General features: G+C 36.0%; 1 protein-coding gene across 1 annotated transcript; it reads left to right on the top strand.

Moving 5' to 3' along the window:
- Positions 1-12,087: 12,087 nt before the first annotated feature.
- Positions 12,088-51,878, top strand: INO80D (INO80 complex subunit D). The gene is made up of 11 exons (XM_063105866.1): positions 12,088-12,162; positions 13,137-13,227; positions 13,333-13,579; positions 17,957-18,702; positions 25,495-25,603; positions 34,711-34,935; positions 40,058-40,167; positions 41,541-41,674; positions 47,410-47,627; positions 48,371-48,528; positions 49,937-51,878. Exons 3-11 carry the CDS (start codon positions 13,362-13,364, stop codon positions 51,097-51,099), a joined length of 3,081 nt encoding a protein of 1,026 aa, XP_062961936.1. The 5' UTR covers positions 12,088-12,162; positions 13,137-13,227; positions 13,333-13,361; the 3' UTR covers positions 51,100-51,878.
- Positions 51,879-72,089: the final 20,211 nt, after the last annotated feature.

Genomic DNA, 72,089 nt, shown 5'->3' with positions numbered 1-72,089 from the left:
CATTCCACTTAGGGGATAACCATTTTTAGCATTTTATTGTGTTTTCCTTTTTGTGTGGGTGTGTGTGCATACAGCATAAACATAAGCTTAGGCTGTTATATGTAACAATAGTTGTATACTTGGTTAAAAGCTTTGGCTCTGGAGTTCAACTGGCCTTGAATCCTAGCTATGTGACCTTGGATAATTAAAATTACTTAATCTTATTAAGTCTGTTTCTTCATCTGTGAAAGGAGTAATAATAGTACCTACTGCACAGAGTTGCTGTGCGGATTAAATGAGGAATTGTACATAAAGCCTTTAAAATGCTTCCTAGTGCATAACCTTTATACATTTCCTCTAAAGATTTTTAATTTTTTTTTTTTTTGTCTTTTTTGTGACTGGTCGCACGGCGCTCAGCCAGTGAGCACACCGGCCATCCCTATATAGGATCTGAACCTGCAGCGGGAGCACTGCTGTGCTCCCAGCGCCGCACTCTCCCGAGTGCGCCACGGGGTGGGCCCAAGATTTTTAATATTTTTGATTGAATTTTTAATGAGTTCTTGACTCGGTGTATATTAATAATACTATTAAGTATTTGGTACAGATAGAATATTGTTACTTTCATGTGGCAAATAAATATTTTTGTGAGGTACATTCATAGAAAGTTTCAGTAGCTTGAAATTGTCTCTGCCATTGAATTCTGAGAGCTGGCAAGTGTATAGGAGTGGTAAGTACACCCATGGGCCAAGAAGGAGGTGGGTTTGTTTTACTCCTGGTCCCTCCCTTTTAAGCTTTTGAAGTTATCCGTGTGTGCCCACGCATGGGGTGTTGCATGGCTTTGAAGGTGCTGAGAGGTTTGTGGCCTTGGTAGGCTCACTTTGGAGTGGTGGTGTTTACCTGAGATGATGGCAGGAGTTGCTGAAGCCGGTGCTGGTTCATTCACTTAATTGATTAACCTCTTTGTGGTAGTTCTGTGTCTTGCAATGTATAGATACATCCTCTGCCCTTGAGGAGTTTTTAGTCTATTGGAAAAGAAAAATAAGCTGACATTTACAACACTGAATGAGAAGGGATAGGTTAGCCTGGAGGAAGGAAACCTATTTTTCTATTCTGGCCTAGGAGCAGGCTTCAAAGTGAGGGCTTTGCAGGAGGTTTACACCTTAAGCGAATGGGAGGAATAAGGCATTCCAGGAGGTGGGACCTGCAAATATGAATAAATGCCTTGGGACAAAAGAGTATTCTGTGTTGCAAATTGTGGTTCTGTATGGCCCGGGAGTTGGGGGAGTAGGGGAATAGTGAGAGAAGGAAGGGCCAGCCTGGCCAAGTTGTAAGGAGCTTCTGTGTTATGGTGAAGAGTTTGCATTTCTTAAAAGCATACCCTGGAGGCCTTTGCCCAATCAATTATTTGCATTTTAGAGGATTTGAGTTGTAGAAAGAGTAGAATAAAGGAAGGCAAGACTAGAGCTAGACCAGTGAGACAGCTACTGAGATTGAAGACGGTTTGAACTAAGGTTGCGGTAGTGGAGATGGAGCGAAGGCATTGACAGAGGCAGGTTAAGAGGTAAATGGTCTATATAGGTTGACCGCACATGGATGTGGGAATCATCCTCATGTAGATGGCAGCTGTAATGGCAGAAGTAGAAAAACTTGGTTTAGTCGGTGATTCTTAGTCTTGGACCCTTTTCCAGAAAAATGCACTTATGCACATTGACAATTTTGTACATTTGGTTTGAAACCTGGGGTAATAACCTCCAATCTTGGAGTAGATATAGTAGAGTAAAAATTATAATAAAAGACTATAGAAATGTTTTGACTCCTACTTTTTGAGTATTTGTGTGACTTTATCACTGCTATTTCCTTATACATCATGTATGTTTAAGTTTAAATGAGCTGCTCACATGAAAAAAATTAGATTTCATGGGAAAATTTGGATTTTTATCATCTTTTGAAAACTTGGAAGATTGGAAACCCTGGGTCTGCATTTTCTTTCTTCCTTTTTTTAAATTGCAATAACTTGCTGGAACTGGTTGAGTCAGTTGCCTTTAGATGAGCAAAGTTTGCCAAAGAATGCCTCTGGCCCAGTCCTGGGACCCCTGTTGTAGGCATTTTATCTTACACTCCTGTAAAATAAGATTAAAAGAACTTTGGGAACATTGACATGGAAGTGTTGGGGCAAGAGAAAGGACGCCGCTGACTGAATAGCCAAAGGAGAGATTTTCAGGAAAGAGAAAGTGATCAACAATGTCAAATGCTGTAAAGAAGTCAAGTAAGCTAAAGATGGAAAAGATGTGGAATTTAGTAACAAAGAGGCCATTAGTTTCAGATTTGTAGAACAGAAGAACTTTGAGGAGTATAGCTACAACTTACTTTTTCTTTCTGTCCTGCAGCGTAGGGTTACTGTAACAATAGAGAATAGCAGTGACATTGATGGGATCTCAGAAAGCATTTGTTGTAAAGGATTATTAACTGGAGCTAATAAATGCTGTAACCAAATCAATCACAGCTCATTCTGCTAGTATTTTCCATCACAAGAACATCAGTATATAAATACTGTATGGATTTGGATAACGAAAAAAATGCTCTATATAGAAAATATTTTTAATATTAGATTTTAAGTATAGATTATAGGAAACAATTCCCAATGGATTCTGTAACCATAGCTCCAAGGAAAAGAGAGAGCCTGAATTAATAAGAGAATTACACCATACCACTCAGAAAACCACTAGCAGCTGGAGAGTGCATTTTAGCCCTGCAAATTCTAGATTAAAATGATAATACTAATAAGCTACTACTTACTGCTTCTAATAGTGGTTAACATTAAGTGATTACTATATGCTGGGTACCATGCTAAGCGTGGTTCATGAAGTACCTAATTTAATTTTCCTAAGCAACTCAGTGAGGTACATACAATTATAATATTCCCTTTACAGATGAGAGAACTGAAGCTTAAATAACTTGCCCAAGGTCATAATGAGGGTACTTCAAAAAGTTCATGGGAAGATTCATATTATCTTTTAATTCTATTTTTCCATGAACTTTCTGAAGTACCCTCTTATATTTAGTAATTAGCAAAATCAGATTTGAGCCCCATCCCTGATACCTACCATAGCTGAGTGATCCCTACTGCTGTGTTACCTATCCTTACCTTTTTAATAAATCAGGTAAGGAACTAATGTAAAAAGCCATTTAAATAAATTTAAATTCATAATGCAATTTATGTACATTATTTGTACAGTGCTGTTTGAGCACAGTATTTGGCATTTAATAGACATTCAATAATTGTTTATTTTCAATTATTGTTTCTTTTATTTTAAAATATTCTAGCTTGAACTTTAATTATAATAAATATCATTTACATTTTTGCGTAATAAGCAGTTTTCTCACTGTTTCTCTTTCAGTCATGTCAGTTGATAGATTTTCATCATTCCTCAGTTTAATTTTGCTACTTTTCACATTCATATGTGGATGTTAGTTTTTTTAAAAATCAATATTGTCATCTGTTTAGTGTCTTATTACATTTTTGTGCTCCATCAAGTTGAATTAAGACTTATTTTAAAGACAACATGCAGAAAAAACATTTTTAAGACTTTAAAATATGAGACTTTAAATGTGATTTTAACAGTAACCACTCCTGGCATATGTAAATTTTTTTTCATTTGCATTAAATATATTGGAAAACTAACATTCTGAAAATTAGGTTCATGCTAGTTTTTAAAAAATTGTAAGCTGGTTGTAGGTCTAGGCTGTTTAAAGGTGGTAGAATATAAAATTACAGGTGGCAATTAGGGAAAATGCTGTGGCAGTGAAATGAACATGTTTCTGAAATAGGAGAATCAAAAGAACAGTAATAACATACAGATTCCAAATGGAGGTGGTAGTCCCAAAGAGAATAATGTTCATATTTTTGTCAAATTGTTTTGTGGTTGGCATTGAAAGACTGAATGGGCTGTTGGCTGTTTTTGTTAAAAGCTTATCTTCCTTACTTTTCTCCCGGCTTATGTCTTGTTCCTCTGTATTTGCAACAAGAAACTATGGAAATGAATTATTTTATTTTCCAATTAAACTCAACATATAATACCAAGGAGGATTTTTTTTAAAAAAAAAGATTTCACACCTAATCATATTTCCTACTATAGATATATTTGCTATGGAAATATTCTTTCTGTGAGACTTGAATATTGTCTGTTCTCAGTAATACTTCTGTTTTTTGGTAATAATTAAATAAGAGTGTATATTCTGCTGCTGCTCTAATGTGCTTAATTACCTGCATTTTCTCCTTTAAAGGGAGCGTAGATCCGTTTATATTCTAAGCAAGTTTCCTCCACAGCTGAAGATGATGCAGCTTGCTAGAGCATTAATAAATTTAGTCTGGCTACTTTTCTTTTCTTCTTTTTTTAAGTGATATTCTTCCTGTGTTAATAGGTAGAGCTTAGTTTTACCCTTTTGTCTTCATGGATTAGAAAATGTGATTACTATTTAAATAATAGGATCTATAAGACATTTGATTAAGATTACTGGACTTTATACAATACATACTTCCTTTCTTCTTTATATCCTACACTGAATGCCAAAGAGTGAAGGTGATGTGAACTTCCCCTTCGGTAAAGATCTCCAGTTGTGGAAGGCTAGAGGTAAAGAATGAAAAAAATGAAGGTTATATTTGGACAACTGCCTTAGTGCTTTTGCCATGATTTCTTCTTTATTTAAAAAGGAAAAGCCAGTTAATGTAGGGAAGACTAGATGAATAGTTGTTTCCAGTTTATAAAGTGATTTTGATGGTAATACTCATTGAGAAGGAAGTTAGATTTTGAAGCAGAGGGCCATTCTCCTCTTGTTCTTTCCTTTTATGGTATATAAAGTGAATCTTAATATGTTAGTGAATTAAAAATATAAGTTTAAAAATTAAGTTGAGCTTTTAAAAGAGGGATTTGAAAATAAAGAACAGTTCAAAAGGAAGATGGAAAGAATGATACAAATTTGGCTTTTAATAGAACTTTTACAGTATTAAAAGAAGAAATGGGAAGGAAAAATCAATCACAGGTAGATGTAAAAAAAAGAGTTAAGGTTGAAGAGATATTGTTTATAAGATGTTGAAATTAAACAACTTTTTGAAAAGATATACTTCTACTTTTTATAGATGATCGGTAAGGGGATCTTAACCCTTGACTTGGTGTTGTCAGCGCCAGCTCTCCCAAGTGAGCCATGGGCTGGTCCTGAAAGAATATACTTTTTATTTTGTTTTTGGTGGCTGGCTGGTTAAACACTTCTTTTGTAATGGCATAGAAGAAGTAGAGGTGATCAGCAAGAGCTTTGTCAAATTGCTGGTAAGTGCCAAAAAGAGGGCAGTTGAACATATTAGTGAATTCTTAGAGTTAAAAGGAAGTGGAGTAAGCAAACTATTTTAATGAGTTCTTATATTTTTGAACATCACTTACTGAATTAATATTGGGTAGCAAATTATATGACATTTCTTTGGTAACATTTGATGTTACTTCATCAGATGTACTGGAATATTAAAAAATTTTAAAGCTTCTGAATTATACTAACTTTTTCATGGCTATGGCTATTAGAAATAATTTTATAGACTACCTGAAGTACCAATTTAATGATTTTAAAAACATATTTAATGATCAGTGGGTGTATTAGTTCTTTTCTGTTACTTGTAACAAAATACCTGGAACTGGATGATTTACAAAGAAAATGAAATTTATTGCTTACAGATTCTGAGGCCGGGAGGTCCAAAGTCCAGGGAACACATCTGGTAAAGGCTTTCTTTGGTGGTGGTGACAGTGACGACAGGATATCACATGGCAAAAATGAGGGAGCAGAGAGAGACTAACCTCCTCATTCTCTCTCCTTTTGAAGCCATCCAAACCATGCCCACCATTTTTAATCCGTTCACTGCTGTGTGGCCCTATAATTACCTCTTCAAGGCCCCACCTTTCAATTACTTTAGTAGGATTTCCCCTCCCAACAGTTACATTGGGGATTAAATTTTTTGAGAGGACATTCAACCCAAGGGTGAATGTAGTAACCTTTGAGTAGGTAATCTGGAATTAAACGTTGCTAGCACAGAATCTATGTATTCAGCATGCACTTATTGAGCACCTATTATGGGCACTGATTTGTAGAAAACTGTCCCTCAGGGAGCTTATTTTCTTGTAGGGAAGACAACAGAAGAACAGGCAATTTTATTTTATTTTTTAAAATTTTTTTATTTTTTTGTCTTTTTCGTGACCGGCACTCAGCCAGGGAGTGCACCGGCCATTCCCATATAGGATCCGAACCTGCGGCGGGAGCGCCGCCGCGCTCTCCCGAGTGCGCCACGGGCTCGGCCCAGAACAGGCAATTTAAAAAAAAAATTTTTGGCGACTGGCTGGCATGAGGAACCATACCCTTGACATTGGTGTTATGACGTGGCAGTCTAACCAACTAAGCTAACCAGTCAGCCCAAGAATAGGCAATTAAAGAAGAATGTATGAGTGCCCAAACAGGGGGGTACAGTGAGTACTTCAAAGGAGCATGCAACTAACTCAGCTTTTGGGAGTCTGCATGTGGTGATGACTAAACTGTATTCTGAAGGATTAAGACTAGGTCTTGCTATAGGAGGGAGCACTAGGTAGAAAATAAAGAGGGAAGAGATCCATTACTTTGGGTAGAGGGAGCAGCCTGCTCTTAGTCTTGGTGAGACCTGAAGAACTTGGGGTGCTCAGAGTTGTGAGTAAGGTCCTCCAATTGCTCACTTCCTTTCTTTTGGATGTACTTCATCTCGTAGGTTATAATCTAAGGGGAAAAATTATGTGTCTTAGTATTATATCCTCCATAGCTGCTGGAAAAATGATAGACTTTTCATAAATATTTAAGTTAATAGTTGTCGCTAAAGCTAGAATCACGTGAATTTGACATGGTGGAAATGAATTGAATCAAGTTTAGCAGTTTCTTTAAATAGCAGTTGATTCTTTAAAATAAAAAAGTATGGCTGGTTAGCTCAATAGGTTAGAGCATGGTGTTAATAACACCAAGGTCAAGGGTTTAGATCACTGTACCAACGTGTTGCCAAAAAATAAATAAGATAAATAGAAAATTATTATAAAAGTAATATGTTTTGTAAAAAATTAGGTAGTAAATATGCTTTATGATTTTGTTTTTATTATGGTATATTTTGCTATATAGAATTTTAAAAGATATTTCTGTTTAACGACAGCAGAGTACTGATACCTCTGTTCTCTCCTCTCTGAAGCAACTAAAAAAATTAGGAAAATGAGAAACAGAAAAGAAACTCAATCTTTAATAACTGCCATACCCTTGTAATCAGAATATATGAATTAGTGCTATTAGGTGCGGTGGAAATTGAACCAAAGCAAGAGAGGATGCCAAGAAAGGATGATTCCCTCTATAGAATCAGGCAAAGTGAGGGGAGTAGCTTTCTCTCAAGTAGGTGACACACCCTGAGGATGAAACCAATAACTCCCATGCTTGGAATGGCACAGGTGGGTATGTATGTTGGGTTCCCTGAGTGGCAGCAGAGTTGGGGCTGAATTACAAACTGTGCAGTTTGTAAGAAGTTCCATTTTTACACAGAGTTCAGAGTGGAGGAGAAACTGGCAGCAAGCAGCCTTACAACTGCTCATCTTGGTCAACTGAAGAGAAATAAAGCTTCAGTTATCATCCCCCCAGAATCTGTGCCATGTGGATCCCTGTGAGTTAGAAAGACTAGTCCAGCATGGAGTCAAGCCTCTAGAGAAGAGTTTTTGTGATAAATATTTTCAGAAACTGCAGAGCAGATGAAAATTATGAACAAATAATAATAGTTCCCTACAGTGGGAGGTGGAGTGGGAATGAGACTTAGTTCCTCCAAAGCAGGAGTTTTAAGATGAGATACAAAAGCTCAAGAAATAAATAAGACAACAAAAGGAGATAAGAGTGAGCTGATGGAACCAGGCTACAAAATTAAAGAGAGAAGTATGGTCATTATAGAAATGAAGGTCACTTTCAAAGCAGCAGATACACACTATAGCTAAGGATAATGGAGACAAGCTTGAGATATTTCAGCAATCCAAAATGGAAAAAATATATATGTATTATAGGCTCCAGAGAGAGTGACAGGGAGTACAGTAAATCTAGTATACAAATAACAGATACGCCTGAAGATGTAAACAGAATAAATGAAGCAGAAAAAAATTTTCACAATGTTAAGGAAGAGTTTCCTACAATAAAAGTTTTAAACTTCTAGAACAGTCTTTAAATATGAAGTCATGTGCAGCATAATGACGTTTCAATCAAGGATGGACCACATATACGTGGTGGTCCCATTAGATTATAGGTGTGTAGTAGGTTATACCATCTAGGTTTGTGTAAGTATACTATGATGTTCCCAGCGATGAATGACACATTTATCAGCATGTATCCTGTTGTTAAGCCATGTATGACTGTAAAGACTTTTATGGTTAAGTCAAAATGCAAAAAAAAAAATCAAATCCCCTGTAAAATGAAGAGACTCGCCTCAGGCTTATCCAACATTAAGTTCTAGATGACATAGAACAGTATATACAAAATCAGTAGACAAAAAATGTCTGACCCAAGAATTTTATGTTTTGGAAAGCTATAATTTAAGTTTAAGTTCAATTGATACATTTTTATAAAGAAGAATTGTGGCTTATAGTTTTCATATATCAGCCCTAGTGGGGGATGGAAAAGAGAAGAGACTGTTGAATCCAGAGATGAATGGAAAACTAAGCTAAGGATTACTGATTAGCACTGAATAAATTTAAATATAGTACTAAGGCTGAAATGTAAAATACGGCAATATAAAAATAACGTAAGGAAAAAAACTTGAGAGTTGGGGATGGGTATGTAGTTACAAGTATGGAAATTTTGCTCATCATTCATAACATGGTATCGATTGTGATAATACTGTTAAGTTTACTAATTTTCTTTCTATGAAGTAAAGAGATGTTATTTATTTACCAGCTGGCTGTTAAGGGATCCGAACCCTTGTTATAACACTGTGCTCTAAACAACTGAGCTAATTGGTCAGCCCTAAGAAATGTTATCTAAAAGATGCAGAAAACAGATTAAATAATGAAATATGTAATAAAAAGATAGGCAATCTTCTAAGTAATATAATAGTGTAATGGAAATGCTTTGCATATTGTTCAAGAACATAGAAAAAGAGAAGCATTTTCTAAATTATTTTTTGAAACATTATATTGATACCAAATCTGACAGAGCACACAAAAAAGAGAAAACTCTAGACCATTTTCAGAATTTAAAAAATGCTAATATTTTCAAGTGTAATTTAGCAACACACTAAAAGGATAATACACAATATCTTTTTATTACATATTTCATTCCATAATGCAAACAATAAGATCATAGAATTAAGATGAAATGTCTGTCATAAATAAATACAAAGTTATAAATTGGATAAACTCAAAGCAAATGACTCTGAGACTGGAGCAAAAAGTCAAACCCACTAAGAGATGCATCTAAAAAGGGATCAGCAAATAATATTTTAGTGAATATTTTAGGCTTTGGGCTATGCAATCTCTGTTTCAACTACTCAGCCATACCATTATAGTTTGAAAGTAGCCATGGGCAGTATGTAAATGAATGAGCATGGCTGTGTTACAATAAAATTTTATTTACAAAAACAGGCAGTGGGCAAAATTTGTCCTGTAAGCCATAGCTTGCTGACCCATGATCTAAACCATAGTGCCTCAGAAAAGTTGAGAGCAAAAGGATAAATAAAGACTTAACTGGCAAATTCAAACTAAAAAAGCAATAGTCCAAATATTTGTCAGACGAGGTTGAATTCAGTACAAAAATCATCAGTTGAGTTGCATTTTTTAATGATAAAGAGTGACATTGTAGTGGTCATGAATCTCATATACCAAATAATACAGCATTAAAGGTTATAAAGCAAAAAAATACAAAGAGAAACAAACAGAAATCAGATTATAGAAGGGGATTTTGATTCAGCTCTTCTAGCCCTTGACAGAGCAAGCAGACAAAATAAGTAATGACATAGGGACTTTCATAACATCATATATGCTATGACAAACAACATACCTGGGAAACAATGAGTACTGTTTTTCAAGAATACCTATTAGGCCCCAAACAAAATCTCAGCCAAATGTGAAAAGCAGAGATATATGCAGATTATGCTTCTTGTTCTTAACTGGAACTAAAACAAAGAGAAGTATAAGGCCCTACCATTTGAAAAAATTAAATAACTCTTGGGCCAAAGGAGAAATTTAAAAATCAAATCCAAATGAATTAGAAAGTTACTGATAATCAGAATTCTGTGTATTAGTACCTATAAGATATGGCTAAAGCAGTACTCAGAGGAAAATTCATACATGTAAATAAACGACTAAACAAGAGAATGAAAATAGAAGAGTTCAGCCGTAGAAGTAGAAAAAAATAAATGAAAGCAGAAAGAAGGTATTTGCAAAGATAAAAGCAGACATTAATGAAATAGAACACATAAATGGAGGTTCTAATAAACATAAGAATTTGTTGTTAATGTTTTTTGTAGAGGTTGTTGGTAAAATATTAAACAGATAAACCAACTATACCTAATCATGTATAAAGGGAGAAAGCACAGATACCACATAGGTATATGAACACACACACAATATGAGAAAGAATCACAGATATTTAGAAAATTAAATGTAAGAGGTCACTCTACTGAATTGTATGCAGGTAAATTTGAAAACCTGAGCTACTGCACAGAAGAGCACTATGAGGCCCAGGCAGCCTTCTAAGTAACGTACTGTAACAGAAACACTTCTTACATTGTCCAAGAACATAGAAAAAGAGAAACATTTTCTAGATTATTTTTTGAAACATTATATTGATACCAAATCTGACAAAGCTCTTATAAAGAAAACTCTAGACAATTCTCAAAATTTAAAAAAATATTAAGTATTCATAAGTGTAGTTCAGCAACACATTAAACGGATAATACATGATGACCAAGTTGCTTTTCTTACATCCCAAGAATGTAAGAAGAGTTCAATATTAGGAAATACTAAACACCATATTTTAACAAGTGCAAAAGAGAAAAATGATCATATCCCTAGATGCTGAAAAAGACTTTGGTAAAATTAACCATCAATTCTGAGTGAAGAAACAAAAAACAGTCTTAATAAAATAGGAATTATGACTTACCTGATTTTTTTTTTTTTAACATAATAGGAAATATGGCTTATGGTAAAAGTCAGCATTATTCCTAACGTTGACTCAAGCATCTCTCATTTAAGTTTAGTAGTAAGTGTCACCTTTATTACTTAACATTGTTCCAGCAGCTCTAGCCAATTCAAATAAGGGGAAAATTTGCATAAAAACTGGAAAAAAAAGGGGAAATCATCAATCTTGACAGATGATATGATCGCATACCTAGAATATGTTAAAGAGTGAAGAGTGCCCTTCAGATCTCTCCATCCTTGCCCTCAGACTTCTGTGGTTTATGAAATACATGCAGACGTGTGCTTCTTTTTTTGGTAAAGGCAGTCAAACTGATTCTGTGACTTTTTTCACGTACTTATATCCAGAGTATTTTTTTCTCTTGAGAAGTTCATATAGATTTACTTGAACTAATTCCTGAAAGATGTATCAGTTTGCCAGGTGGATGAATAGAGCAAAGTGAGGGTAAAAATGAAAACAGCATGGGTTTGCTTTGGAATACTTCTGTCCCAAACAGCCCGACCTCTAGGGCAGCTAAATTTAAATTTTTAATCCAACATTTCTTTCTTGCATCCTTATAAGGTGAAAAGGGAAAGCTCTTATTTTTGTTTTTCATTGATGTGTGATTCAATTTACCTAATAATGAATGTGATTATTAATTAAGCTAATATTTCAAGTGTTTTTTTCCTACTAGTGTAAGTGAAATGTTTCTGAAGAGGAATACACGTTCTCTACTTTTATCACTGATAGATGGAATGTAGTAATAGAAGAATTAACATTTATGAATAACAACTTCCTTTTATCCAGTGCTTACCATGTACTAGGCATGATACTTAGTATGTTGCATGCTTTGTATCATTTGATCCATAGAACAACCTGATGATAACATAGCTACTATTATTATCCCTATTTTACAGATGAGAAAACTGAGATTCAAAAAACAAAACAAAACTGAGATTCAGAGAAGTTAGATGATTTGTTCAAGGTAACACAGTAAGTGGCAGATTTTGGACTTGAATAACCATGTCTTCTGACACCTCAAACATTTATATATCTTGTCATTCACTAGTAAAGGAGAGAGAATTTCTTGACATTTTTGGTAGCTGGTAACTATACTGTTCCATAAGCCATCTGGAGACTTTGGGAGTGTGGGGGAAGGTGGGTTAGACTACATCAGCTCACTAAGATTTTGACTTTCAAAATAGATTCAGTTTCATTGTAGACTACATGGTGTTATATAAATGCTGCCATTGGGTCTTTTGTGTGTAGAGAGGTGGTGAATATTGTGGTAATGTCTTCCTTCCATTTTCTTAGCAAATCTCAAAAGACTCATAAGGCGTGATTATTATCCTTTTTAGTGTGATTGGGAGCACCATGAGGTGCAGAGCACTGAACTGAATGATGTAAGAATGGTCGGGGGACTTTAGGTTCAAGACCTTTAGACTTTAGATGGGATAGGCATGGGGAAATATTAGAAGGAAAATAAAGCATTTTTTTAAAAGCAGAAATTTGCTCTATTTTGTATTTCATATAAACGTTTGTTACAAATTGCCAAATATTTTCCCAACTTATCAAAAAATGTAGAATTTCTGAGGGAAGTTTTAGGACTAAAGTTCATCACACTGGCATTGTGAAGGGATTTGGGTTTTGAAAATATACATAGCATGCAAACACCAGTAATGAAATAAAAAGACCTGCCACCTATCACATTTCATTTGGTGGAAGAGCTCTGCTGCTTTGTGGTATTTACAAAGTTTAACCAGAGTAAATGTTATTTAGTTCAATTTTGGGGGGTAAAGTAACTTAATATTTTATAATACCTCTTATTTTCTTATTTGACCTCATTTATTGGGATGCTGGATTACAGTGAAGAATTCATTAGGATGGGTGATACAGTATTTTACTTCCTGGGTGAGCTAGCTTTGCTTATTTCTATTTGTTAACTAGGCCTTTTGATATTTTCATAGACAATCTGCTTCATCTTGATTCTGCAGCATTCCAAACTGGTATCCTTGGGGTTCCCTTAACATTGCTATGGTGCAGAAGATTTAAAATCAGGTATGGCTGTGGGGCTAGAAGTCCCTCAGTGAAATTCTCAACTTAAATCTGCTTTATATTCTCTGATTTATCATTTGGGTTTCTTTTTTTGTGGTGGTCTTTTAGCTGATGTTCACAAGGAATAGAGTCACGTGATGTATGAAGGGAAACATATACACTTCTCTGAGGTTGACAATAAGCCCTTGTGCTCATATAGCCCCAAACTGTGCAAGCAGCGGCGACTCAACGGCTACGCTTTCTGTATCAGACACGTTCTGGAGGACAAGACTGCCCCCTTCAAGCAATGTGAATATGTGGCCAAATATAACAGCCAACGCTGCACCAACCCCATCCCTAAATCAGAGGATCGTAGGTAAGAGCTAATAACGGGAATCAATCCTTGATTTAATTAGTAGGCTTGGAATTTTTCCTTTTCTTGTCCTCTTTTTCCTCCCTCCCTCCCTCCCTCCCTTCCTCCCTCCTTCCCTCCTTCCCTTCTTCCTTCCTTCCTTCCTTCCTTCCTCCCTCCCTCCCTTCCTCCCTCCCTCCCTCCCTCCCTCCCTCCGTCCTTCCCTTCTTCCTTCCTTCCTTCCTTCCTCCCTTTCTTCCTCCCTCCCTCCCTCCCTTCCTCCCTTTCTTCCTCCCTCCCTCCCTCCCTCCCTTCCTTCCTTCCTCCCTCCCTCCCTCCCTTCCTTCCTTCCTTCCTTCCTTCTTTCCTTCTTTCCTTCCTTGTGGTGATTTAAATGTTAAGTTCTAGGAGTAATATAATAAACTTTGTAATACTTCTAAAAATGAGAGATGGCAATGTTTTTTAAATTGGGGGAATTATATGAAAAATATGTATGAGTGTTTTCTTCTTTTTATTGATTTCATAGACTTCTAGAATTATTAAAAAATAACATTTTCCCCCTCAAAATTGCTGCTTGAAATCTTGGTACTAATTTGTTTGGTTTTCGGCCTTAAGTAGTTCTTGACTTCTCTACTTAGTTTTATCATCTTCCTAAATGAGGGAAGTTATAGGAACTAATTAGGTGTTGTAATTAATGATACTAATTAGGGGGCTTAAAAAATCTGTGCCTGAAAGTTAGTAAAGAATATGTACTTATTGAGAAAGAATGAAAAATATTACTTGAATCATTCAGAAGATTTACTTCATACCAGACTTCTAAGCAGTATTTGGCATTGTTTTATAATCTTACCGTTTTTGGTTAAGAAGAATTTCAAATGGAGTATGTTTGCTATAATTTAGAAACTGTATTATTACATTAAGGGTAGGCTTTTCACTAGAATTATGAATTTATGCTTCGCTGAATTTAAAAACAATCCAACATGGAGTTGTTTTTAGAGGAGTCTTATGTTAGTTATTTGGCTTTCATATCTGTAGTAAAATTCACACGATCCTTCACATATAATCTCTTCTAAATGTCTCTTTTTTAAATTTCTCAAGTAACCACATTGACCATTGTAAGACATTACAGAGAGATACATGCTTGTTTTCCAAATATTCCAGATACTTGTTATCTGTAGGTAGGAAATTTGAACCTTTTACTTCTGTCTTAAAACACAAACATACACACACATGTATGCAACCTTCACACACACACACACACACACAGACACACACACCCCTTCATCCATGTTCCTGTACATAAGTAAATGTCACCTGCCTAACCTGGTTGAAAAGGAATCATGTATTTTATATGTCACGGTGAGTACTTTTTACACTTTTAGTGTGAAATAAATTATTTGTGTTTGTAGAGATCCCACCAAGATAAGTATATTATAATGTGGTGATTTTGTGAATGCTCTCTTAGAATTTCTAAAGAGCACTTAAGGCTTCAGATTACAATACCTGAAAGTTAGAAACAGATGCTTAGTGAGACAGGGAATAAAATTTTAATCTCAGGTGAGAAAGGGACCTAAGCATTAGGCTAAGCTATCTGTCTAGATGGATTTAGCATACTGAAAATGATAATTTCTTATCCCTGCCGTTTTTAACCTGAAAAATGGGGGATGAACATATTAATTTTTTTACTTTAAGCTCCGTTGTAAACACATCTCTATAATTTTGTTTTAAATTCAGTTTATCACAGTTGAAGTTGTTAGCCTTGGGGTTTTTTTTTCATTTTAGCTGGAGCAAGTATTATCTCAATAATTAACAGCAAGAATTGAAGTGAGAGTTCTTCTGAATTTCTCCAAAATAATAGTTCTTGAAGCATCTGTCTTCACCTTTGTCATTGAAGACAGTTTTCTCTTCTTAGAACAAGATATGAGAAAGGACTTGTGTGTTTCTGTGTCAAGAGAAGCTATGTTTAATAAGTGATAAGTGATACATTTTTTCACACTTGGTCCATGACCATATGAATGCAAATGTTACCAATGTTTTTGTTGTTTATAGGGGTTGTTTGAAAATAGGTTAAAGTGGACATCAGAAGGAGGTAATATTCTTATGTTACCTCAAGAAATCTAAGTTGAACTCATGTAATAATATGTCTAAACCTATATGTAAATGTTAGTAGTTATAACTATACTATATGAGATGATGTAGAAAAGATTAATATTCTTATGAAACTGAGCTTTCATTATTGTTCATGCAGTTACTTTTGAGCTCTGAGGGAGTTGAGGTGGTTTTATATGTTGTTTTAGAAAACAAACTGCCAAGGAGTTTTCATTGACAAAGTTTTCTGGTTGGAGGTCAGCTAGAGAAATCTTCATAATTTTTGGTTTCTGACTTATCTGGTGTGTATTATAAATGCTAACTTATATGTGTCTACCTTTTTGAAGTAGAGTAGTGTTATGCTCAGTAGAAGGACTGATAAAGTCAATTTTTTATATACTTGTACAGTGGGAAGCTAAGGCTCATTATGATAGCCATGATTTCTCAAAGAAGTGGTTATATTAAATTGGTTATTTTATATAATATTTAAATTTAGATTTGCTATTATTTTTTATGTGTATCTATTTTTAATAATATATATTTGCCAAGAAATTTTCTTGTTTCTTGTATATATTTTTAAAACAGCTTAATTAAGAAATGATTCACATACTACACAATTCATCCATTTAAGTATACTGTTCATGGGCTGGCTGGTTAGCTCAGTCGGTTAGAGTGTGGTGCTGCTAACACCAAAGTCCAGGGTTTGATCCCTGTACCGGCCGTCTGCCAAAATAATAAAAAATAAAGTGTACTGTTCAGTATGTTTTTACTATTTCATAGGGTTGTGCAATTTTCATCAAAATCTAATTTTAGAACTTTTATCCTCCCAAAAGAAACCCTGTACCCATTAGCAGTCAGTTCCCTGTACAATAGTTCTATGGACTAGAAATTTGTATTTGTATACTTACTTTAAATGCTTTATATAACTAAGCTGATCTAGTTCTAGTTATGAAGAATTTTCCCTTTTAGAAGAAGCAGAGATTTTAAGAGTTCAGGCTATTTGTTGTGATAGTGCTGAGAGAAGGACTAGAGTATGGAAGATTTAAGGGAGGGCTGCATAGGCAGGTTAGCTTCCGCTGTCTACATAACCCAGCACACAGTAGCCTCCTTTACCTACTGGGACTGCCACGTATAAATGAGCAGAGATGGTTGATTTCCAAATAACACCTCTCTCTACTAAAAAAGCTAATCCTTTTGTTACTTTGAAAAATGAGGTGAAAACAACAACAAAAACCATTTACTCTTTATTAAATTTTTTTCTTGTTCTTGGGAAGCTTCTTGGTTAGTGCAGTTATCCCTAATACCCCTTTCCTTGAGGGCCAAGACTTTATGAAACTATTCTGTTTAAGGTACTGTGTATATGGGACCTAACTCAAATCTGCTAGGCATGCATGTGTGCAATCATGGTATAGATTCTCTCTCTTTTTTTATTTCCCCCGAACAGTAAGTCCGCACCATGCTCAGCCAGTGAGCGAACCAGCCATCCCTGTGTAGGATCCGAACCCATAGCCTTGGTGTTATCAGCACCTCACTCTCCCGAGTGAGCCACGGGCCGGCCCTCCTTTCATAGTATTTTTAAAATAGCATTTACACTACTTTTGAAGACTAATAAGAATCTTCATGAGCTTTGATTTTATTTAATAAGTTCAAGTCTCAGCTCTGTCACTTTCCAGATGGAAAGTGGTTTATGGCAAGTAAATATCTGTAAAGCTCGGTTTCCTCACCTGTATAAAGGGCATTATTTTAGTTCCTACTGCAGGTAGGTACTTTTACTTTCTCCTTCCATTCTATTCTCTTTCTCTTTCTCTCTTTCTCTGCCCCCCTATAGGCACATAAAGCACACAGTATAAACTTGATATTCTTGAGGGTTATGTCATAAGATCTTTGTGAATCTCCAAATACTTGAATGATATTGGAACATATATTTTTCCTCCATAAGAGGATATTAAGTGATCCTTCAGACTCTTGATGAGTTACTTTGTATGCTGTGAATAGAGGATAACAGAGCCGTGTGAGAAGCAGAGCTGAGCAATTATCCGGGGCCACTCACTAGCTGAATGACTTGCTTCTGTCCAGCTACCTCTACACATATACAGTTCACCTATCTGCCTCAGCAAAATTGCACAAACATTGAGGATTGCTTGAGAGTAGTGGAAGTTGCATATTAAATTGATCAATGCCAAGAGTTACTATAGTCATGCAATTTTTAACTTATTAGGATTCATGTTTTAGAATATGTGCTTGTAGTTTTTATTCTACTTTCCTTAATGTGTATCATGAACATTTTCCCATGTTTATGTGTATTTTTTAAAGGTACTGCAACAGCCACTTGCAGGTACTTGGCTTTATCCCGAAAAAAGAGAGGAAGAAAAAGAATGATCCTATAGATGAGGTAAAGGTCAGGCACCAGATGGATACAATGGCCTTTAGCCTGACGGTGCCCACGTTGGCCTTGAAGATGCCCAATGGACTGGATGGAATGTCCCTCTCTCCACCTGGGGCAAGGGTCCCTCTCCACTACCTGGAAACTGAGTTGGAAGACCCATTTGCTTTCAACGAGGAAGACGACGACCTGAAGAAAGGGGCAACTGTGAGAAAGAAATTGCAGAGCAAGTTGGCCCAGAATCGGCAGCGCCAGAGAGAGACAGAGATTTTAAAAGTTCGACAAGAGCACTTTAGTCCCCTTCCAGCACCTTCACAGCAGCAGCCTCCGCAGCAGCACTCCCACCTGTCACCTTTATCCACTTCTTTAAAACCTCCAGCGCCACCGCAGGGTTCAGTCTGTAAGTCACCTCAACCTCAGAACACCAGCCTACCAATGCAGGGAGTGGCAACCACCACACACACTATAGCACAAGCAAGGCAGTTGTCTCATAAGAGGCCTTTGCCCCTCCTGCCATCCAGTAGGGCTCCCATCGTGGACCCACCCAGGACTGACCGGGTCCTTATGAAAGCCACAGCCTTCTCTCCACATTTCTCTTGTATAAGTCGACTGCAGAGACTGGTGAAACTGTGCACCCAAAAACATCAGCTGGACACTGATCTGTTTCCCCATTTAGGTGAGTTATCATCTGTTTTATCATATATTAGATGTGTAGTATAACAAAATGTGTTCTGTTGTGTGGGGCTTTACTTTCATAACTACCACATATGTGATGGGGTAGAGGAACCTTTGGACAGAGCAGTGCAATGAAAGATTCTGTATTTAGGTAGGCTACCTTAAAGTAAATATGCCACTGGAGGGGATAATACTTGGTGAATAGGATTCAGAAATAGGAGTTGGCAATTTAGAATTCCAGTCATAGCTTTTATTAGTAGTAGTAGTAGCAAAATTAAAAGGCAGATGTGTTTGTTTGTGTACTTCTGTGAGTTTGGTGCCTGTGTGTCTGATGAAGTTCTTTATATGTGTTATCGTAGTGTGTTGGAATAATGACAGCATTGTTAATATCTGTTGACAGTTAACAATTTATTTATTTATTTAAATTCCTGGTGTAATACCAGTTCATGACTGAAAAGTGAGAAGATACAGATAAAACTTTTGATTCGATGTAGTCAAATGTCTATTTTTCCTTTGTTGCTTCTGGATTTTCTGTTTTGCTTGAAAAAAATCTCCCTGATCCCAAGTTTATACAGATATTCTATATTTTCTATTAATAGTTGATTTGTTTTGATCATTTAAACCTTTTATTCATTTGGAATTTATTCTTGAATGTAGTATAAGCTATGATTTTAACTTTAGGAAAAATTATTTGCATGACTTGACAGCAGTAGAAATATGAGCAAAGGATATGAATAAAAGAAGAAGTATGAATGGTTAATGAACAAATGAAAACCTCAATCCCCACATAGGTGGGGAAATATAAATTAAAACAACAATGAGTTACCAGATTGGCAAAGATTATATCCAGTGTTGGTGAGTATATGATATCTCATATGTTGCTGGTGAATAATTAAAAATCAGAAGAACACTAATTAAAAATATATGTATAGGTAGCAAACTCATTTTGGGGACTCTATCTCATGTATAAAAAAATATCAAAATGTAAGGATATGTGTGGAAGGATGTTTATTGCAGCATTAAAAATCTGCAGACATGCCTGGCCCGTGGCTCACTTGGGAGAGTGTGGTGTTCACAACACCAGGTCAAGGGTTAAGATCCCCTTACCGGTCATCTTTTTGGCGGGGGGGGGGGGGGGGGGGGGGGAATCTGCAGACAACCTGAATAACCAAATCTGCAAACAACCTGAATAACCAGTAGGAAACCTTGAGTAAATTATGATGCATATGTACTTTATGAAATGTTATGTAGATGTTAAAAAGAATGAATGAAATCTGTATCTTTTGCTCATGATATATTAACAAGTGGAAAAAAATCAAGTATTGTATTATCACGTTTTTGTAAAAATAAAGTAAATAAACAAGGGACTTCAGTATATCTATTGATTAAGTATATGGATAGATATTTGCCTATTTGTTGTGAGCGTAGGTAAAAGTATAAAAGAAATACACTACCTACCAAGCTCTTAAGATTGGCTACAATAGGGAGGATGGAATTGTACAGGTTGTGTTTTATGAGAGATGGGAGTGGTGGTAGCTTTTCTTATATAGCTTTTTATTGTTCACCTGTTGTTAAACTATGTATGACTTTTGGTAATTAATAAAACCAAAAAAACTTAAAAAAATAGATAAGCAAAAATAATAAATTAAAACACCCCAAGCCCTATTAATACCCATTTGATAACACCTTGGTATATTCTTTCAGATGTATAAAACTGGGGGGCTGGCTATTTAGCTTGGCTGGTTAGAGCATGGTGTTATAATACCAAGGTCACAGGTTTGGATTCCTGTACCAGTCAGCTGCCAAAAAAAAAAGAAAAAAGGCCCCAAAATCAAACAAACAAACAAAACTTGGATTCCTCTTATGCACACAATTTTGTAACCTGTTTTAAAATTTTTCATAATAATGTATTTTAAAGTTAGTAATTTTTCATATACAACAATGATTTGTCATGGCTGAATTCTGTCTTCAATTTAAACCATTTCCAGTTTATGTCACTGTAAACTATTGTAGATGTATACTTTTGGAGCAGAATAATTGCTGTTGCATCTTTAATTTTTCCTTCAAATTCCTAGAAAAATTGCTGATTACAAGCTATTCCATTTTTTAAAAAAAGTTTTTGATATTTGTTGCCAAATTTTTCTTCAGAATTATTTTGTCAACTTATCCTTTCAGCAGTGTATGAGAATGACAGTTTCTCTACATCTTTATCAGCTCTGGGTATTATTTCATTGTTGTTATTTTTGCCTTTGCAAATTTGATAGATAATTTGCATATCTTAGATAAGTATTTCCCAGATTTTTGGTCTTAGAATCCTTTACACTTAAAAAGTATAAGAAGACACCACAGGGTGTTTGGGTATAAGTAATATCTATTGATATTTACTGTATTAGAAGTTAAAAGTGAGAAATTTAAAATACATTATTAATTCATTCAAAAATAACAATAATAAACTCACTACGTGTTAACATGTTCTTTTTATGAAAAATAACTATGTTTTCCAAAACAAAAACAAATATAATGAGAAGAATGACTTTGTTTTACATTGTTTGGCAAATCTTAATGTCTGGTACTAGAAGACAGCTAGATTCTCATATTTGCTTCTGCTTTCAATCTGTTGTGATATGTGGTTTTGGTCAGCAAATGAAAATACAGCCTCACGTATGTAGTTGGAAAAGGGAGGAATATTTTAATAGCTTTTTCCAAATAATTGTGGATATTCTTCTTTGATTCTGCACTAAAACTTGAGAAGTAGTAGCTTCTTAAAGATTAGTTGCAATGTGGAATCTGAAATCATGTCAAGGAACTTTCATACTGTTACATTAAAATCCATTGGTCTATCACATACTTTGGATCTTTTATCCATGGATGAATTTGAAAAATATTGGCTTACTGAGTTTTACAATACGTTCCAAATGTTGACACATTTCATTAAGAGAATAAAAAAATTAATGTTTGTTAATATTACCACCAACATCATCAGAAAATTCTAACTATTGGGAAGTTGTCTCTCTCTCAGTGGTGAATTCAAATTTTCCAAAAATTGAGCTTTCAGGTGAAAATATGAATTTTATCATTGGTAACAGTAAACACTGTCAGTTGTTTTCCTTGAAGTGGCAGTCTCACTGTGTTTTTTTTCGAGAAAATGACTGCCAAATATCTAAGTCTTAAAAACCATAGTTGGTCTGCCAGATACTCTTTCAAATAAAAATGTTGTTGAAGGGGAAAAGAGCTCATTTGGTTGCATTCAAAACGATATTGCAGGTACATTTCCTCAAGACAGCCATCATACTTTCTTCATAAGCAGCAGAGGTACGTTATGTACACTTCACATTTAGTCACACTATACAGATGGGCCTCAGCTTGGGACGGGGTTGCATCCAGATGAAGTCGTAAGGGGACTTAAAGATACCTTCAACTTATGATGAGTTTATTGGAAGGTAACCCCATCATCGTAAGTCAAGGAGTATACTGAAAGTATATGGCTTTTGCACTATCGTAAAGTTGAAAAATTGTTAAGTCGAACCATCGGAAATCAGGAACTATCTATATTATAAAGACTGCAGGGTCGAGATTTAATAAAATAAACAATCTTTAATAAACAAGAACATTCTTAAATAAAATTTTATTCATTTTTTTAACTGTGAGGCATGGCGTGAAGAATACTCCTAGTAGAGTTCAGTGGCACTGCCCTGATTATTGCTAAGGAGCCAGCAGTTTTACCCCGTGTTGTTTTTATACCATCAGTATAAATGTCAGCACAGTGAAAAAGGCAAAGAACATCTTAATATCATTTTGAAAATACTGTTGACCTGAGGAACCCCCTGAGAGGATTTCTGGGACCCCTGGGGGTCTGTGGACTGTACTTTGAGAACTGAGAACTGATATTTTAGATTAATAATGGAGTTGAATATTTGTTCATATGCTTTTTGGACATTTTTATGTATTTTACCTTTTCACTTCTTTCATCCATATTCATTGACGTGTTTCTCTTTTTTATTGATTAGTAAGAGCTTTGTATACATATTTCATATTGATTGCAAAGCCTCTCCCATTTGTTATTTGCTTTCAAATATGTTATAAAGATTTTGGAATTAAGAAGTTAAAAATGTTTATGTATTCTCTTTCATTAGGATTCCTTCCTTTCAAGTCAGGGTTTTTGTTTGTTTGCTTGTTTGAACTCTCTTCATTCTAAGAGTATGTAAATATAGTCACCTATATTTCTTTTAGTCCTTTATAGTTTTATTATTTACGTTTTAGTCACTTATCTGGCAATTATTTAGGCGTTAGTTTTGAGGCAGAGATCTAACTACCTTTTTCCAAATGTTTGCCTCTAATTTCAGTACTTACCTGTATCATCTAATAAATTTTTATTTATAATTTCATGTGTTTCTGGGTACTGATAACTTTTTAGTTTTTGAAACTATGAAATTTTATGTTGTGTTGGAGCCTTTTTTCCTATCATTTTTGAACAGAATGAAAACCTATAAAAAAGTATTCAGCCTTTTAATTTTTTAGAATTCAAGTGTATTAGAGACCTAAGATTTCCAAACAAAGGTTATTTTGGAGAAACCAGAAATTGTAATGCAGTCTATGACCAAGCATAGTCTGTATTCATATAAGCAAAGACTACTTAAAGAAAAATTCAGTCTTGTAATTAGTTTTTACAGTCTAGTCTGGGCTGGTTATATTAGTTAGTTACATTAAAACTTGTGATAATGAAGCCAAGATCAAAGGTTTGCTTTATTGGACAGTTAATTTCACAACAGTAGAAACACTTGCATCTTAATTCTTATGACTTAGATCTTGACTTTCAGAGAAAGTACAGGTGTCGTAGTAGAAATTATTACTTCTACAGAAACAATGAAAAGATAACTCATGTTCTGTTTTTTTAAAGGTGCCTTTTGAAAGGACCTCACCTTTCTTTTCTTTTTAAGTAATAGCCTATGTAGCAGTTTTAAGTTTACAGAAAAACTGAGCAGAAAATACAGACATTTCATACACACCTACCCCCAACAGCTTCTTCTGTTATTAACATCTTACATTTGTTACAGTTACAAATCAACATTGACACATTATTATTAACTAATAGTTTCACTGCCCTGAAAATCTTCTGTGCTCTAACTATTTATCCCTTTCATCCCTCCCTCCCCTCTTTATCCTGTGAAACCCTGGCAACCACTAATCTTTTTTGTTGTTGTTGTTACCTCAAATACTTATCATTTCTTTGTGTTGGGAACATTCAAAATCCTCCCTTCTGGCTAATTGAAAGTATACAATATATTGTTGTTAATTATAGTCACCTGCAGTGCTATAGAATTCTAGATCTTATTTCTCTTACCTAGTTGTAACTTTGTATCCATTAACCAACCTCTCACTATTCTTCCTTTTGAGGAACTCACCTTTCAAAACTCTGAAGTTGATTGTTTTTTACCTTTTTTTCCCCCTACAGTTATTATTTTGGTTGAGAGAAAGTAACTCACTTTTTAAGGTGACCTGACATTTTAGATAGTCGTTTTGGGATTAGATTTGAAGCTTCTTTATGCCAGTGGCAATGTGTTATTTAATTTTAAGCATTTATAATTTGCATTTCAGTTAACCTTTTCTTAATTTCCTATTTGGCACAGGTAAACTCATTTAGACTATGGAAGCAATATGTAAGGTCCTTTGTAAATATAACCCTGTCTAATGAGGGTGGTCTTTTGATTTTTGAGGTTTTCAAGAAGGAAGACATAAATAAAGTACTAGTTATTGGAGTGTCTAATCAGTTTCATAGTGGTATGAGTATATTAAAGTAACATAGTCCTACACACTGTTATACTTTAGGCGGTGCAACATCAGTGTTTATCAAAACCTCTTCAATATATGAAACTTTAAAAAGGGTAAAACCACTGGCCGGTCACTCAGTTGGTTAGAGCGCAGCTTTGTAACAGCAAGGTCAAAGGTTTGGATCCCTATACTGGCCAACTTCAGGGGGGAAAAAAAAGGGCAAAACCTCTATGTTGAGAGCTAACAATTATCTGATCATTAAAAATTACAGCATTTCACAAAACAGTTAAGCCTTGTTCATACTATATTTCTCCACCTTTCCCTCTAGACTTGTTTTACAGAATGGAGTACAAAATGTGGCAGCTTTTATTTAAAGCAATTGAAAGAAATACCAAACCTCACTAGTAACAGAATATTGCCATCCCACCCTGCCGTCTTCCCATACAGGGCAAGAGCCAGGGAATGACCCAGCCTAATCACCTTTCCTCCAGAGGTGTTGGGAGAGGGGATAGAGTGTTTCTGCCTTTGATAATTTATTTTAGGACCCTTCTTTATTGAAGTATAGAGGTGACTCACAGACTCATTGTCACCTGTTGACTTTTTTCTTGTCTGAACATATGTTGGGCTTCTTTTCTCACCCTCTTGAATATGTCTTATGTTTTTCTGACATCATTTTAGTGTATGATGTTTTGATACTTTTTGATTCTACCTTTTTTGTGACCCAAACTTTGTCTCTTTGCTTGTGTTGTTTCTACCTCATTAGTCTGACAAAAGAAGTTCATCCTTGGAACGTAGCATAGCCATTTTGTTATAATGTCATCTTTTTAAAACCTGAGTGTATGACATGCATTCATTGTTAATATCTTTGTAAGAATACAGATGAGATTCATCCAGAGGCATTTTTTCACACTATGATAGTACTTGATATAGGTGTTGGGTTATGGATATCAGGTAACTTTTTAATCTTAATTTTAAGTAAAAGTCAATGTTTTTTCTAAGCTGCAATGCCCTCTGTCTGTCCCAGGGTTGGATTGGTCTGAAGAGAGTGGAGAAGAGCTGGAGGACTCAGAGCAGGCCTCGCCATACCAGGTTGCATGGTCCCTCCGAGAAACCCTCAGATACGAAAGACACGTGTAAGTTTTCCTTTTTTTTTTTTATTCTTAAATTACCATTGTAGCAGATTGATTTTTCTTTCTCTGTGTGCTAATGTTTTTATCTTATTGGATCTAGTTTTACTTTAATGGAGGTAGAATAGATTCCATTTGGGAAGAAATGTACTGTATTGTTTGTGCAAATCTACTCAAGTTTTCTTGGTAAATTTGTTTCTGTACCTTTCCCATTCATCACTAAAGGAACCAATTGTAATAAAATTTAGAATTAAAGGGAATTTAGAGATTATCTGATCCAATCTCATTTTACAGAAGAGGAAGGCAAGGCCTGCATAGGTTAAGGAACTTGCCCATGGTCACTTGTAGGGCTACTTGGAGTCCCACTGTCTTACTTCTCCATGTCTTCTTTGGTCTTGTCCCCACAGTAGCTCGAAATAGGGCTTTTTACTTCATCTCTGTCTTCTGCAAGATTGATCCATTCTTTAATATCTCTACTGCGCTAAAATGTTTTTAAAGATAAATCTCCTTAGGGGTTCTTTGTACCTACCTTATCAGAAAGCTTTGTAGCTTTTTTAAAAAAAATATAGCCTTCTTTGGTTTTTTTCCAAATATGCCTTAGGAAAGGAAGTGTTTGTATAAGGTCTGTTGGAAGATTAATGTACATCCCCTTCAATGATAGTGAGAAAGCTAGCTTTTCCTGGAGATTGCATTAGCATTGTAGGGATTCAGTGGGTGGAGTGTGACAATATCAAGATAGATCCTTCTCTGTGGGGCCAAAAGATGACTCACAGAATCAGCTAATTATTTATTTAAAATATTATGGTTTGAATGGATACTCAACAAGATCAAGGGGAGACTAGATATCTGTCCCCAGGCTGACTCCTAGAAGTTCACAGTATCATCCTCTGGACACACAATCTAGGGTATGTTTTTTGAGTTTATGGGATTAAATAGTACACCCTGAGTGATCAGATTTAGGGAGATGACTCACTAGAGACAATAGATCGTATTACCAGCTTATAGTGAGAAATATACTCATTGAGTAGCACAAATGATCCCTGAACAAAACTACATGGGAAACAGATTATAATCAGAAGCTTATTTGGGCATGGAATTAAAAGCAAGGAGAGTTAGATTGTATTAATGGCCATAGTCATGAAATTATCATAGCATGATGCATCCATTTTCACTGTTAAGATTTATCTCCCATCTAGTTGTCCCTGCCTCACTCCTTAGACAGAACTGGAGAATGCTACACTCTTTTTTTTTTTTCTCCTCATTCTGAGGTTCTATTTTATATGTCATTCAAGACTCTTTCCTTACCATTAGCATTTTCTTTCTTTCAGATAGACTACAATAAAGTTAATTGAGCTTAAGCTTTCTTATAGATACTATCAGTCATAATTCCTAAGGGTGATATTCATACCAGCTTAATTTGACTTGGGGTATTTTGGGTTTATTTTACAAATTATTGTAAATGAATTAACATAAGTAAATGCTCAACAAAATACCTGGTACATGGGAAATGATTAGTAAATAGTAGTTATTATTTCTAATTTAATTCTCAAGGTAACCTGAACATCAGTATTGGGAGTATTTGCTATTGATTAGGAGCAATGTATATTCTATTTCTGCTTCTTTTCTTGTGGATTTATCAAAATACTTCTTTTGTTGTTTTAGACTTGTGACCATCCTCATTTTTCTTCATCTTCGTTGCATTTTATTTTCTTGCTCTCTTTTGCTAACTTGCTTCTTTTTTGACTACTGTGATATTCTGCTTTCCTGATTCGTTTCCTTCGGTCTGTTTTTCTCTTTTTTAAGTAATTATCCATACTCTTTGCCCAGCTGTGACTTTAATCTTTTTCCTGTTATTCTTTTCTGTTCATTCACTCACTCACTCACTCATTCAGCATATTCTTGTTGGGTTCTTATGCTCCAGTAAAAGGGCACTCTGTTTTTTCCATGGGGGTAAAACTGAGATTGAATTGGTATACGATTTCTTTTATGCCTATAACTCCACATCTGTATCTCCCACTCTGTCCTCTCACAGGAACCCCTGTTTGGTATTTTAAACTACCCATAGAACATCTTTATTTCATTTTCTTATTGCAGCTACCTGTCATTTATTGTACCCTGTTCTGTTCAAGTGTAATAGAAAATGGAGAGCTATAGCACTAGTCCTACCTAGCCTGTCCATTATATCTTCAAGACGGTTTTGACATTTAAAATTCCTTAGAGAATTCATAAAGAGTTTTTGGAAGAAAAACTGACAATGGTCTGATTTGATTATCACACTCCTGCCTGAAGAACCTTTTCATGAGGTTTCTTGCTAAACCAGGATTGTACTTAAGGAAATTTTTGGAAGGAGGTTTGGCTTTGTTTTGGCAATGTTCTTGGTTACTTAGTTTAGTTGTAGAAGTATATGCCAAAGTAGATCTCTCACGCTTTTACTTGAGTGTCTCAATGTCAGAAATAAGTACTTGTCTTAAATGTATTATTACGGAACAGTAATTACTGCCAGTAAATGCTTACCTTTGCATATTTCTAATGGTCTCTTTTGATAGAAAGTTCTTAATTTTAATAAAGTATAATTTGACTTCCTTTATGGTAAGTGCACTTGTGACCTATTTAAGAAATTATTGTTTACTCCAGGGTCATGAAGTTATTTTCTCTTATTCATATTATCTTCTAGAAGATTGTTTGCTTTACTAACAATCATTTTGGAATTTAATTTTGTGTATTGTATGTGATAGGTTTAAAGATCATTTTTTTCCTTTCTACTTAACCAACACCATTTATTGAAAATTTTGTCATTTTCCATTGCATTGGAACCTTTGATATAAATTAGGTGACATGTGTGTCTATTTGTGCACCTTCTATTCTGTCCCATTGCCTGTTTATCCTTATGCCATTACTACATAGTTCTAATTAATGTAGCTTCAAATAAGGTTTTAATCTTGCTTTGGTTTCTTTGATTCTCTTTTGTTCTGTTTTTTATTTTATTTCTTTGTGTTCTAATTTTTATTATTTCCTTCTGTTTGGGGTTTCATTAGCTCATCTTTTTGTAGTTTTTAAGGTCATAGTTTAAGTTAGTTGCCTGAGATCTTTCTTGTTTTCTAATATAGACTCTTGGTGCTGTACATTTCCCTCTAGACACTGATTTTAGCTACATCCCACAGATTTTGATAAGACATTTTCATTTTCATTCAGTGCAAAATACTTCCTAATATCCCTTTTGATTTTGTTGATCTACGGGCTATTTAGAGCTAATATTTAATTTCTAAATATTTTGAGATTTCCCAGATATTGATTTCTAATTTAATTCTACTGTTATCAGAAACCATACTTAGGTATAATGTTCTGTAAATGTCAATTAGGTCAAGGCAGTTGATAGTGCTGTTCTTATCTTCTATACCTTTTGTGATTTTCTGTCAACTTGTTCTATCAATTACTGAGAAAAGGGTATTGAAATCTCTTGTTTGTAGATGTATTTTTCCTTTTGGTTCTATCACTTTTTATTTCTCACATTTTATAGCTCTCTTATTAGATGCATAATCATTTAAGATTGTTCTGTCCTCTTGATGAAGTGACCACTTTATCATCATGAAATGACCCTCTATCTCAGTAATAGTGTTTGTTCTGAGATCTGACCTTATGTGGCATTAGTACGGGTTGGTCCTCGAACAATGCAAGGGTTAGGGGCACACTGTGCAGTCGAAAATCTCCATGTAACTTTTGACTCCCCCAAAACTTAACCTACTAATAGCCTATGTTTAACTGGAAGCCTTACCAATAACATAAACAGTCGATTAACACATATTTGTATGTTATATATATTATATATTGTATTCTCACAATAAAGTAAGCTAGAGAAAAGAAAATGTCATTAAGAAAACCATAAGGAAGTGAAAACATATTTCTGAAGTCTGTGTTTGGTTCCATTGATTAATTAAAAAATTTTTTACTTCCAGACTTACTTAATTATTGTGATTATAGAGTAAGTCTAGAAATTCAGTCATTTGAATTTACAACTTAGTTCTTTTTCACGGTTATTTTGACTATTAGGTACGTTGCATTTCCACAGAAATGTTCAAATCAAATTGTCATTTTCTGTAAATGATACTATTGAGATTATGGTTTTTATTATAAATCAATTTGCAGAGAATTGACATTTTAACAATACTAAGTCTTCCAATCCATGGATATAGGATATTGCTGTACTTTATGTCTTTAAAATTTTTTCTCAGTAGTGTTTACTTTTTGATATGAAGATCTTGTATATATTTTATTAAATTTATCTTGTAGGGGCTGGCCAGTTAGCTCAGTTGGGTAGAGCACAGTGTTGATAACACCAATGTCAAGGGTTTGAATCCCCCTACTGGCCAGCCACCAAAGTAAATAAATAAATAAATTTGTCTTGAAGTATTTTGCTTTCAATGCTGTTGTAAACTGAACTGCTTTTATAACTTTATAGTTCATTTGTGTGCTACTTCTATGTAGAAATAAAGTTTGTTGTTAGATTGACCTGCAATCGTCAATATATACTGCAATTTTTAATAAATTTACTTATTAGTTTTAGATTTTTTGGTAAATTCTTTATGATTTTCTTTATAAACAATCATGTTGTTTATGAATAAGGACAGTTTTACTTCCTCCTTTCCTATCTTTATGCTTTTTATTGCTTTTTCTGATCTCATTGCACTGGCTAAGATCTTCAGTAAAATATTGAATAGAAATAGTGATTATGGACATAACTGCCTTGTTTCCTTTATTTTGGGTAAAATATCCATGTAATTTTGGTTTGAAATAATTTTTTATGTATAGGGTTTCCATTTATTTCCTTTTCAGATCTACTCCATCATTCCTATTAATCTTTTATTGCCTGCCTTTCTTTGTAAATTCATCCTTTAAACATTTTATGTATAACTGTTTTATATTCTATATCTCATTATTCCAACCTTTGGGGTCCTAATAAGTCTAAATCTGTCATTTGTTGTTTTTTCTTTTTGTTACACAAAATGTCTTACCTCCTTGTTTGCATGGTAATATTTAGTTTTGTGGGTCCTGGGCCTATTCTGGAATCTCAGGTTTAGCTACTTCATCTTATTGGGATATATCAGCAAGTGCCTTGAGAGCAGCACATTTCCCCTCTTTTGCTCCCTTCTTCCAACTTTAGCTTCAGTTCTGAGTTTTTTCTATTTATTATTTATTTATATTTTGACCGAGCAGTTAGGGGAATAGATTTCCTCTACTTCCTTTGACCAACAATATACCCGTAAGTATATTTTATATAGTATGTAGTTGCTTTAGAGTGGCAAGCTCCCTTGGAATATTGCCATCAGTGTTTCATTCTCTTTTCTGTTTCACCTTTTATCTTTAAGTGAATGACTCCCAAATCTTTTCTTTGTGTTTGACTGTTCTTTTGAGTTTGAACTGTTTGAACTGCCTGTTGGATATTTCTTTCTTTCTTTTTTTTGACCGGTAAGGGGATTGCAACCCTTGGCACCGTGTTGTCTGCACCACGCTCAGCCAGTGAGTGCACCAGCCATCCCTATATAGGATCTGAACCCGCAGCCTCAGCACCAACAGCACTGCACTCACCCAAGTGAGCCACGGGGCTGGCCCCCTGTTGGGTATTTCTCATCAAATATTCTGTCAATACCTTAAATTCAGCATTTCTGAAATTAAGCTCATTATTTTCCTTAACATGTGTATGCCTCTTTCTGAATCCCCTATCAGAGGTGTTACCATTTTGCTGTTTTGTTGTCTTAATAAGTGAATTTTATTTGGAGAATTTCACATCAATGCTTTGAGATTACGAACAAGCCTGGAGTAGAGTTTGCTACTCCATATTTGGGGTTATTAGTAGCATTTTAATAATAATAGTTGTATTTATATGGTGATCTCACAGATATTTCCTTTCATTCTCAACCTTTGGAGGTAGGAAGGCCAGCTATACCTCTCATTTCACAGATGAGGAAGGTTAAGGAAGGAAGAAGACTAACACATACTGAGAACGCAGTAGGTGCTAGGCCCTGTCATTGCTGGTAGATTTTGGGAGTCTGGCTTTTCTCTTCCTAGCTCACTACTCTTCCTCAGCAACCAGGTTTCAAATATTAACGTCATAGATCTTAGGTAAAAGTGGGAAGCATTTTGGAAATTTTCTATTTAGGTCCATTCCAAGGACAGTCTGTGGACCTGTGCTAATCTGCAAACTGCTTGTTTCTGGTCCACAACAAAATAAGTGTGGAAATTATGAATAAGCTTTAGACACTTTTATAGTCATGTAGCACGTTTCAACATCCAAGTGCACCTTTCCACTGTTAACTTGAGAAGCAGTGATCTAGGCCATACTCCCTGAAGTAATATAGTCTTTTCAAATAACAATTTTGGCAAGTGATTGTCAACCCAAGCTTTACTTTGCTTGTAAGACCTGCTCCTTCTCCTCCCTTTTCTTTTTCTATTAATGGCACATCCATTCTCCCAGTTATGCAGATTTGAAGTCATTATTCACTTTTTTATCCTTTATATCCAGTCACCAAATTGAGTTAATTCTTTTATGATAATGGCTCTTGTATGTCCTGTTCTTTCCATTATCTCTATGGCTTTTTACTTAGTTACTCTCTTTCAGTTGTTAGTTGTTTACTCTGAAATCTGTATCTCTTCCCTAAGTATGCTCCATTTTATCATTTCCAGTGGTTTTTATGTCAACCTCTTGATGCATCATCTGTGCTTTAAATTCTTTTTGTCTGAAATGGAATTTATTTCCTGCCCCAAATCTGCTCTTGCTCCTGTTCCTTATTTTATAAATGGAGATGCTGCTGTCTTTCCCTAGTCTTTGCTGATGGAAACTGCTGTGCAGTTGTTGTCCCTTCCATTTTCCTTGCCCAGTTAACAGTTTGTCTTTTATACATTCATAGTACCTCTCATAGTCTCCATTCCTGCTGCTCCTACCCTAGCGTTGGTCCTTATTATCTCTTACCTGGAGTTTTATAATAATTTTCTAACTGTTCCTCTTCTCTTTGTCTTTTTATTCTATATCTGCCAACAGTATCATCTTTCTCATGTACAGCTCTATCATTGTTACCCATTTTTCTTAAAAATTTACATCTTTGTAGACTTTTTACCAGTAGAATAAAGGTTAAACTCTTTACCTACAGAGTTCATTGCTGATGGAATAAAGGTTAAACTCTTTAATCTGGAATACAGGTAAGGGATTACTTTACCTACCATCACTCCCTTACATAACCCATTATCTTAGCCAAAACAAGCTATTTGGTACTTGCTGTTCACCATCTTGTCTAGCTCTGAATCTTGACTTATATTGTTTTATGCATGTGAGGTATCCTTTTTTTCCTCATCTTCAAATTCTACCCTTTAAGGTTTAGTTCTGTTGTCATCTCCTCTCCATAGCCTTTTACCCAGCAATCTTTCCAGTGAACCTCAATAGCACTTTATCCACACCTCTTTTATTGTACGTATTGTTTTCTGTCTTATTAAAGATGCTAATAGCATTACTGGCTCTACTAGAAATCCCAAGTGTAAACCTGCTGTGAGACTTCAGGGAACAATTCAAAATCAAGATTCTTGGGCCCTATCCCATGGAGATTCTGATTCAGTAGATCTGGGGCAGGCCCTGATTCTAAAATGCTCCTAGATTTTCCTAATTTATGGTCAGGTATATAAATCATTGGTCTGTCTGCCCCACCATTTTAGTTCTTGGTTCTATCCTCTTTTGAATTGTTTAACTTTTGAAATTTGTTTATCTTGTCTAAATTGCATTGCATACTCTTTGAAACTTTTGTCTTTCTTCTATAGTGCTCAGCATAATGGACACACAGTAAATGTTGAATAAATGAAAAGACTGAAGTAAGATCATTCAATTTGTATGTCTGTAGTAGAAAACTATACTGAAGAGAACATGTTTCTTAGGACAGATACTAAACAGAAGTTTATAGAGTACCCTTTTATAGAGTATTCTGAAGGAAAGAGGAGTAATACCACTTAAGAAGAGACACCAAGCAATGAATCACAGAAGATTTGTAAGATAATATACAGTTTCTGATGTCACATGTGTGATGTTTGCTTATGTTATAATAGAAATGAAGATAAAATAACATGGGTCAATTTTCAAGTCTAATGTGCATTATTCCTAACTATGAAAAGTGAAATCACATTTGTTCCATAGAAAAGTGACCTTTTTAGGGCCGGTCCGTGGCTCACCAGGGAGAGTACGGTGCTGATAACACCAAGGCCATGGGTTCGGATCCCTATATAGGGATGGCCAGTTCACTCACTGGCTGAGTGTGGTGCTGACAACACCAAGGCAAGGGTTAAGATCCCCTTACAGGCATCTTTAAAAAAAGAAAGAAAAGAAAAAAACAGAAAAGTGACCTTTTTAACCCCACTGGTGGTAGGCATTGCTAACTAACCACAGCACTCTTTCTTGCTGAGCCTAGGTGTGCCCTCAGCACACATAGCATCCTTTCCACATAGCATTTAAGCAGAGACCACTAATCAATCACATTAGCATATGATGGAAAAACCTGTGTGTAATCCCTGGTCTGTGAAATGCTGTTTAGATTACCTCCATAGCTTAAAAAAAAAAACTGTAGAATTAATGTGATTCCTGAAATCAGAATTCTTTAAGTGCTTAGCAAGAAAAGGATACTTAAAAATCAGAATGTCTAAAAGGGCGGCTCTTTGATAATGTGCTGTTAGAATTTACTGCTCTATTTCTGGTCTGGCCTGTGTCTTATGAAATTATGCTGTGTGTTTCCTCACAACTGCCATGTTATTTACTCAGACTTTTTAGTAAGTAAAGGTAAAGAAATTATTTTCTCTCACTTAAAATTTAAAAGATGTTGGTGCATTAAGTGTCTAATGGTGACATGCTAAGAAGGTCAAGCTTCTTAGAGGACTGCATTGTCTCTACTGCCATGCTTGTGGCTGAAATATTGTACTTATTTTCAGCTCTATTGGAATTCTCTTACTCTAGTTTCATTAAGTGTGTGCTCTCATGCCACAAAAATTTTAAACCTGTGCATCCACCCACTCTTCCTCATTCTCTTTCCCCTTTCTAAAACAAGCCTAATGTGTGATCAGTTTTTCATTCCTCTTGCACTTTCCAGGTCAGATGATGATGATACGGAGAGCAGGAGCTCCAGGGTGACCCAACTTTGCACTTACTTTCAGCAGAAATATAAGCACCTCTGCCGCCTGGAGCGGGCAGAATCTCGTCAAAAGAAATGCCGGCATACGTTTAGGAAAGCTTTGCTGCAGGCGGCCAGTAAAGAACCTGAGTGTACTGGTCAGTTAATACAAGAATTGCGGAGAGCTGCATGCAGTCAAACCAGGTTAGAGCCACATGGAGCCACCTGTTTCTAAGGAACTTTTCTCTATTTGTTTTCTGTATGTTTGAGAGGATAGTTGAGGAACTGTGCAAGATGGGCATTTGAGCCTGAAATATTCAAGCATTGTATTTTGGTTTTGTTGCTCTGATAAAGTGCTGCAAGGTGGGAAGATAAAACTGCCATGAGCTGACAGTAAAATTAAAGCATTACTGAGATTTTTGCTGAAGATTGATTAGAATTTACTTATTGAGGATTTGAGAATGTTACCTCTTTAAAAAAAATACAATGCTTAGAAATTTCATGTTATTTAAAAGTAATATTTATAGTTTTTCTTAACTGTAAAAGTAGTATTTTATGTTTTTTACTTGTATTACTTAAAAATTTTCCTTTCAGTGTGTTTCTGTTAATATTTACAGTACCCCACATATTATAATGTACAAAATATTTTCATTTTATTACATTGGATTTCTTTGGGGGAAAGAAAAATCCCTTCTGTTTATAATGTAGATACTTGTTTATTATGCAAAATTTGGAAAAATACAGGGAAAAACTCCTTAATACCATTCACAAGACAGAGAAGGAGCACTATTAACATCTTGGTTCTGTTTCCTGCTAGTCTTTTTCTGTGTGTGTGTCATATGTATGTATATAAAATCTCCAGTGAGCCATGTGTTTACATTAAAAAGCAAAATTGAGATCATGCTATAAGATTTTTTATTCCAGCTTTTTCCCATTTATCAGTCTAGTATGACCACTTTCTCGTGACATTAATTCTTTAAAGCTTTACTTTTACTGGCTATATAATACAGATGTCAGTCCTTAGACTTTTTCTATTTTATGTATGTATTTAAGCAAAACTGGATTGATATTTTTTATGAGTTATGTGTCCAGTTCTTTCCCATTAAAAGTGTATCATAGCCATTCCCCTGTTATTAAAGATTCTTTTGAGATCATGATTTATAATGTTCACATAGTATTTTGTTGAATGAAAATATGTATATTGGAAATGTAGTTATCTGATACTTTAATGAAGAAATATTGGCATATTGCCATATTGCCATTTTGGTGGTAATGATGAAAACTTGAAGATAATTACATGTATTAGATTACATACTTTTTAAAAACATTACTTTATATTTATGTATATTCAGAAAATTCAAAGTTACATTTTCTAAACTGACTTACACAGAATTCTGTTATATACATTTTTGATCATGTTATAATTATCTTTTAAAGCACTAAATTGAATTAAAAATTTCCAAAACATCATCTTCTCACTTTAAGATATTTCAGATTTAGAAGGACTAGTTCTCTATTGATTTTATTATTTCAAACTTTTTAGTTATTATATTTTTGGATTTATTTGTTTTTGGCAGCTGGCTGGTATGGGGATCTGAACCCTTGACCTTGGTGTTAATAGCACCATGCTGTAACCAAGTGAGCTGACCGGTCAGCCCAGTTATTATCTTTTTGGATCACAGCCTTGTGTATATATGTATAGAAAAAAATTTAGGAGTTTATGTACCGAAATATCTCTAGTTAGTAGGATTATTAATAAATTAAAGTGAAAAAAAATTCTTGGTCTGTTTATTTCTAATTTTTCTATAGCAATCATGAGTCTCTTGAGGGAAAAAAAGTTTTAAAACAAACAAAATATTAAAATATAAACTTTACTTTGTAGATATGGATCATATTTCTTATATACCTATATATTTTTGATATTTTATTTTAGTTTTGTATATTTTGCTTTTCATTGTTTTTGTTGTAAAAGAGTAACCTAATTTTTTTTTTTAAAGAAGGAAAAAGTAACCTAATTTTCAATTGTGTATCTCTCATGGATGCACTGTGCCCTTAAGAGTTTTCTACTTCCTTCAGATCCCCTATTGGTCAGCCGCAAAAAGAAGAAGAAAAGAGTTTTCTATTTCTTGATATATTTAGAGTTATTTGAAACTATGCACACATATCTAATGTACCATACATGATGGCTGCAGCCTGTTGTATTCCCTAACTCCTAGACCTCCCAATCTTTTGTGGGGGATGTAGTGTCTGTTCTAGAATATCATTTATTTGGGTGTCAGTTTGCTCAGAGATTTATCTTGCTTAGAGGAACATTCCCTGATTCCCTTGACTGTGTTAGTTTCCCCCTATTATACATGCTTATTGTGCTCTGTACTCTGCTTCATTGTGGAATTTTATACTTATATTAATGTCTGTCTCATGCTAAACAGTAATTTCCATGAGGGCAGAAACTAGGTACATTTTGTTCTTAAATTTCTGTTTCTGATGAACAAATGAATAGAACTGCATAGGTGAAGGTCCGTTCTCTATTTGTTAAAACAATTCACTCAGTTTGACACAGGTTATGAAATACTGATATCTAACATTCATATCATATAATGCTTTCAAGTGTACAATTTCAGTAGAAATTGTAGCTTTGTCCAGCATGAAGCATTTTGTATGTAAGCATATCCATTGAGTCTAGTATATTATTATGATCTTGTCAAAGATGTGAGAGACTATACTATGAGTTTCAGACAATTTTGATATCTGTGTGGAAAACTGTATTTAGCTGTGATTCTTGACTGGTTGTTTTCAGAACATCTCCCAAACCAAGTTTGGTGACGTTTAAAAAAAAAAAATGACAAAAAGAAAACACCGAGACGGACTCTATTACAGTATTCAGACTGACCTAGTGTCGCTTGGTCCTGTCTCCCATGATTAGTGAAAAGTCTGTTGCCCAGGGCATCGCTGGCGATTGTATAACAATGTGCCACAGTCATTCCTTGGTGATTGGTAGCTTATTACCATACATTATATTTTAGGTTCACAGAAAAATCAGCTGGTAGTTGCATAACCCCCTCTATTTGATATTTTTGGTATCAAAGTCCTAGTTCCACTGAAGACATTTAAAAAGATGCCATTAAATATTTTAGAAATTAAACTTTAATGGCTACCTTCTAATATGTATCCTTTAAAGTGTAGTTTGTACACAAGCTGGGTAATTTACGCTAATCTTTCTTATTTGATAACTTTGTCATATTAGTGAGTAAGTGGAATAAGCCATTGAAGTGGCTTAAAGTGTGTAAACTCACAGTCCTACAGTGACTAGTGTTGTTTGTGTGGAAACATCATTCTTTATGGGGGATATGACAGAGCATGCCAAAGGGGAAGCCTGTAGTAGATTTTTTTATATTAAAGCATCAAAAAGTTTTGGTAATTCCCTTTGTTTTGTTGGCATTATTTGGATAATAAAATATACCTAACATCATATCAAGCATTTTTATTTTAATTTATCCATGGGGATATTGAAATTATGACTTTAGATTTATTTTTAAGAGATAGATTGGTAAATTGGAATATAAGATGATTTAAAGAAAAATGAAATGGTTTCTTTGGAAGTCTAGAATAAAGAAAATTAGGGAATGTCTTGTACAGTAGGTTTGATAGATAGCTGAGCAGATTATAAAAGTGTGCAGTGAAAATTATCCCTTCAATATAGAGAGCCATCTGTTTAAATCTAGACCAAGAGAATTTGGGTTTAGCTGTCAAAATAGTAAAGGTTTATTTATTCGAAATTGTATATCCTTTTTATAGAGCTAAAAGTTTATATTGCAAATAACTTTCTTTAAAGGCAGAGTGTAAACTCTTAGGAATAAACTGTTTAGTTCTTTAATGACCCACTTCTCCACTCTTGTGATCCTGACAAATCTTGCAGAACTCTTAACTAAAGCAAGTTCTATATTGGTAATACCAAGGTTGAGGGTTCCAATCCCTGTACTGGCCAGCCACACACACACAAAAAAGTTTTATGGCAGCACCTGCTTACCTCTTTCTGTTTACTGTTTATATGAAAGTAGTAATGTAATAATTATAATAGAAGTATTCTTCTATTTAAAGTTTATATAAATTCATATGTAATTAAGATTCTATGTGACGTTACCTTATTAGTGTAAATCATTCCATTGAAACTCTAATAAAGATACTAGAAAAACAACTCAGAGGATTTTAAATTTTGATGCCTGATTTGTGACTCTGCATTTTTTTCTGTACTCAGATGTGTAAAGGCCTAATAGTTTGTGATGCTTTGTAGTTACATAAAGAATTTAAATATTATTTATTTGTGTTTTTTTAATGTTTGTAAAAGAAACTAGAAGGATTCACAAACTAATCAAATGAATACATATCGTAGAGGGAGTGTGGACTAGCACATCAGGGAAGAGTATGGGAGGAGATTTTTCACTTGCTAGCTTTCTGTTCTTTGATTTTTTTTTTTTTTTGAACCATGTGAATGCACTGCCTAGTCATAAAATTTAAAAATAAGTTAAAACATTTAAACATTAATTGTACAAAGTGAGGATTGCATTTAAATAATGAAACGTAGTTTACATGTATAGGAAGTTTAAAAAATAGTGATGTTGAAAATGCATTTTGGAGGATGAGAACAACTCAACCATTTCTGCATATCAGTATCCCCTTCTCCAGGTATAAAATCAGGTTTTTTGGAGATTTACTGCTTAGTAACATGGGGTGACCAAATCCTAACGGTAATCATAATAACAGTGACTAACAACCATTGACTGTTTACTATGTACATACTATATATACTGTGTATGAGAAGTGGTTTAGTTGAGATATTTTTTCATGCTCACAAGCATCCCTGACAGCTGAAGTTACCGTATTTTCTCCGCTTTACTCGTGAAGAAGTGGAGGCTTAAGTGAGGCTGAGTAACTTGCTTAAGGTCACACAGCTAGCAGGAGGTAGAGCTGAGATTCAGAATGAGGGCTGTCTATTCTAGTCTCATGTTCTTCATCACTTTTCCCTACTGCCTCTTTGTAAAGTAAAAGGAACCAAAATGTCACTTAAAAAAAACAAAAACAGATGTATTTAAAACCTACAGTGGTGTAATTATTTGCTTTGAATGTCAGTAGATTGGGAAAATAATACAATGGTAATTGTAATGCCTGCTTTCTTTAATTCATTCATATTTGCCTTTTATTTAATGACTGTAGATATTATAGATAGTTATAATATGGGTGTTACAGAGTGGTAACGTAATATTGAAAAATTACCCTGGACTCTTAAAGCATTTTTAAAAAAATTAATTTTGTGTTTTTCCTTCCTTAGCATAAGCCAGACCAAGTTGAGGGAGGTGGAACCAGCAGCATGCAGTGGCATGGTGAAGGGTGAACAGTGCACTAACAGAGCCCTTCCATTCACCAGACATTGTTTCCAGCGTATCCTTTCAACTAAATTGAGCGTGCATTGAAAAAGTATTAACTTATTTGGGGCTATGTATTTCATTTTTAAATCAAGTGAATGACTTTCGAAATCATAACTATTTTATGTTTAAAATAATTTTTATGTAACTTCTACTTTTCATGAAGTCCTCTGAATAATTTTTTCCTAACTGAATAATGTCTACTCAAGAATCACAACAAAATAAGTGAAACTGATACAAATGGCAGGTTCTTCCAGTGCTGTCACTTAATTATATTTTGTTAATAGAATTCTGGTCCTTCAGGTGGTTCCAGGTATCTTTTAAGAAACAACTATAACACTCATTGATGGGAAAATCAGATTGCATTATGTAAAAACTGTTTTTAGTCTTCCAAGACAGTATGCCTTTTGCTGTAGGACTAATTTGCCATTTATAGTGAATACAGTGCTGATTTGAATAAGTGAAAGGTAACAAACATTGCTGACTAGGAAAGAAGATATCTTAAGACAATATACTTGAGGAAAACCTATGTTAGGGAGCTTTAGGCTGGTGACGAAATCTTATTACTCTCTCTTTTATTAAATATTTAGAATTGGGTAGCATTTTAAAAATTTATGTAATAGCAATTACTTATTCTTCTCTACTATTTGATTTTTACCCTCCTTTCTGTTTTTGGAGTTATTTCCATAGCTTTTTCAGCATCAGATTCTATGTAGTAAAGGCTTTATAAATAGTTTTAACTATATAAACCATAAAGGAAGAATACAAAGGTACTTCCTTAATAGATGTAAAGTAAATCTTGTGAAAATGTAGTGGTTAAAAGTATGAATGCTTAAAAATGTTGATGATGTTTAGCTGATGTTCCAATTTTAATAATAAGTTTTGACTTAAAAGTAATTTTTGAAAGTTGTTAAGTTTGAGTTTGGTGTTGAAAATGTGAAATGAAAAATTCAACTTTGGACAGTTACTTTTTTTTATAATTATATCTTTAAATTTTTATTTTTGATGAGTATCATAAGCAGAAAGCTTTCCTTTTAAAAGTTGTTTTTGTCTTAAACCACTGTAGTGGAACTTTTAGGAATTAGTGTATTAAGAAGGAAATGACCCTTCTCCAAATAACAGAATTTGGTTCACAATGGCTGTAAAGGAGACTCATGTTAGTAGCCCATTAGTAAAAGAGACTCCTCCCGAAGCATGTCTGACAAATAATGATGATAAATTCAGTTATTACCATACCAGTAGTTGGGATGGTACTTTAGCTTTTATAGATAATAAAATTTATATTTATTTGATATAGGTAAGGGAAAAAATAAATTTTATATAGGAACTGAAAAATTAAATAGTGTCTCAGTGCATTTTATTCCTAACTCAAAAAAAAAAACCAAACAGATATCCTCTTGAACCGCTCTCAGCAGCTCTTCTCAAGTTGCACAGCCAAGTTTGCAGATGGACAGCAGTGCTCTGTGCCAGTTTTTGACATTACACATCAGACACCTCTGTGTGAAGAACATGCCAAAAAAATGGTAAGTTCGGGTTTTATTTTCTGTAGTAGAGGCTTTCAAACTTTTGATAGCTATCCACAGTGGGGAATACTTTGTAACTTAGTACCAACTGTGTGTGTACATAAATCACTGAAATGAGTTTTATGAAACAGTATGTTTACTACCTGATATTTTCTAGTCTGTTCTATTTGACTAAAAATAAAAAAGTGCTGGTTATGACCCATTGAATTAACTTCAGATCCTCATTTTAAAAAAGACTGATCTGGAGGATATTTAGTAGTTACTTACATATGATCATTTTCTGTATTCTATACTTCTGTTCTCCTTAAGATACATTTTCTTACATATAGTAGATTTCACAAACTCTTTTTTGACCCCAATTTCCAGTTTTGAGAATATCTTGGATATTTGATAAAGTTTTGGTCCAAAACTAAACCTTTCTATAATTCTATGGAACTTAATTACTGCTTTAGCTAATGCTAGCATCATAAACACTAATTCAGAATAATTTGGGAGAGAGATGTTTGAACTGGTGAAATATGTGAATTATATAATCATTTAAATTAAGTTCACTTTTATTGTTTTCACCCATTAGACACTTATTGCAAGGTTTATTGTACCTTATGTACTAAAAAATTGAGTAAGACACTTCCTGCCCTTTGTAAGCATTTTACAGTTTTCACAGGTACGTAAGGATAATGGAAGGGGTGTTAAACCAGGACTTAATAGTTTAAGCTTGTGATCTGGCTTTGCCATTAGCTAAATGTATAACTAGGGACTAATCATTCAGTCTTTCTGGACTTCAGTTTCCATGTATGGAATACACTGGTTTCTTCACCAAGAACTTCTTTTGTTTTTTAGGTTTCTTTTTTGGACCATATATTTTGAAAAATTTGTGTACTATACTACATATACAAATGTCAAATAATTATTTTCCCATTTTAATTTAATAACATTTAAAATATGGGCATTTTTGTTAGCTTCATCAAGCTTTATCGTGACGAAGGAATAATTTTTGTATGCTTTTTGAACCACTTTTCTGGGCCTTCATTGCTCATTTCACAGACCCTTGTAATGTGGTCCCTGAAGCTTTCAAACCACTGAAGTAAATGATCCCAGCTGTATATCTTGATTTTAAAGTTCTGCTATTCCAGCATTCTAAGACTAGGACAGTATTGTTAAGTAGGGCAGCTATACTTCAGGATCTGCTTTAATGATTTAATATGAATGAATTTTTTATTCCTATGGCAAGTATTATGTGAATGCTTTTGAAGAATTGGAAAGTGGTTTACTCTTTTCAGCTGGTTAAACATTCCTACTTAGGCAAATTCAATGAGGCAAACCTAAGGTTGAATTAGTATAATATAAATTAGTCATAAAATAACATTTTATATAATAATATAAAATAAAAATGTAACCTAAATAAATAATATTAATCAGGTTTTTAAACAGTATTTACAGTACAAATTTTTGAAAATTGTTCCCTATCTGAAAGCAGTTATAGAATCTGACACTAGTTTGAGCTATTTTTGTCTTAGGTTAAAAGTTTAATAAGACTTTGTTACAAACACTGTACCCCATCAGTGCCCCAGTGAGAGATGCTTACACTGGGAGAAAAAATCTGTGTGTTAACCTCTTGGCTCTACTTCTATTATATTTTGAGTCCAAACACATTTTACCAACTTCACTGCTACCATCCTAGCCTTAGCTACCTACCATCATCTTTGCCTGGATTATTGTAATAGTCTCCTAATTGATCTCCCTTCTTCTTGCCATCCCCCCACCCCCACCTCATACACATACCAGGTGTATTGTTCACACAGCAGCCAGAGTAAGCTGGGTGTGTTCCATTTTCTTTGAATTAAATTCATTCTTTTGAGTTTATAGTTTTGTGAGTTTTGACAAATGCATACAGTTGTGTAACCACCACCATAATCAAGACACAGAGCAGTTCTTTCACCTCCCAGAATTCTCTTGTGCTAATCCTTTGTGGTCAACCCTTTACTCCATCCCCAGTGATGTTTTCTGTACCTATAATTTTGCATTTTTCAGAATGTCGTATAAAATGGAATCCTGTAGTGTAGTTTATACATCTAATCATTTTAGTCTCATGAGGAAAACCTTTTAATGGCTTTCCATTACATTCTCGCTCCCAGAGTTCTAGCAACATTGGCCTTCTGCTGTTTCTTGGAAACTCCTAAGTATGCTCCAACCTTAGGGGCTTTGCACTTGCTTTTCTCTTTTCTTGGAATGTTCCTTTTCCAGATTTCTGCTTAGTCCGTCATGTTATTCAGGTTTCTAATGAAATGTCACCTCTTCAAAGAAGTCTTCTACCTCCTTGCTACCCTGTCAGTTTTTATCCTCATATTGTACCTTATTTTTCTTCCTAACATTTATCTGCCTAACATTACATTATTTATTAATTTGTTTATTGTCTTCATTCTCCTACTAGAATGTAAACTTCATGAGAGCAAGAACATTTTTCATTGCTGTATCCCTGGAGCATAGAGCAGAGATGCTCAATAAATGAATGGTTAGGCACATGGCTGGGAGGGTTAAGATTCAGAACTAGACTCAGCCACTAGGATGGAACAGCCATTGGTAGCAGAGGCTTAAGCTGCAGGAAGTCCAGGCTGGTGGGCAGAACATGGTATTCCAGCAAGTATGAGGTCATACAACAGATGGTAATTTAGTAAATGCATTGTCCTGACTTAGAAGTAGAATGAGACAGTGAGAAAGTTGGGAGTGAAGAGTTTTTCACTCTTCACTAAAGCTAGGTAAATGAACAGTTGACATTAGGAAAGCCTCTAGGGAGAGGTGTACTAGCTCTCTGGAGGCGCTAAGTGAGGGACTGCTGAGAGAGGCTATTCTGTGTGGAGTACCTGGCTCATTACCGAGAATGTTTCAGGGCTACTGGGCTTAAGTGTAGGAGAATCAGGCAGGAGCCTAGAACCTGAGCTCAGTGATCATTGGGGGTCTTACAGTAGGACTTGTTATACCTTGGGCTAGAACTGTCTAACTTCCACCTGCCTCAGATCAGCACTGATGCCAGAGAGAAAGCCTAAGATCGATGCTGAACCCAGTGTTGAGCACTGGTAGTTGCTCATTTATCGTTTGTTGAATTAAATAGCGGACTTAATAAAAGTAGACCTCAAGTGTTGAGCCAAAAATAACTACAGAGTCTGGGAAGCAGCCTGTTTCTTTAAAAAATAAATTTATATACTTGTGATTTAAGAGTATGTAATTATGTATGTGTTCAAGTAATTGAGAGGGATTAAACTTCTAAATTTCTTGAATTTATGCTTCAATTTTATTCCTTATTGTTTTAAATTTGTTTGATGCTAGTGATAGTTATTAGTCTTCAAATACTATTGTCTGCAGTCTTTTTATGTATTTAGTTATAAGGGTAATTACTGAATTCATCAAATCAAAGGTGACATCAATTGTAAAACCCACTGTTTTATATACCACCAAGAGAGAAAAAACGCTGCCAATGATACAGTGCTTTCTTTTCACTTAGAATTTTTGTTTTATAAATATTAGATGAGCTTTTCTAACACTTAGGCAGATTTTTATCTTATATAATGCTCCTGGTTTCAGCTGTATGACTTGACATGTGGAAGGCAGTATTTTCTATGCACTTCAGCTGTAATTGAACTTCATTTGCTTTGTGGTTATTTTCCTTTCCCACTTGGCTCTTGCTTTGCAAAAAAAAAAAAAGGTATTGTGGTCAGTTCTTCTGTAATGAGTATTTGCTTCACTAATATCATACCCTGTTGATCTTTGTGCCTTTCTGAATATACAAAATTTTTTCCTCAATATCTAATATCAACAATATGCATACCTTAATTTAAAGGATGCCAGAACAAAGAGCTGTAACTAAATTCGGGCATATGTAGGCAATGCCATCTGTGATGACATTCATCTGGCCTACAGCAATTGTAAAATGCCAACGATTGTAAAATGCTTCCCAGTTGCAGATATTAAAATGTACATCTTGGAATTGATGAAATATGTCATCTTAATCAGTTTGGGCTGCTATAAGAAAGTACCATAGACTGGATGGCTTATAAACAGACATTTGTTTCCCACAGTTCTGGAGGCTAGAAGGGCATGAACTGAGTACCAGCCTGGTTGGGTTCTGGTGGGGACCCTCTTCCGGGTCGTACCCTGTGGACCCTGTTGTATCCTCACATGCCAGAGAGAGAGCTAGCTGGCCCTCGGGGCTCTTTTATAAGGGCACTAGTCCCATTCTTGAGGGCTCTGCCCTCATGACTGAAGTCACCTCCTCCTAATACCATTACATTGAGGGCTAGGGTTTTAACATGAGTTTTGGGAAGACACAAACATTCGGCCCATAATGTATTGTATATAGATGTAAGAACAGCTGAAGAAAGCTGGTTACATTACTATTTTCTTCTTCTTCCTTTGCCTACTCACCTAATTACAGCAGTTTTATAAATCTGTGTCCTCACTGTCATCTCTGTACCCCATCTCCCTAGCCCATGTACATTACTTGAAGGGCTTTTACTGTGTCCTAGATTGCCAAATCTACATCTCCAGCCCTTTCTTTATTCCTCTGCACCAGATGTGAATACCTCCTCCCTAGATGTCTGTGTATCTCAAACTGTATGTGAGCCAAACTGAATTCCTTAACTTCTCTTCTGAGTCTGCTTCTTCTGCTGTGTTCTCTAGATGATGTGCTATCATCATCTAACAATCACTGAAACTAGAAACGCACAGGACATTTTAGAGTTTTATATTCCCTTCATCCTCACCACACCTAAGCAGCTGTAAGATCTTGAGCATTCTATCCTGACAGGCCTTTGCTTTTCCATTCCCATTCCCGTGGTCCTTAGCTATTTTCCTTGTATCGACTGTTGAAAAGGTCTCTGAGAACAGTTGCTTCCTTTGCTTGCCTCTTCTGTTTATCCCTTTATGTTGCTACCAGGGTAGTTGATCCTTCTAAAGCATTTGTCAAGTTGTGTTACTCCTCTCATCAAAAAATGACTCCCTATTGCCTATAAAATAAAAACCCTTCACAGAATATTCAAAGTCATACCTGCTCTGGTCAGAAACTTCTTTACAGCTTACCTTTGTATTCCATCCCCCATCACACCCTAATCCTAAGCACCAGTCATACCCAGTTATTTGCTATTGTTTTTTATCTTTAGTTTATTTTTTTGGTGGCTGGCTGGTACAGGGATCAAACCCTGAACCTTGGTGTTATTGGCATCAAGTTTCACAACTGAGCTAACTGGCCAGCCCTGCTGTTCTTTTTCTTGCTTGTGTCATTTCATTTAACCTAGAGTGATCTTCCCACTTACTTCAACCATTTAAATCCTACTTATCCTTTAATCCCACAAGACGAAAAGTAATTAATTTTCCTTTTATGCACCCATAGGAGGTGTTTATCTCATCACTGCCCAATTTTCTCTGTACTGTATTTACGTATACTTGTATTCATGTTTTTCCCATGGGAGAGTAAGTTCTTTGAGAGCACAAATTAAATTGTTTCATTTTTGTATACTATAGCATTTATCATAATGTCTTTAAATACAGAATGAACTATATGTATATGTTGAATTGGTGTGAATTAAATGAATCTTTCATTGATTTTTGTTATACATAGTTTTAGACATACAGGATGTTTTAGTCATTATACAGAATATTGGAATATATGAGTATTTTTTTATATAGCTATTAGGCTTTCCCCAGATAATCTCAGTCGAAAAATCCATTTATTCATCCCAAAGGATAATTTCTTGAGAGGTGATAACTCCCGTAAAGTTCAGCACCAGCAGCAGAGGAAACCCAGGAAAAAAACCAAGCCCCCTGCACTTACCAAAAAACACAAGAAGAAGAGAAGGCGTGGACCTCGTCGACCCCAAAAACCCATCCCCCCTGCAGTCCCCCAAGGGAACCTCAGCATGCCCAGCAGCGTCTCACTGCCAGTGGAGGCCTCTCAGATCCGGTCAGTGATGATGCTGGGATTTACTTTTCCTCTACATTTCCTCATTGTTCTCAGAACCTCTAGCTTCATGTGGTTATTCTAATGTTGGCAGTAGACTACAGAAGCCTTTTAGAAGCCTAGACTTTTTATAGTTTTTGGTATGAATTTTACCAATATCTGGCTGGGTTAAATCTAAAATAAAGCTTTTGATTACAACAAGGAAAGCAGATGCTGAAATTGAGAATTGTATTTTCTCAGATTTTTCTGTTTTAACAGAAATTCCATATATGTTCCAACAGAAATATTCCATCAGAATTATGGTGCATTATTAATTTTGGCAGGATTAAGCATTTTGACCAGATGAATGAAGCTTCTATTTCAGCTAAGCATTTCAATTTTACCTGTTTATTTAATTTTTAAAATTATTGTTTTGACCAGATTTACAGTTCTACTAAAAAGTACTGACACATTTGATACACCAAATTGTGATTCATTCTACTAGTTTGAAGTAAAAATATTATCTAGTAATGGTTGTCTTCTCTAAATACATGGGTAGAGGTTGCAGAAATATGTGACTGCGTACAGTGAGGTCTGTCTTTTTGCAGTGGCTCTGCTTTTAAATGTCGTATTAAAGTAAAGAAGGAGACATTTTAAGTTAGGACTTCCCATTGGCCTCTTTTCACATTGGATGAACTTGTCTTGGTGACATTGGGGTGAAGGTAAAGGGAAGTAAGTAGTGGGACCAACTGCATCATCTTTCCCAGGAGCCCATCCACGCCAGAGCTGAGTGCTGATGAGTTGCCAGATGACATTGCCAATGAGATCACTGACATTCCACATGACTTGGAATTGAACCAGGAGGACTTTTCAGATGTCTTGCCACGGCTACCTGATGACTTACAAGATTTTGATTTTTTTGAAGGTATGATCAATATTTTGAGTTAAGGAAACTGGTTTTAAAAATAAGTTTATAAGAAGGGAAATTGTTTTTGAGATGTGTTTGAAGTATTCCTCCTCACATATAATTGTTTCACTATAGTTAGAAAATATAACACTACTAACACTATTTTACCCTTTTCAGAAACTGAGGAATGTGAAATTTGTTTAACCTTATAGTATATTGGTATACGTATAGTTTGATAGCTAAATTTATAAGTTCATTCCTTTAAAATGAATAATTTTAATTTTGAACAAAAACATTTTAAATGTGAGTTTTTGACATCTTTTAGAACTTGCAGTACCCCACCCCGTACTTCAATTGAAGTGAACTTTTCTGAAACAAAGAAAAAGATGGTTTCTTTTTTTTTTTTTAGCATTTTTTAATTGAAAAATAATTGAGTAAACATATTTGTGTGGTACAGAGTTGAATATCAATACCTGTGTACAATGTGTGATGACCAAATCAGGCTAATTAGCATGTTTGTCATTACAGAATGTAGTCATTCCTTGTATCCATTAATCAATTTCATGCTAGTCCCCCTCCCCTTCTCCCACTTCTGGTAACCACAGTTCTGTTCTCTCCTTCTGAAAGTTCAATGCATAATTGTGATTGCTAAACAAAGTTTTATTAATCCCACCAGTTCCCCAGTGCTTTCAGGGGATATCTTTTATGGTCTTAGAATATTTATTTCACCATTAAAAATTAGATATTTTCATGGTGATTAGTCAAATTCCTAACAATAGATTTTTTCATCTTGGAAATGAAATGAAAGTAGGTCCATGGGTTTCCATTTTATGAAAATTAGTAGAAATAGGAAAAGAATGAGGGGGAAGGATTAGAGTGTAAAGCAAAAGCATTTCAAGAAATAACCCATGAAATGAACTAAGTGCTTAGTGTTGTGCTTAAATATATGTATGAATTTCTGTGTTCTGGTCTTCCACAGCTGCGCTCCAGTTGGAAGAGTGTAGAAGTAGAAAAAGCAAGGAGGACTATTCTACATAGCCTTTTGTTTCATATCTGAATTGATATGATATGTTTTACATTTTAATGACATTTACATAATTTTAGTTATAAACGTTTTATGAAATAGTCATGAGTTTTGAATTGGTAATCCTTAGAGTTCCTAAAAATTTAACACTTTGATAAGATGATTTTGAGAGTATTTTAGATAAACTGAAGATGGTGATTCAAGGTCCAGGGCAGCTGGCATTTCAGACCCGTCCTATAGATTAACAGTTTACTTTTTCCTTCCAATCCAAATCCTGGAAACTTCTTTCCAAGAGGGACTCTCTTTCAATAAAACATTGTTGAAAACAATGTAAATGTAGGATTTTTGTGGTGTAAAACAGTTAAAAGCTCTACTGATTCTTCATGGCTTTTGTTGACTCAGGAAAGAATGGAGACCTCCTCCCGACTACCGAAGAGGCCGAGGAGCTTGAACGGGCCTTGCAGGCTGTAACTTCTCTCGAGTGCCTGAGTACCATTGGAGTACTTACCCAGTCAGATGGTGTGCCGGTCCAGGAGTTGTCAGACAGAGGAATAGGGGTGTTCTCCACAGGTACTGGAACTTCAGGAATCCAGTCCTTGAGCCGAGAAGTAAACACGGATCTAGGGGAGCTATTGAATGGGCGTATAGTACATGATAATTTTTCTAGTCTAGAGCTGGACGAGAACCTGCTCCGTTCTGCTACCTTGTCTAACCCACCTACACCCCTGGCAGGGCAGATCCAGGGGCAGTTCTCTGCCCCAGCCAACACTGGCCTTACTTCTGCCACTCTGATCAGCCAGAGTGCACTTGGGGAGAGAGCCTTCCCAGGACAGTTTCATGGACTTCATGATGGCAGCCATGCCTCCCAGAGGCCACATCCTGCCCAGCTGCTGAGCAAGGCAGATGACCTAATCACCTCACGACAGCAATACAGCAGTGATCATTCACACTCCTCGCCCCATGGAAGCCATTATGATAGTGAGCACGTGCCGTCTCCCTACAGTGACCATATCACCTCTCCCCACACATCGTACTCTGGTGATAATATGGCAGCTACCTTCTCAGCAGAGATGCCCATCATGGCACAGCACTTGCTCCCAACCCAACTTGAGGTGCCACTTGGAGGAGTGGTAAACCCCAGAACTCACTGGGGTAGTCTCCCTGTCAACCTTGGAGATCCCTCTCCATTTAGCAACCTTCTTGGCGCAGATGGACATCTTCTTTCCACTTCCCTATCCACGCCACCCACCACTTCGAACTCAGAGACCACACAGCCTGCCTTCGCCACCGTGACCCCCAGCAGCTCCAGTGTGCTTCCGGGGTTGCCGCAGACCAGCTTCAGTGGCATGGGACCTTCTGCTGAACTAATGGCCTCCACTTCTCCCAAGCAGCAACTCCCTCAGTTCAGCGCAGCCTTCGGCCACCAGCTGAGTTCTCACAGTGGCATTCCTAAGGACCTGCAGCCCAGCCACAGCTCTATAGCCCCTCCTACAGGCTTCACAGTAACAGGTGCCACGGCTACAAGTACCAATAATGCATCTTCTCCCTTTCCCTCTCCTAACTGAACATGTCCGTGTGTTTGCAGGCAGGTGGGAACCCGGTGTTTTCTATCTTTGTTTCCTCTTTAGCACCCCTCTCCCCTTTTCCTAAAGAAGATTTAAAAAATAACAGACGGGGACGAGAGGGACACCCCCTTCCCAGTTCAGCAAGTGGCCCTGCAGTGGACCATACTTCAGTGTTCACGTGTGCTCCTCAGCACTGGTGCTCATTTCCTCCTGGCAAGTCCACTCAGCCCCAGTGGTTTCCTCAGTGGTTCAGCACAGTGACTGGATAGGATTGACGTTTAGCAGCAAGTCCCAGAAGTGGAAGATACCTCAGATTACCAGTGCCCTTTACTATTTCCTAGTATTCAGATCAGTGCTTTCCATTCTATCACCAGATTTTTACATAGGTGGTTATAGGTAGAATGATCCTGTTAATCAAGTTCCTGTGTGAGAGATAGCAAATGGTGTGGAGAGGCAGGTCAAGGCTCTGACTAAGCACCAGCTGCTAAACACCACAGTGAGGCCAGGATTCCGTTCCTAATTGTGATCATGTTTAACTGAAAAGAAAAAAATTGTCTTTTGACTGCCTGAGTATGTGTGCACCCGTGTGTGTGTTTTTGTGCAGTGCAGGAAACAGCTGTCCTATTGGTTTGATTTGTTTGGTTTTTTCCCACTTGATCATATAAGGCTCTTACTTTTCTCCTTTTCTACATCTCACAACCCTAATAAGGTTGGTCATTCTTTCCCCCTGAGTTAACTAAAGTTTCCTGAATAGGGAGGGTGGTGGTCTGGTTGTGTGAATAGCTAAAGTTAGCCCAAGAAGAAACGGAACACAGAAAGCTGAATTCGTGTCAGTGATGTGGGGATGTCACAAAAAGCTTGCCTGGAGTGACTGCAGGCCTGCCGAGGTTGCAGCCTCGTGGTCACTTTGCCTTTTCAGACATGCATCTGTTTCTAAATCCCTCTGTCATGGAATATATTTGCAAGATGTAATTAAAGAAAATATTTTGATGTGAAAAAGCAGGATAGGTCAGATAGATTTGAAAAGATGGGGTCTGTGAACTCCTTGATCCATCTTTTGCTTTTGAATTTTTCATGTTTACAGTAGTGATTCTTTGGTAAGATTTGTAAAATGTTGACGGCACTTGTAGAATCAGTGTACCCGTTGTGAAGTGATGTGTAATATCTGAAGGATACACATTTTAAAGTTTCTTTCAAAGCAAAATATGGAAATTAGACATAAATTGTACCTACTGTTTGGTACTTTTAAAATAATTTAAATACTTAGGTTTAAGTAAATTTGGAAATAGTTTTGGGAAATTTTTTTAAAGTACAAGGATTTTAGGGTTAAAAATCATATTGGGTAGTTTAGTGAGTTGGTGACTATGAAATGAATATGTGAGGTTTCTTCTTGCCTGCCTTTTTTTTCCCCCAGAGAAAGATGGAATTAGATTTTAAGGGCATCTCTACTCTGCTTTTGCTGAGAAGTTTCACTGTCCCTTGGGATACCATTGGCTATTTATACCTGAGTCTAGTCTAATTTACATATATATATTTTAAAGAGAACATGTCTATTAATGATGTGGTACAATAATTCATTTGTCAGGGAATATTTGATCTTAATTCCTTTCTAATAGGTAAAGATTTGGATGTATTTTCCTACTTCCTATATGTATTTTCTTTATGCCATGCTAGTTCTAACCAGTCCCTTATTTTGAAAGCTTTTCTTTCTCTGCTTTTTAAAGGAATGATGTTGATCAGCAGGCATTATGCAGATACCACGTGCCTGAGATTATGGAGGGGAAATGTCACATGACTGTATGAAATCATTGTATGCCCTGTTTTGTATTTATTGAAGTTTTTTTTTTGTGGGCCAAAAATGTGTTTGTAATATATTTAGTTTTTTTTTTTTTAAATCATGGTAATTGATTGGAAGATTTATTTTTAATATCTTTGCCTCTTTTTGCAGATTGAGAAATTTCTAAATTATAAATTATGTCACAAAGTAAAATTATATTTGGTATCACCATAAATTTCTATTCTGAATGGTGAGAAGAGATAATTTGAATATTTCTCACCTGTGAACCTATGTTAGTAAGCTTTTTTATTTTAATGTACTGTAAGGAAATGATTATGAGTAGTTACCTCTGCTCAAAAGTTCATTTAGTTTGCTAAACTATTTTCACATCCCGTTATAATCATCACTAGGTAACTGTCTATTCCCAGCAATTTGGCTTAGTCTCCATTGTATACTAATTAGAGGTTGTAGGAGAGCAGCACATTGACTTCCTTTTTATCCCTTCTTTGACAGGGAAGGGAAAGTCATGGGTAGTCAGTTTGAACTTTTTCTGGCCATTTGTCTCTCGTGTCAGCTGCTTAAAAATCTTCAGTTATCAAAACTGAGTTTGCAGTAAGTTGCACATTTTATTGTTTGCAATTTTCTGTTTTACGTGCATTTAAAAGCCCTTCTCTGCTTTCAAGTAAGGAGGCATGAAATGATCAGGAATGTTGCCAGTTACAGCTTCACACCAAAAACTTTGAGTAAATTCATTTTTGTTTAGATGCCCATGATGATAGCTGAGGAAAGGGCACTGTTAGGAAGTACCAGTGTAGTAGGATTGATGAACTAGCAAAAACAAACTTTTCCTCTCATCTCATCTATTTCAAAACAAATATCCAAGCTTGCAATTTGCTTTGCTCTTGCTATTTCTTACAAGTCCCTTTCTGGAGAGAATGCCTATAAGCCCAGAGGATCTGTTATGTTTTTCTTCTAGTTAATTCTAGTGTATTAGTAGTAGGTTTGCTATTAATATTTAAAGAAAGGAATGAAGTGTCTTTTACTCCAGAAATATGAAAAATAGTGTCTTTTAAAATAGCACTTACTGGAATAAAAAACAAATCTTATGTAAGTTCATGATTAGATGGAAGGAAACTAGTTTTTATTCTAGTATTTAAATGCTTGAGAAATAGTGGCAAAGCAGGTTCATTCTGTTTCTGCAGTACTTTGGGACCATTTATAAAGGCCAGTTAGATTGTGTTACTGTGATTTAATTTACAAAGTTGCTGCAGTTAATGGATACATTCTGTGCTCTGAGATTCAAATTCCATTCTAATGGCTGTGATCTATAGCATCTGAAGAAAAGATGGGCTTTCTCTCCTTTACTCTATTTAAATGTTAATATTATTTTAATTAAAGTACTTCAGACATTGTTTTTTCCTCTGTAAAAATGGCTTAGCATTTTGCACATCTGGGTAGGTTATGTAGCTGTAAACAATTTACGATAATAAATAGCAATTACACTTAACCCACCAGGTGACAGACTATGCAATGGAAACATTTTCTAATTATCGTCACATAGCATATACAGCAAAAGATTATTTTCTCTAGTAACCTTCCGTGTGTGATATAACTGCTTTATAAATGACTTCCTGAGCAATTTCATGTTGGCAGGCAATGTGGTGTGTCTAGTGTCCCTCTATGAGAAGATTTTAATTTAGTGAGAAACAAATAGTATATATGGAGGTTAAGTTGGAAAGTGGGTTTTTTTTTTTTTCTCTTAAAATTGGTATTACTGTCTTTAGTGGCTTAAGACTAAAGAAAACTAGTCCTTTATCTTTACCAAATAATTATTTATAAGACTTATTTCTTAAATAAGCCCAATCTCTCACTGAAAGCTAAGAATCATCATTTTCTGTGGTTAACACTAAACTTTACCACAGCTCTTTCTCAGTCCATGATCACAGTCCACAGTGGCAAAGATACTTCTTTGATTAGGAAGGAAACCATGTCTGTGATACACACAGGTGCCCTGTCCATACAGTTTTCTTATGTGAAAGAACTCACATTTCTATTGACCTGTGCCATTCTGTTTTTATAAATTGGCATTAGAATTTGAGCACCTATAGGTAAATCCCCTGCTGTCAGTCTATTGGTTCTTACCTGCAATCCTTCCTGTGTCCTGGCAACATGGGAATGGTGGCAGTGGCTCATAGGCTTCATCAGCAATATTTGTGTGAGAAAATTGCCTTTTCTCCAAGTTAGTTCAAAAGGTTGTTGTGGATTGGTATTGCAAAAGATGAAGTTATTAACACTAAACTAATCATGTAATAGATTTGAAATTCATTTAAAAAATTTTAGGTGTCTAGTTTTTAGTTTCTTCATCCTTCTTTTTAGCCCTTTTAAAATTCTATTCTTAACCCAGTATATATAGAATAATCTAATATAATGGTCTTCTAAATGGTCAACAGAACTCTCCAGTTTAAAGAGGCAATTTAGAGGATTCCTTGAAAGAAAATTTAGTTATAATGAACAGTCTTCATTTGTATTTCTTTCATCACCAATACCTACATTGTTCCAAGGATTTTTTTTCTGACAAAAAATATATTTTTTGGTTGGGGGTACAAATATGAAAGAACATAGATTCCCCTCATCCCTTCAATAAATTGAAAATAACTGAATCTTCACTGGCATTCTATGGAAAAGTTAAAAAATTCAGTTGTTTCTTAATATTTTGACCTTTATAAGCTTTACCGTATCATATTCTGGAGGGAACCAAAAGTAACATTTTAAATGCTAGCTTTCAAAAGATTTCTAATAGAATACCAGCGAAGAACATAAAACATATGAAGTTACTTCAAAAAGTTTGCGGAAAAATAGAATTAAAAGATAATACAAATCTTTCCATCAACTTTTTGAAATACTCTCAAATATGAATAGTTATGTCTCTTCTAATAACTAGTGTCATTAATGTTATAGTGTTGGGTCAAATTTAGGGAGCCTTATTTATAAATAGCAAGAATTCTTTTTTTTCCACTCCAGCTCTTATTTTTTGTTAGCATTCCTCTCTGCTCTGTGATACAGAGCTAATAAAAGAAAATGTGTTATTTCAGAGAGAGAGAGCAAGTTTGGTATGATTTTCTTTACCCTATCTTCCTGAATATTGGGAATGTTTAGCTAGTTTGAATAGCAGATTTTTTTTGGTGATCTAAAGTTTAGTCTATAAGAAAACAATCTTATAAGAGGAAAAAAAAATCTATCTAACTTGCAGTAAGCTACGTGGGGCAGCACAGCTTTCCTTCCTCCCTCTGCCTGCTTGCCTCTGCTCCCCCTACCCCCAGTACTGCAGTATGCACATGCATTCGCATGATCTGTACTGATCCTGGCCAGAGAGTAATAGAATCCTCTTCTTTCGCTTGTTTTTTTGTTTTTACTTGTTTTTTTTAAGCTGGGGACCACTGAAGTAAGCTCTATATGCACCTAAAGTTCCCCTTGGAAGAATTTTCAACATGCAGTGCAGAAAAATGCCATACCATTGCTTTTACATGGGTAATAGACTGATTTGCCCCGAAATGACTCCAGCCTGCATCATTAAGGTCCAGTTGGCTCCAGTGGATTAGTGCTGAAAAGATGGAAAGTTTGACACTTGTTGACATTGTCTTCATCTGTTTGGAAGCATTGAATCAGTTCCTCTCAACAGTGATAGTTCTTTTCACTGTGTAGTATTGAGTATGTCTCAGGGATTCCTTGTGGAACTTAGGGCAGTTTTTAAAATAAGAAAATAGTTTTAAAAGAAAATAAAGGTGACTCATCATGAAGAGAGCGCAAGAAAGAGAAAACATTTGGTTTTGTAGCCCACAGTGTCTTGCATAGGACATTTTTCCTTTCTCCTTCAGGCTCTCATCTCAGCTTCAGCATACAGAATCCTTTCCCATCATGCACAGCTTTAAAACTTTTATTTAAAAATCTCCTTCCCAATGAGCTTTCAGAATACTTATTGTAGATTTTAAGAGAAAAGGTATATTAATTTATGCTATTAACATCACCTCATAAATTATAAGTTTTATACTAAAGCTGTATTGAGTGTAATGAATTATGTTGCCTGTGTGTTTAATAGCTAAATAATTATATATGAGCTTTTTTTTTTTTTTTTTTTTTTTTAAACAAAACAAACTAGTGAAGCACCTTTTTACACTGGATCTCTGCCGTGTCAAGGTGTATAGCTATCCTTTGCTACCTTGCAGATATGTAAAATAAAAGGATATCCTGGGGCCTCAAAATGTAGAACACCTTTAGACCATTTATTACTGCTCATAGAAATGTTGAGAATCATGTTTTTTAATAAATGATCTGTGGTTTACACTTAAGATGGCTAGAAGCTTAGTTACAGGGTAAATAGAAATACATAGATCAAGTAAAACTCCAACTACTGTAGCTGGAATTTGTAAACTAAGTTTTTAAGACCTCTTTTATTTCCTATGGATTTATTCTTTAATTTACAGTTTATTCTGTAAGTTGGGAAGTAAAATAGAGAAAATAATAAATCTAGATGTTCTCAGTGTCTTGTTCAGGAACTTCTTATCCCTCCTCACTAAGGAATTCCCACTGTGACTTTAAAATAGAGTTAAATTACTTGTGTGCATGTATATGTCTGTGTTTTTACACACATGCAAAAATATACATTGGGGGCACATGTGTGAGAGATATGAATGTGTGCTTATGTAAAAATAGAGAAAGGTAACCGAATGTTTTGTAGAAATAATGATTTATTTAGTTGAGGGTATTAGAGTTACTTTCTCTTTGTCTCTGTTGTATAAATACACCAAATTCTTCATTATGTTATCTTATGTTAAAAGGCTAGCTCTGATATCATGTGTGTTTTGTTTTAACCTTTGAATAACATATATTATGCTATGTTTTTAAAATGACACGAGAAACAGCAGGGGTTCTAAGACCAGCCTCTCACTTTTGAGCATAAAAATAAGAGAGGGCCAGAGAGACAAACCGGCAGACAGACCCAGATATGAGCTGTGTTTATCTATTATCGGGGTGATGGATGGGACCAGAGATCTGTTGAACCTTTTCTGTGTTAATAATAGATTTCTTCATATTCTGAGTAAGAAAATATTGTTGATCATCTTTTCTTGGTGAGGTTAAGAAAAATTATATCCTTTTATAAAGAACTTGTTCGTTTGGTTTTTGGCGGCCGGTATGGGGATCCGAACGCATGACCTTGGTGTTATAAGGCTATGCTCTCACCAACTGAGCTAAACAGCCAGCCCTTATAAAGAATTTTTTGAAGCACCGCTTTTTAAAGGCGTTGGTGGGATCATTTCACCGTGCATATTTCACAGTTAGGGTGATTTCAGTTATTTCCAATTAAAAAAAATTTACTCAGTTGTGCTATTATTTATGAAGTTAGAGTGCCCTTGCCCCCATATTTTGGCTATAGGAAAAATTATGCTACCATTGACTTTTATCTGATTCATATGAAATTTAGGAAAAATCATTCCCATATTTTGAGCTTTAAGTTGTCGTTTTGCTTCTGGAGTATCTGGTGGTCTAAAATACTCAAAACTAGAGTTGTTATTAAATGCTCTGGTCACATGTCCTTTTAATATTAAAAAAAACATGTACTTTGAAATATGTCAAAGCAACTTCTGATAATACACCTGAATTTGTAGTTGTCTTTGAAGCCTCATTTACTTCATCTTAGATATAGTCAAGACCTAGGAAAGCTTTATATGTTGTTCTTTTTTATAGTAGTATTTTTGCAGCATCTCCCAGTTTCATTCACTCTTGCTTTTGGATTTTAAAAAAATCTGCATATTTCTTGTACATATGCATGCAAATGAAAGAAGGGAGTTTGTATTGGTGCCATTTCTCCCTTCAGTTGCTGGTAATGGGATTTGCTAGAAAAAAATTTCCCCTGATTGAAGGGTGAAAACAGACCCTTTTGTGTATATCTGTACAGAGATGTGTATATGGGATGTGGTGGCACTTTGCTGAATGTGAACTTGCCTTGTCAATGGAAAGATTGGAAAGTATTATGTTTATTTATACATTTGTATAAATCTATATATACACGTATGTATATGTGTGTGTATAGATAAAGCTATATACATATATTTCTCTAAAAATGTGTGTGTATAATAGGTAAACAGCCTTTGTTAAGCAAGATTATATGTCTGTGGAAAATTCTAGATTATTCTGTAAGCCAGAGGAGGTGACAGTCCTAGAGTACATCATCAGAGCATACTAAAACAGAAGTCCTTTGGGTTATAGTCTTGTTTGTGGCTATTATAAATGAATACTTGTCTGAACTACTCTTACTTGCCAGTTCCACTATTCTTCATCTTCACTACCTTCTACTAGTCTCTTATCACATAAAAAAAATTCACGTGTGTAAATTTTTAATGATTTTTTAAAAACATCATGTTTTTTCCCTTTAATTATGTCCTTTCTAGCCAGAAGCTTTTGGCTTAAGCATTTCTCATTAACTTCTTAGTTGTTTCTTTTAAAGGTCTTTATTTCCAGAAAGTAGTTTTGGTAATATTTTCTGTAGTAATTTTGAGAATTGGGCATTCATCTTTGTCTCAAAAACAAACAAAAAGCCAACATACAAACAAAACTGGAAGTTTTACCTAGATAATTTGGGATATTTTACTTAAATTGAATAAGAACATAATTACTATTTTACAGTTGATACTAGTATTAGATGTATGTCTGCATTTATTGTCATTAATTTGTCATTTAAACATTTTGGTTTGCTTTGTGGTTTAATCATAAATTTTCCATTTACATTTTAATGGAAAGCATACAAAGTCACATGTAAACCTCTTAAAGTCTGTAACTAACTCATTTAACTCATGATGAAACTGCTTTAATGAGTTCTTATGTAATGAGTTCTGCCGTATTTCCTTTTGACTTTTCTCACAGTTGTTTCATTCTGTTTTAACTTTGTTGCAGCTCTCTAGAAAATTTGCATCCCTATATATTGTGCCTTTAAAGCTCTTATGCACACACAGACAAAAGTGTATATGTACATGTTTGGAGCATGTGTACATATACTTTCGTATATACTCACACAGTATGTCTCTAGTATATATTGTGAGAGTGGATATATAGATATTCAAAGGCAATGAAATGTTGCTTTTAGATATATATGTATATAAATAGTGTTGATATAACTGTATATACACATGTATATGTATGAGTTTTAAATGGCAATCTTTTACATTTAGCAAAATGCTGCCCCTACTGGAATATTGTCACTGCAGTGGCAATTGTATGTAATGATTTAAAATACATTATCAAAAATTATTTAAAGAACATTTAAAAGTCTCATCTGAAGACATCCATATGTTATTTATTTTCCTTTTCCTTTTTTTTTTTTTTTTTAAACTGAAAGGGAGACTGTCATTTTAAAAATGTCATCTGTCTCAGAGTAAGAAAGAGATGGAGATTCAGTTGAGGAACTTTGTGCATTTTCTCTCTCTCTGAAGTGGAGTTGTACCACAAACCAGCCTGTTTATTTCGGTTTATAAAGCCATCCTAATATTTCCATTAGTGTGTGTCATCCACCATCTCCTAGATCAACTTAATTCACCAATTTGCCTCTTCCTTTCATTAATAAATAATGATCATTAAGATCATTTTGCCTGGAGGAAGTTAACTACTCTCTTGCTGCAGGGAAATATATTACCTAATTGTTATTCTGCCTTGTTCAAAACTCAACTTTGAAAGAAGGCAGCTCTCTCACTAAGCTGTTTTAAGCAAGTTTTGCATTTGTTTAAAGTCTTCCCAAACTTTTTGGTTTTTTTTTTTTTTTTTGAAAGAACTCCACGTTGCATGTACTTGATATAGATTTAATTCTTATTCCCCATAATTTCAGGTATTTTTCATTAGTATGTCATTTTGACACACTGAATGCAAAAACATTAAGAAAAAACTGTTAAATGTTTTATTTTGTGATGAGTTGGCAGCATTTCAAGAACTTGCAGAGAGAGGAAGGTAGATGGACAATCCTAAATTGTGAGATGTTACAAAAAACAGTGGAATAAGAGTACCCCTGAAGATTCAACTAGAGAGGTTGGGGTTTGAACGATTTTACAGAGTAGCTTAGCCTGGAACTTGATATCAGAAGCAGCCTTTAACAAAAAGCCTCTTGGCAATTGTGTGGTAGTAACTAGAGTACTAAAGTCTAAGTTGAAACCAAGTTGCAGTGGGAAATCAAAGGTGAGGTAGCTTATTTGAAACCAGTAAATGACAGACAGATTGGACAGTTTAAAAATCTCTTCTAACAAAGAAACTGCACGGTAGCAAGGACTAGCAGTTCTCAAAGCTCTTTTTCAGTGTTCTCATTCACCTTGGCACACAAGTATGTTTAATAGGCCATACATTAAAAATATTTACAAAAAAAAAAAAAGCTGCTTAAAGGGAACTTACAAACTGAGAATCTTCTCCTCTGTATTTGTGTTAACAGTGGCTGCAAGCTTAGTTATATGCACAAAAGCTAGGAGCCACTTGTTTCTGTACAGACTGTAGGAGCAAGATGAGGAGATGGCCAAGTTTTGGTAAGAGCCCCCAGTTCTGAAGGAAAGGCCTATCTATGGCATTGGGCGCGGTGTTGCTGGGAGAGACCACATTTTGGGAGATGATGGGCATTTGGTTTGTAATTTCCCTTTAAGCAAGAAGAGATGGCTCACATTTTCCATATATATCTCAATGAATGTACTGTATTACTGTTTTAAAAAATTGATGAAATAATAATGGATTGGTCTCCTTTTGTTATCTGGTCCTTGTTTAATTTGTTTAAGGGTTTTTGTATACAAAAGTTTACATTTTTATGTATATTTTTCTTGTGTAAAAACTGATGTAATATGTGTATAAAACACTGTATGTATTATCTGTATATAGTGTGACAAAATGATTTTTCTTTCTTTCTTTTGGATGTATTAATAAATCTTGCTGTGAAGTAACCTTGCTTTTAGTATAATTTCCTTTGCCTAGATACTGATGGAAGCTGCTAATCCAAGGTAGGTATTTATTTTTCCCTTTGTTAAAAAAAAGAATTTTTTAAAGTATCTTTTATCAGGAACTCTAGGGAGATATGTTTATGGTCTTTATGGTTAGACTAACAATGATTAATGTTTGCAATAGATGTGGGTCAATTAAATTCTATCCAAAATTATTTTAATATGGTATCCAGCCTTGAAGTCCAACCAGAAGCTGCATTTGAAATTGTTATATGCTATAATAGAGCTGTTACAAACCAATTTCTATTTCATTAAATCAGAAGCTCCTTCTCTCTTCATTTGCATAGCTTCACAAATACAAGGAAACATGTTATCAGAACACTTGAAGAAACATTTTTTATTTAAGGCATTATCAAGTGCCTGCCTTGTATCTCTTTGGAAATGAACTGGTTTTTTTTTTTTTTATAGACTGAAATTTTTCATTTGCTATGGTATCTTTTGTTGCAGAGAGCAGCTTTGGGGTAAACTATTTTGTGGTACCCATAGAAGCAAACACAAAATTTGCAAACAAAAATTAGTAACCTAATCACACGTTTCTTTTATAGAGTTTCATTATTTTTTTTACTTTTGTGGGGCATTTGGACTTGTTTTCCTTGATCTTCAGTCCAGACATGTTTAAGATACATTCTAAAATTATACTTTGCTTCTCTAAAAGAAATTAACATTTTAAGACTAGAAACAGATGCCCATAGTACTAGTAAAGTGTCCAACACTAAAGGAACTTAATTCCTTTCTCTGCTTTTGAAATTGACATGGTATGGAGAATAATGCTTGAAATTATCTGTCCATTTCCTCAGTTATATGGTAGTTGATTTTAAACTCTTGTGTTATCTTCTATTTAAGGATACTTCTTTTCTAAATCTTTGTACAAAGCTTTGAGATTGTGCTGTCTAAATTCTTGATATGATGTTTTAAAAATAGTAGCCTTAGTAAAGAAGCCAATTAGTGTAATGTTTGAGTTGAGGCAACGTCTTTAAAGGGGTGGTTGCTGAGTGAAAGCAAAAATCAGAACAGAATGTATTTTTATTAACTCCTCTTTAGCATATCTCTACCTCCTTGCTTTTTCCTCTGCCTCATTGAGATTTAACAATAGTTTTTGAGGGCGGGGGGGGGGGGGAGCCTGTATTGTTGAAAAACCTCATTTGCATTAATTTATGCCTTTCAGCAATATGTGGATCTGAACATTAAGGTGACTGTTACAGTCCATTTTGTGCTGCTATAACAGAATACCTGAGACTGGGAAATTTATAAAGAATAGAAATTTATTTCTCACAGTTCTGGAGGCTGGGAAGTCCAAGATGAAGGTGCTGGCATCTGGTAATACACACCTATAGCAACAAGGAAGAAATTGTCCAGTGCTTAGAAGAATGATAAAGTGCTGTGTAAGTTCCTGTCGGGAAGAAATGATTTCCAGGATAGGGAAAAATTTCAAGAGGAGAGTGCATTTGAACACAGTGCTCAAAGGTGGTCAGTATTTGGACATTCAGAATGGAGAAAGTATTCCAGATGGAGAGAACAGCATAGCAATCTGGATACCTCGTGGTTTGTGTAAGGACTCTGAGCAGTTCAGCTTGACTGAGTGTGAGATATGTGAGGTCGAGGGGCGAGGAGAGGCTAACGGGCAAGAGCATGACAAGCTGGAAGGCCACAGCAGGGAGTGACAATCAGCTGTGACTGAGGAGGACTAACCTTACATCATTGACGGAAAAGACTGTGGCTCATAGCAGACAGATGAGCTAGGAGGAGGTTACTGCAAGTCAGGCTAGATGATAAAGTCAGACCTACTTGTGGAAGTAAAAATGTAAAGGAAGGGGGAATTCAACAGGACTTGGGAATGGGCTGATACACATGTCAGGGACAAGGGAGAGGAGACATCAAAAGATTTTTCACGACTGGATTTCTGGATAAGCAGTGGTGCCAGTGGCAGAAGTGGGCAGCACCACTCTGAACAATCAGCCAGTTTGAGAGAGCCAGTGAGTGGGTTTTGAATGTACTAAGTTTGAGTTGGGAGCAGGGACCAGGTAGAGATGGCCACCTCAGGGCTCAGGAGAGAGGCCCACGCTGAGGATACAGAGGGGGAAGTTATGTGCATAGTGTTGAATGTTGAAGCCAGCTGTAAATGATCAAGGAAGAAAGATGAGAACAGATATTTGGGGAACGGCTCTGTTGTCTGTTATTTTATTTCATTTCATTTTATTTACATGTCAAAGAAGAATTTGAATGATTTTCCCAGAGTCTCCCAGCTTGTAAATCTGGGAGCTGGTATTCAGATGCTGTCAGCTGACTCCCCTCCCCCACACCTCCCTAAGAATGGTGGTCTTGAGGAAAGTCAGACCCTTCCCCAGCCCTGGCCTGGTGAGGGCCTAAGGATGTGCGCTTTCTTTATCCTCATGCTCCATTGTAAGGACTTCTTGTCTGCCTCAACCTCTAGAAGATGTGCTGCAGCGTCTACATCCTTACCCCCTGCAACCCTAGTCCCTGGCATGCTTGCTTGCCATAATCAGCACACAATAAATATTTCTGAATGAGGTTAGTGCTCCAAAGAAGTTAATGAATAGAGGGAATGCAGGTTTGGAGAGACTCGGGATCTGGTGAGAGGCAGTATAGCTGTGGACTTGAGCAGGACTTCCTCAGTTCTAATCTTGACTCCGTTATTTATAACTGTGATGTCGGACAAGTCAGTTAACCTCTACCTGTGTCAGTTTCCTCATCTGCAAAATGCATTTTGTATTGGATTACATGGCACAACCCATGTAAAGCACTTAGAATAGTCCTATCACATGTAGGCACTTGGTAAATTTTAGCTATTATGCTCATTTTATGACTAGAGGGAAAGATTGAAGATGAACAGCACAGGGTAATGCCTAAAGTAAAAGTCTAGGAGCACTGAACAAGAGAACAGATTTGCTGTGGAAGAGGACAAATAGGCAAAGAGCTTAGGCAAGAAGTTTCTGATGATAAAGGAAATCGAGGATGTAGGCAACCAACACATGGAATTACCTTTACCCTATCAAGTTCCAAAATATTCTAGGATGTATTCTGTTACTGAAATTCTGTTAACTGAAATACAAATTTGCCTTTGCTTTATTTTTTATTTATTTATTTTTTGTGTGACCAGTAAGGGGATCGTAACCCTTGGCTTGGTGTCGCCTGCACCATGCTCAACCAGTGAGCGCACCGGCCACCCCTATATAGGATCCGAACCCGCGGCCTTGGCGCTCCCAGCGCCGCACTCTCCCGAGTGAGCCACGGGGCCAGCCCTGCCTTTGCTTTATAACTTAAAGATTCTCATACGTTTTATCTTACATAGTACAAAGCAGCATTTAATGGAACAAGATATATTGTATCCTGACTTGGAGAATGTACTTTGAGTTAAAAACTACTTAAGAAAATAAAATATGACTATAAGTATAAAGAATTAGTAGATGGTCCTTTATCAAAAGATGTGCATGTCAACTGCTAAACTAAAAAGTAGAAATCTAGTTTAAGGAGTCAGACTGTATAGCACTTCCACTATACATAGAGATCAAATATGGTGTCCCACAGTACTTACTCTCTGAACCATGTGTATTCCTTAAGACAGAAACCTTTCCTCTGCTTTCTTATCCCTTTACTTGCTATCCTTTCTTTTTACTGCTAAACATTATTCTTGCTCTTTCCACTTACTATCACTCCTTAACCCTTTGCAGTTTAGCTTTCACCTTGTTATTCTCCTGAGCTATTTTTTTTTTTTTTGAGAAATGAGTTTTGAGCTTTATTTCAATCTCCTATAAAAAAGTCTGTCAAAGAAAATGCATGAGTTACATATTTAACAAGTTACACAATATACATAAAGGTTATTATACCCTAAAAGATTTATGTAAAGTTAATGTGTGATTAAAATATTTATATCAATGTTGTTTTGTAGACTGCTTAATATTTTTTTTCTTTTTCTATTTGATTCTTTAAAAAGGTAAGCAAAATTTGCAAACCTTTATCTAGACTAGGAAAAAAGAGAGAAGACAGGAAATTACTAAAATCAGAAATAGAGCAGGGGCATGGTAGAGCAGTCACTTCTATTACACTGGAGCGGGCTTTGAAGAGAAAGACATCCTCTTTTTTCCAGTCTCCACTGGTGACTCTCGTGTCATTGCAGTTGGGTGTCTGGCGACTCACCTGCACAGTAGCTGTGGCTACTCCTGTGGCATAGAGCCACTTATGCGGCAACTGTGGTTGTGGCGGTGGCTGTGGGGGAACACCCACACGGAAGTGGTGTTTCCTGTGAGCTCCTTGTTTGTTTCCCAGCAGGGGATGCTGCCCTTGGCCCCTGGCTAAGGACCCCGGGGTATGCTCTGTTTCTTGCCTGCATCTGGGCAGAGGGGCCTCCTGAAGCTATTCTTTCCAAGGCCCTCCATGACCTTTGCTGCCATTTTCTTTAACCTCTCTTGAACCAGTCGGCATCAATGACAATGCATTGTCCCCTTTTCTCCACTTAATCTCCCTGTTATGCCATCTTTCATCATTCTTCAGCGTTCTCTGTTCTCATTCTGTGCATGAGCTCCCAGTGTAGGATCCTTCTACTGCACTGGTTTACGTGTCGACCTTGCTGGAGATTAACAGCAAACCTGTATCTACTGCTCCGATTGCTCTCAGACTTTACTGTCACGTCTCCTACTGCTGACTGAGGACCTCCACCTTTGTATTTGATCAGCACTATAAATTTAGCTTGTGTACACCCAAACTTAGCATCTTTCTTTTTTAAACCTGCTCTCACTGCGACCTTTCACCCTTGTTCATTTGTTCTTTTGTTCATTTATTCAGCAAACATAGAGACTCTCAGGGGCTGTCTGGTTAGCTCAGTTGTTAGAACGCAGCTTTGTAACACCAAGGTCGAGGGTTTGGTTCCCGTACTAGCCATCTGCCCTCCAAAAAAGACTTGGTCACTCACACTGATATCTTTAGTCGTCTTGGTTTCTCCCAGTGTCCCAGGTTTTCATCACTTGTTGACTAAACTAGTGCAGTAGTTTTCTAACCGGTATCCCTCCTGCCTCTAACCTTTCCTCCCTCAAACTCTTTACAAACATTCCTTCAGATTGATCTCCCCAAGACACTCCAAAACTGGACAGGAGTAGTTTATGATTTCTGATCTGAGCCTCCTTCATTCAGTCTCTTTCCACTCCCCTGTAAGAAGGTCCCAACATAGTTTTTTTTACCACCCACCGCCATGTCTCCTATTACCTGTTTGAACCAAATTTGACTGTGTGATCACCATCAACAGCAAACGTTCTTGTCTTCCAGCCACACTTGTCTACACACTTTGTGCGTACACCCACAGTCCTGTCTGGATTTGGGATGGTGCATGCTGCAAACACCCTGCCTTTGCTTCTCTAAGAAGTACTTTCTTTCAAGCCTACTTTTAGGCCATCCTACCCTCAAGAAGACGTCCTTCTCTGGACAAATCCTTAGTCAGTTTTCCCTGGCAGCACTCATTACCTGTAGAATTAATCTGATGCAGAATATGCTACCCTGACTTTTGTTTATCCACATCCTGTGCCTCATCAAAAAGAGCAAGCCATGTTCGGGACATTTCTTTTTAAAATCCTTATTGCTTTAGATAATGGTCCAATGCATATAGCAGAACCTGGATAAATTGTTGCTCATTATGGTAGCAGAAGCCAAATAGTACATCTGATTTCCTTGGGTGAGGGAAGATGAGGAACCTTCAAATATATCTTGATATTGAAAATTGGTGATCTTGTCTATAACACTCATTTGTCACAACATATGCTAGATTGTCAGCATTTCATTTATTCATGTTCTGCCTCCCCTCAAAAGCATGTACAGAATATTAATCATTAAGAATGTGCATCCAGCATCTCTTTTGTTTTATTTAATTTTATATACTGATACAATAGTGCCAAAATTGTATTTGAATTTTAATATTGAAAGTATAACAGTTTTCTGTTCATGGTATTACCTACATACAACATTTCTCTCTAAAAATAATATGAAACTTGGTGCTCTGATTTACTCGTATTATTATCATTTGTATCTCTTATCGTACTCCTGTTTAAGTAACAGGCTACTTGACAAAATAAATTTGTTCCTGAAAGATTGGTAGCAAGTCTGATTTATATTAATTGGTCATATTTTCTTATTCACATAAATTACCAAATTAGAGATGCTCTCTTTTGGGAAGTGTTTTGGTTCTAGAACTAAATGAAAACCTTGCTAGAAAATGCAATGAAACATTTAAATCACTTTCTTAAATTTCTGATAAAACAATGTTTAGAATAAATTATAAAGAATGGAAGATATTCTTGAAGCCATTGAAATAGTCTGGCGGAAACAAAATAAATTCTCTGTACCAGCCAGCCACATAAAAAAGAAAAGTGATTTTTTAAAGGCATAATTTAAGTCTCAGAACAGTAGAAATCTCAGTTTTGCTTGTGACAGTTTCTAACTGGTGTGATTTTGTACCGGTAAACCAAAAAGCATAGAAATTTAGAAATGCATAGAAACAGCACTGGACTATGAAGAAATGCTCAGGAGTCCAAGCTGTTTCTCTAAACCAGAAGTTTAACCTTGGGAAAATAACCTTGCCTTTCTGGGCTTTAATTTCCTCATCTGTAAACTAAGAGAATTAGGCCAGATTAGTGGCTTTTAAACTTTGTTCTGTGAGCATCCTCAAAGCTTCTGAGAGTGGTGGGAGAAACTGAGGCTCCATATCCACCTCTCTCCTTTTTATGGGCTTTTGTTTAAACAATGTGCTCTGGAGCTAAAAATTAAAAATGTTAGAAGGCCGGCTGATTAGCTCAGTTGATGAGAACACAGCCTTGTGACACTAAGCCCAACGGTTTGGATCTCTATACCAGCCAGCTGAAAAAAAAAAAAAAAAAAAAATTAAAAAATTTTTGAAAATCATCAGATTGTATAATCTCTAAGATCACTTCCAAATCTAAAATTCTGATTCTAACAACTTATTTTTGTTTTAGAAATAGTCTCTTTATTATGAGGTATAGACTGCTAAATAAACAAATGTTTGGGGCCCACCTTTTAAAAAAATTACAGTTTTCCCTCTTCTTTCCACCAGGTTAACTTTCTAGGGTCTCGGAAATTGGGAAGATCCAAATTCCAACAAGGTCTGTGAAGCACAGCAATTAGGAAGCATCATGCTATAACAGAAACTTCAAATGTTATATTCTTTATTGTAACATAACATGGTCATGTTTTGAGTATTTGTATTTTCTTTGTTAGCCTTTAAAAATTGTTTTGAAAATCTTAAACCCTTCTCCTTGTGATTTTGTTGATCCCAAGGAGTGTGTCCAGATCTGTGTGTTAGGGATGCCCTGGGCTCTCCTGTTATGTTGTGTCCAATGGGCTTTTCATCAGCTCCTTGCCCATGGTAGACTCACACCCCAGTGAATCAGTACTGCCTGTGTGACCTCTTTCCCTTGCTGACTGATCAAGTGATTCAGCTTCTGAATCAGAGCCCTTTTGGCTATTTTTACTGACTTCTACATGTCATTCCTTTCTTTCTTTTATAATCTCTCTCAAGAGACTCTTTGAATCCACCATGGTGTAGGGGAACAGCTCCACCATGACACCTAGTGATCTGTGCAAGTCTCCACACAGGCCACATAGGCCAGGCTTCACTGCAGCTGATCTAAGTCTTGGCGGAATGCCCTGTGATTGTCCCAGAACGTGAGAAGCTTGTGAGATGCTATAAGGCCATTCCCACTCACCTCCCATTCTTCCTGGAAGGCCATCATGAGACAGTTTCTCATTGCTTCCTGGCTTCAGAGTTGCAAGGCCTTGTCCCCACCTTTAGAGTATAGCTGCAGTCCATAAAACTGCTTGGTTGCAGCGTGGCATTGACTTCTCAGCCACAGCATCCTATCATCCATGTTGTAGTCATCTGGCCCCTTTTATACTGCCCTGTGGAACAAAGGATGTGGGGAACTCACACCTATGCTATCTACGTAAGTAATAAACTGAACCTAACAAGGCTCAGTGTTTCCTCTACTGGCTGAATCTGTCAGCCTCGCTTGATACATGGCAATTATCAGTGGGCATGTTGTACCTGTCCTTGACATTTTTCCATTCTTCTCCAAATCTGCTGTCAAAAGTCAAGAAAGTATAAACATGCTGTGAAACAAACTAGATTGCAGAGTGATTTCCCAATATATATATTTTTAAATTTATTTTATTTATTGAATCAAAATTGATTATACATATTTTGGGGGTTCAACACTGAGATATGTTGATCAAATCAATATTACTAGCATATGTATTGGTACAATCTTAATTATTCTTTATGCCCCTTGTCCAATCTCTCCCTATCCCACCTCCCCCCTCTAATTACCCTAGATTTCTTCTCTCCTTCTAAAAGAGTAATGGTTACTCTGTTGATTTGTGGCCTAGATGATCTGTCCAATGCTGAGAGGTGTGATCAGGTCCCCCAATATTATCATAGAGCAGATACTTCTGTCACTCTGAAATGGGCTTTGTGGAGAGAGACATCCTCTTCTTTTCTTTATCTCTGCTGGTGACTCTCCTTGTGACAATGGACCATCTGTGTGGTGGTTGTGGTGTCTAGCTGCTTTTGTAGCAGCCGTGGTTACTGTGGTGGCTGTGGTGGGCCACCCATATAGAGGTGATGTTTTTGGCATGCTCCTTGGTGCTGGCAGTATGCCTGGTTGTGGGGTGTGTCTGGTCTCTGACTCCATGCCTCAGGTCCCCGGGTGGGCCCTGAGACTCTGGCGTGGTGTGCCTGGTTTTGCGAGGGGGGTCCAGTCCCCTTTTCCATGACTTGGGTCCCCTTCTCCATGCCTTGGGTCCCTGGGCAGGCCCTGAGGTGCTGGCATGGTGTGCCTAGTTGTGGGAAAGGGGTCTAGTCCCCGCTCCAAGCCTCTGCTTCCCAGGCAGGGCCCAAGGTGCTGGTAGTGTGCCTGGGCTGGAACTAATTTTTTGTCCTTTGCTTACTTCTAAAACAGGGGAACTTCCTGTGGGAACCAGTACTTGAGCTGTGTGGTTGAGCTAAATTGCTGCTTTGCTGCTGTTTCCCTAGGGAAGGCTTTTTGTGCAGCTCAGGATTTAATGGTTGAGTTTACAGGTAATTCTGGCTCTCCAGCAACTGGGTGCACCTGGGTTGTATAGAAACTCTGATCTGGGCCTGAGTTTTTTCATCAAACTGCACCCCATGCAATTCTGCATTCCCAACCAGTCTCCTCTGAGTGGCCCTGTTCTGATTGGGGGGGCGGATCGGCTGTCCTTGCTGTGTCCCAGTGTTCTCCCAGTGGGCCTGTCTCCCCCACCACCCATGCTCCAAACATTTCCCATGGGACAACCCCTGCGCTGGTCCCTTGCGATGACTCACCGGCCTCTGAATGGCTCCCTTTTTCAGCTGTTCTGGCTCCTCACTCCTGCGTGGGTCCACAGGAACCCTATTAGTGGTCTTGCTGTCCTGCGGGCCACCAAGGCCCTCTTCTCCCCTGCTGCCTCCAAGTAACTCCATCCAAAGGGCACAGCTGTGGCTTCTGCCGGCTCCTGCTCTGTGTGCTCAGCAGCTCCAGCATTAAAGTGGCTGCAGCCTGAAATGCTCAGAGCAGCTTTTTCTTTCTCTCGTCGTGGCTTCTCCTGCCTTCACGAACTCCGTAGGTCTCTCCTTCTCTTCCTCTGAGCTCCAGTGGCCCCAGCTTGGCTGATGTTACATTTTTATAGTTGTAAATTGGTTGATTTGTGGGAGAGAGTTACGCTGGGAACCATCTATTCTGCCACCTTGACCGGAACTCCCCAATATTTTAAAGATACTTTCTCTGCTGTAGCCATTCCTACTTACTGGAATAACAACTTATTCAGGGCTGGCTGGTTACCTCATTTGCTTAGAGCCTGTACAGTGTAGTAATACCAAGGTCATGGGTTCAGATCCTCATACTGGCCAGCCACAAAAAACACAACTTACTCATCATTTCTGCATAGTGTTTCTTTTGGAGCAAATTTGTAATCCAGTCACTGGTTGGTATCAGAAAAATGTTTGGATTAGTTTTAGCATCCATTAAGGATGTTTGTGGAATAATAGCCTTGGAGTCCAACTTCATCAATTATTCAAGGACTAATTATCTGTTCTGTTTATTACCCAAGCTCTTTAGGTCTCCTAACTCCTCCTCTGGCTGACTGTCTTGTAGACATTTCATGCTGTCTAAGCACATGTACCA

This window comes from Cynocephalus volans, chromosome 1 (assembly GCF_027409185.1).
Source record: "Cynocephalus volans isolate mCynVol1 chromosome 1, mCynVol1.pri, whole genome shotgun sequence".
NCBI lineage: Eukaryota > Metazoa > Chordata > Mammalia > Dermoptera > Cynocephalidae > Cynocephalus > Cynocephalus volans.
Note: the sequence above shows the minus strand (reverse complement) of the source record. Positions and strands in the feature narration are given on the sequence as shown.

What these genes read in the sequence shown, in the direction of transcription:
- INO80D (XM_063105866.1), top strand. Translation starts at nt 13,362, where the DNA reads ATGTATGAAGGGAAACATATACACTTCTCTGAGGTTGACAATAAGCCC. An exon ending in TGATCTGTTTCCCCATTTAG is followed by an intron (nt 18,703 to 25,494) that starts GTGAGTTATCAT and finishes TGTCTGTCCCAG; the next exon opens with GGTTGGATTGGTCTGAAGAG. An exon ending in CACCAGACATTGTTTCCAGC is followed by an intron (nt 40,168 to 41,540) that starts GTATCCTTTCAA and finishes AAAACCAAACAG; the next exon opens with ATATCCTCTTGAACCGCTCT.